This window comes from Electrophorus electricus, chromosome 2 (genome assembly GCF_013358815.1).
Source record: "Electrophorus electricus isolate fEleEle1 chromosome 2, fEleEle1.pri, whole genome shotgun sequence".
In the NCBI taxonomy this organism is placed as follows: domain Eukaryota; kingdom Metazoa; phylum Chordata; class Actinopteri; order Gymnotiformes; family Gymnotidae; genus Electrophorus; species Electrophorus electricus.
The window spans coordinates 9,330,593-9,402,681 of NC_049536.1; the positions used below are offsets into that span (position 1 = coordinate 9,330,593).

Sequence of the window (72,089 nt, forward strand, 5' to 3'; positions counted from 1 at the left end):
TAGGAAGCAGGATTTAATATTTTTGGTCAACAAAGTGTTTCTCCACTTGTCAATGATCTAATAGATTTTAAAGATTTTGGAACTGTTTTTGGTGAGATTGAGAATTTGCAGGAGAAAATGTTTACAAATGAAAACTTTGGATTAAATTCTACTGGAGCATTTACAGAAAACTTTGGCAAGAGCAAAAACTTTTTGCCTTATAGATATAAGTTTTCAAAAAGACCAAAAAGCTTAGTTCACCAAGGATACAAATAAAATCATCAGAGTATGAGGCATTGTCAAATGGTCATAAAGTGATAAATGATGTGAAGTCTGTTTCAGTTTTCAGCTGTTTGAAGCATTTTCATGTCTGCCAACCAGGTCTCACACCATGTCTACAGCAAGATCCGTTTGAGGGAACTGGGTCAGATGATCTTGCATTATATATCAAGAACTTGGAGTCAGTTGGAAGTACTGCTCAGAGTTGTTTATCACAGCTAATTTACCAATCCAATGCCAATCTTACTGTGCTGAAATTGAGAGTTACAAATACTCTTCTTGAGTATGGTGCTTTTATGTTTGTTATTCTTCATATGATGGTTGCTACAAATGACTCTACATTGTCTGACACTCTTACACTTATTTTGACATAAGTGTCTGAGTTGGAAGCTCCTTCGGAAATGCAGTTAATACATTTGCAGTTACTGCAATACTCTATACCTGTGTAAAACTGTACATAGACATTTCAAAAAATGTTTGAACAAGACCTGGTGAAGTCTACAAAGATGGCTTGCATAAAAAGATGTACTGAAAGAGACTGACAGACAGCACATGACGAGAGTCAGTGTTTGAACCATACATTGAGTCTGTGTTTAGAAATGACAAAAACTGACAAACACCATGACAGCTTTGAGACCAAACAGTCGTAGAAAATTGAAAACTTCAACATTTCAGCAAAAAACAGCAAATATCCTAAATAAGAACAATGCTCTTACCAGGCTAAGAAAGCCAAAAATATGTCCTGTTACTGAAAGATAGCCAGCAAGCAGAGTCAAGTGTGCATGAACTAATAAGAGAATGGCCTCATTAAGAGGTTCTTAATCTAGCACTTTGGCAAATTTACTGGAATTGAACTTCAAAGAATTAGGGAGTTCATTGATGGACGGGAAGATGGTGCTGCAGTTCCAGACTTAGAAAACAGATGTAAAAAAAAGTGGTTCAAATTAAAAGCTGATGATGGCCTTGATTAAAGAGAAAGAAGGTGGCCTGACTTTTGGCCAATATAATTGTTTTATTGTACTGATGTGAAATAGCCCACAGGTTCATTTGCTAATGTTTATCATCCTTATTGACTATATTGAGAAAGAATGAATGTATTTTATCAAGGTATGCTGTGTCTTTTTGTTAGAGGGTTTGTGTTTTATCTTTCATTGTTTGATTCAGTGTTTCTCTTTTTGATGTGGCCATCCTTGATTTCCTATTCTGTGTGGAACCTTAGGAAGCAGTTACTCATGGTTGTGAAACAGAGATGGGCATCTCATTTCTGGCACTTGGCTTTTGGTGTGCTGTTGCATCCTGGTACCTTGAATCCCCCCCTCTTCTCAGACAACTATCCAGTGTGCTGCGGCATCCAGGCGGACATCAGGGACTGGAATGGTTTTGGCAGGTTCCTTTACCAAGAAAGAATATAACCTTTTAATACTACAGCATCATCTGTATAATGCAAGCAGGTGGATGGAGAGAGTGTAGTAGGATATGGATAAGACATTTAAGAAAAAAAGCATTATGTTCCCTCATACAAAGTTTTAATTCACTTTCACTCTCTTATTTTGTTACATGCAGAATATATGCCTGACATTCAACAGCACATGTAAGTGCTCACTGATTTCCTTCAGTAGTGTGCCCTTTAACCCCAGAAGCCAGAAAAAAGGGCCTTTTAAATATCCAACCACTCTGCAGTGCAGTGGGGTTCACTCTCATAGAAAATTGCACCAGGAAGGTGAAAGCTACTGAGCTTCTGCTGATGTATTACAAATAGGCATTTTGTAATACATCAGCGGTACCACATATTAGAATATAATTTCAAAAATTCCACATATGAGAATATAAATGTGTATGTTTGTAAATACCATAAGGAGACCTAACTTGCTAGCTTGTGCAGCAGGTTTTTAGCCCAAGGCACAAGAAATCTTCTACATAGTGTACAATGACCTTATTAATTTATTTCTCTTCATGGCAGAGACAATGGTGGCTACTGACTTATGGATAAAAAAATAATGGGCAAGCAAGGCTGTAGAATATTGGTTTTAAGATGCACAGAATTGAATCTCACTTTTTAATTTTCCCTCAGAGTGACCCTGTAAGCGTTGGCACCAGGCTGAAGCCTCCCTCTGGTGGCCAGAGTCAACCACACTACTAAACAGGCTTGATGCCCAACAGCTGTGCTAGATCTATAAAAGCCCAGTGACCCAGTCATTCAGTGCCAAGCTCCTAGCCGGTAACCTCTGGTATTGAGGACTGTGAGCCCTTGTGCTACACCTCATTTCTTCCCTGCAAAGATGTAGGTGTTTTTACAAGTCCCCTCCCCTCTCCAGTTTTCCCCTCTCAAGCCTGTCTCTCTCCCGAGGCTTCCTTTAGCCATTAAAATTCCTCCCCATTTTCTGGTTTTGTTTGGGAAGTTTTAGTTTGGTTTTCCCCAGTGCATCAGGCATCCTTTGTTCTCCCCTTTTCCATGCTCGTTGTGGTGTTTAGTTTTTCCTTTTGTTTTACCTGATCCAAGATCTAACTGTTCTGCACATGCGCCCACCATCATTAGCGTGTGGTTGCTCACCCTGTAGGCTATCGGTGTCATCACTTAGCTGACCTGGGTTCAAGCCCACATTACAGACCCCTTTTCTGGCACTGCGATTCTCAGTAGGACAAAATAATTGAGGACTGAGTGCTCTCCTACTGTGACATGTCACAGGTCTGAGGGAAGTGCCCGGGAGAGATCAGAAAATGAGGGACCTGGTTGGCAGGCATTATAGAAACATGCTCACAGAATCTCTTAAATGACATCTGATTATATAAAAGGTGTATTGAATGAAGAGTAAAACAATACAAATGGAGTAAAGCTTATATCATTTAAATGCTGTGTATAAAGCAGGAAATAATATTGAGCATGTGTCACAGACAGGTGAAAATGAAAGTACAGAATGAAAATAACTGAGAGTTTTAGAGAGGAATCATGTAGAATATTCTGAATATTTCTCTTGACTGCACCTTATGTTGGTTAATGAACGTCATGGAGCAATGTAAACATTTTTCACAACTAATCAAAAAATAACAGAAAACATTTTTATGATTTGTCAGTTCCTTTTGGTGTTATTAGTTATTCCCTTTTTTCCAGAACCACTATGCCATGCATTTTGCATAAGTTCTCATATTTTGCATAAGTTCTCATATCTCATACCTGTCTGGATTATCACTGCTTATAAATTTACAGACCCTCAGAGAAAAGTTCTGGAACATCATAGGATACAATGACTGTGTGAATTCAGCATAAAACAGATCAAAGAGGTAAGTCAGCATGTAGTGAAGCAGGGGTAAATTCAGGCTGAGCTGCATTCCCATGGTTGTATTCCTCCAAAGGCTGAGCAAAGAGGATCAAAGACTTTCGACACAGGTCTCAGTCATTCATTTTAGCTCATCTGGTATGTGAAATCCCCAGAATAAATATAATTATCTATGATTTCAATAAAACTCTTAACTAGATACGAACCATTTGGTGAATATACATATATTACAGACCAAAGCTAATTTTAATAATTTTAATACCTAAACAGGCTACTTTAGACAGATCTGTTTGAAGTTAAATTCATTGAGGCAATAGAGTGTAATAAAACATAAATATGCTGTAAAAGCATTGAACAGCATAGATGATTTAAAAAAAATGAAGAACAGGGATCTGTTGTCAAGCCAATGAGCCATACATTACATCTCATCAAAGGAATTTGCTGTGGAAGAGAATGTTGTCATGGAAACAAAAGGTGTGATACACAATAACCAACAGTAACATGTGGGTAATATTCCTGTGGTTCTGTAAACAGTCTGAAGTAAAAAAAAATAAAAATAAATAGCAGCATATAATTGAATAATGTCACATGAGAATAGAGAAGATCTTAAAAGAGCTTAAACATGTAATTAATTAAATGTAAATAAGAATAAGTCACAGCATCTATAATGACAAGAAGTAGCAGACAGGAAAAGATCCATAAGCACCCTCATGAGACAAGCATTTACAGCATTTAGCTGAGGCATTTATACAAAGTTAATTACAATCATGGCTGAGTACAACTTAAGCAATTGAGGGTCAAGGGCCTTGCACAAGGACCCAACAGTGGTGGTGCTTGAACACGCAACCTTCCAATTACCTTAACCCCTGAGCTGCAAATGCATCCCAAAGCTGGAAATAGAGCAGACTGTGTACTTCCTCTTTCAGCAATGCCATCATGAAATTCCTTTGAGCAGAGAAAGCTCAGGTTATTATTTCTTTCTTGCTTTCAGAATGTAGCCATGAAATAATGCACGTGACGCCCATGTCATCAATCAACCAAAGAACCACTAATCACACTTCACAACCACTTCCATTCACAACATGTTTATTAGTAATCATCTGCACCTGTCCCTCATTTTACTTACTCCTATTTAAGTCCCACAGGTGCCTATCTCCAGCGCTTTCCATTTAAGCCTCTATAGCTGTCTGCCAAACCAGCTATTTATGATGCTGGCATCACTACTATCTCATTTTGTTCTGTTTTTGGTCTTTTCATTAAAATCAGTTCCCTGTTTCATTCACCTGAGTCTTGCTCTGTACCTGCAACATCACACTACAAATCACATGTGCATACTGTACACAAAAATCTCATGAAATACTCGATGTATCCTCAGCAGTCTGCCCTCTGCCCTCTTACCTCCTCTGGATATCAATATCTGCTTGTAAGGGTATCCTGTATAAAACAACACTATAAAACAGTGTTTCTATGTTTTTTGTTATGTTCTCTTTATGTGTGTCATGCCATTCCTAGCACTTATGTTTTCTGTTCTTTCTGTACTGTCATCATGTTTCAATAGATAAATTAGAATATTATTATTAATGTATCTGATGCAAGGTTTCCATACATAATAAACAATAGTTAAATATTTTGTTTGGAGTAGTGAATGAAAATTCTACATGTTGAAGTACTTCCCTGTCTGTCCTCTGTCTGTTCTTTACTGACAGAGTACGGAATGGGGAAACAGGTTGAACAAATTTTAGAATTTATTCTGAGATGTGTAAAGGCATAGCAAAATAGTAATTCTCAGTGATCATTTCAGAGCTTTGTTTTATAACTAAACATGATGAACTGAACTCCTTTTGTTCAAACATTAACAACAACAACAACAATAATAATAATATAGTGCCTTTCTCAAACTCAAGGTTGCTTTACAATAACAATACAGATGGAAAAACACATTAACATATTTGACACATTAATGAATCAACTACTAACAGGTGATAAATGTTGAGAGAAGAGGTATATTTTAAGTTGAGATTTGAAATATGAAAGAGAAGAGCAGAGATGGAGAGATTGTGATAATATGTTCCATAGTTTTGGGGCCATGACATTGAAAAATCTGCTCCCTACAGAGACCAATTTGAACTTAGAGATGGAGAGAAGACCTGCATCAGAAAGCCTAAGTGTTTGGGTGGTGTAGTATGAGTATAGAAGTTCAGCTAAGAAGACCCAGGTGTACAGGCAGGGCAGTATGAGTGTAAAAGTTCAGTTAGGTAGGGACAAGTGCACGATCATGTAGAGCTTTGTATGTAAGCAGGAGGAGTTTCAACAAAGTGTTGAGAGACAGGGAGCCAGTGTAACTGATGTAGAATTGGGGCAATGTGGGCTGATTTTCTTTAAGAGAATCTGAACAGTTGAACTTTGCATACATTGCAGATGGTTTTGTTTGGAATGCCAACAAAGCGTTGAGTAAACAAGATGGGAGGTGATGAAACCATCAGTTTCACCAGTTTCCGCATCTTGTCTGGAGAGCATGGGCCTAATTCTAGCTATAGAGGTGGAAGTGGGAAAAAAGCATTTTAAATCAGTGACTTGATGTGGGGTTCAAAGGAGAGTGAGGAGTCAAAGAGTACACCACGGTTCCAAACTGCGAATGAAGGTCTGACCAAGACACCATCGAGATTGAGTTTAAAATCTGAGAATTTGAAGATTATGGAACTAGAACCAATAATTAAGATTTCTATTTTGTCTTGATTTAATTTTAGGACATTTCTGCTCATCTGTTTGAAATCTTGGATACAAGAGAATAAAGCAGAAGGTAGTAATAAAGTGTTAGTTCTGGTGTTAATATAAATCTGAGTGTCATCATCATAAAGAAGTGGAAATGGAGACAGTGCCTGCAGATAATCTGACCAAGGGGTAACACAGATTATTAATAGGAGAGGGCCAAGGACCAATCCCTGGGGAATGGTATCTGTACCAGTATCATTGTGTGATTTGTGTTTACCAAGGATGACAAAATGTGATCTATTAGAAGTGCAGGAGGTAAATCATTCAAGAATCGTATTAGTAGAGAGGTGGGTGATAAGTATGTTATGGTTATTTGTGTCAAACAAATAATCTAGAAGGAGAATACTCATGGCGCCAGAATCAGTAGAGAGAAGGTGATCATTGAGAACACATAACAAGGCTGTCTCAGTGTTGTGCATAGTACAGATGCCAAATTGTTAAGGTTCAAACAGGTCCTGAGTATTCAAGAAAGATTGCAGTTGATAGGCTACAACATTTTCTAATACCTTGGCTATAACTGGGAGATTGGAAATGATCAGTAATGATCAAGGAGTGCAGCGTTTAGTCCAGTTTTTTAAGAATGTGAGTTATATCTGAAGTTTTAAGAGCTGTAGGAACAGTTACTGAAGTAAGGGAAGCATTAATGCGGTAATACATAGGAACACAATTAGCAGAACACTTTTTAAGAAGAAGAGTGGGGGCAGGTTCAAGATGCCAGGTAGATGAGCTAGATTTAGCTATTAACACTTAACTATTTCCTATTAGAAATTAGAGAAGGATGGGTGAGAGAGAAAGCAGAAAACTATTCAGCAGCATGAGTGAGAAGGTTGTCCCCATGATCAGGTGTTGGCAGTGCAGAAGAAAAATGTTGGAAATTTTGTTTAAGAAAACCAGGACCATTAATAATTGAAGAAGTAAAGCATGAATGGGCAGTATTTAGAGCTGTCCTATAATTAAGCATGTGGTCAGAACAGGCTACTTCCTGAACAGTAAGGCCAGTTTTCTTATAAATTCCCGCAAGGTGCCGACCTGTGGTTTTCAAGGCACGTAACTCAGGGGTAAACAGAAAGTAACTGGTGGGCAGTAGATTGGGGGTAAAGAGTCAAGCAATTTCAATCATGAAATTTACAGAGACTCACATTAAGAGGTATTATTTCCCTGGGTTCTGGGCTTGGCCCCTGGATGTTAGTAAATTAAGATCCCCAAAGTTCCCAGTTTGCTGCCAAGTCAAAAACATGATTTTTTAAAACAATTAGATTGTTGCATATGGAAGCTTTATCTGTGAGGGAATAACAGTGGAACAATGCAAAATTAAGTTTATTAGTCCTCAGGTTTTCCCAAGAGGGCTGCAAAGTGGAGCAAGGTAGAGTGTGAAGAACATCAAAGCTTTCTGGGTGCAGGGGGGTGAGGGGCAATTCGATGGTACTATCCATTTGTCTAGATGACCAGAATAGCAGAGTCAGATGAGTGGTGAGTAGACAACCAAAGTCTGTAGGAGTAATGAATATACAGTGGACGGTGAGCGATGCCAAGTTACTGGTAAAGAATGTAAGTAGAAGAATCCAAGCAAGAACAGAAACAGAGGCTGTGGAGTTGTGATGGTGTGTACCAGAACACCATAGCCCAGTTGTAGGTATGTAGACCAATCACAAATACTCCAAAGTAAAAAAATTGAAAAAGAGGCAGAGCACAACCAGAAAAGTACATGGCAGATGTTTATTGGTAAAGAACCAGTTGGAAAAGAAATGTAATTACCATGCTACGTTATCCATCCCACTATACCAAACCTCAACCGGCCTAAGACCAGTAAGGTTACACAGAGCGACTAAACATATCCATGTGCTGGCAGCCAATTACTTAAAGAATGATTAAAAACTTGCCCAAAAAAGAAGTAGCTAAAGTGTTGGTTAGTGGGAAGAGAGATCACAGTAGGAAGAGATGTAAAATCAAGAATACACAGATAAGGCAACAAATACACAGTCATACTGTATACTGAAGAACAGGAAATCATAAGAAAGATGTAGACAAAAATGTAATTTAAAACTATGATCTATCAATAAAAAACAGCAACAAAATATTATCCACCAAGAAACAGCAGCAATAAATGTGCCAAGTGTTATTGCATGTTAATAATCCCAGCATCAGCCACTCTTACAGCAGTGACTTCCAATCATGATGACCACAATGTTGTCACAGGAGCAAGGCACGAGTGTGAGAAACACAGGCTTTTTAAACATTTTTAAAGGCAAGAATGCTTGGAAAAGCAAATCAAAGCAGCTCTCTTGAGCGAATAAATTGAACTAGGTATTAATCTTGTGAAGCAAGTGTGAAGTGCTGGGAAATTGCTCCTGTGGGGTAAAATAGAGAAGGGTGTGATGAGAAACAGACAAGGACAATAATCAATAAGTAGGTGATTGGGAACAGGAAAGTGATTGGGAGACACATGACTGGGAGGTGCTAGTGTGAGTAAGGTCTCCCTGTACTAACACACCTGACACAGATCATGAAATGCTTGCTAATTAGCAGAAGAGCTGGTGTGTTGAGGAAAATGGAGCATAGAACTGAGAACCAGTCACTGGAGCAGGGTAGTTCAGCACCTCCAGTGGCTCTGGATGAGGATTCTTGAAAGAATTGAAAGTTTATTTTTAATTGGTTCTGATTCTATATTAAGTACTTGTATAATTATTCTGGATGTCTCTGCGTCATTGTACAATCGGCATGATGTACCCAAGTGAAGCAGACACTAAGGTCAGGAGGTGATAACATTCTCAGAGCTGAGGCCTCTGAGGCCATAAAGATGAAGGAATGGAGAGAGGACCATTATGTATGCTATATTTAATCTGTAAACATTTACACATTCTGTAATCTGGTCTGCATAGTGTGCGGACATTTAAATAAGCAAACTTGATGCTTATGGACAGCAAGACACAGCGACAGACATCTCAATCCTTAATCAAAGATTTCTGAGAACACTGCTATTCTCTCCTATTTAGTAGCCTTCATAATGTTTTTTATTTGTGAAAACATGAACAGCTGATCAGAATTCACCATGCAGTTACCACTAGCTATGCTCTGAGTACAGCAGGCATCTCTCCTGATGTTCTCATCTTTGATTTAATTCACATACTGATCGGTGGGGAGCTTAGAGTGTAGGGCAGAAATGAGCAAACACTCTAGCCAGACATGGTCAGATCTGGAAGAGGGCAGGCTAGAGGGACACATTCTGAGAGTCGATGCAGCTGGACACATCCTGAGCTCCAGCAGAGCAAATAAAAGATGTCATAAAATCCAGGCTTGTAAAACCAATGAAGTCTTTATTTGGTAAAAAATAACATCTTTTAACAGGATCCATATTACCTCAAGGTTATGTTCTAGAATGTGCAAAGAGAAGAAATCAATTTAGCAATTTAAAAACACTACATTACATCAGTTCAGCCTGTTGCCATATCAAAAGAGATTTCAGAGCTGTTGAGGCTCCTCAGACTGGAATGGGTTGCAAAAGTATTTTTAAAGGCTTCAATTTGTCACCAATGGAAGAAATTCAGCACAATTGCTACTCTCCCTAGGAGTGAGTGACCTACATAGATCAGTGCATGTACATGCTGTAGAATCCCCAAACAAATCACAATAGACCTCTACCATGATGGCAAGCATTTATTGCACTTTATATTGTCCATGCTCAAGGACATTGGAAACAATGAAAAATGGTGGTGAAGAAACTATTTCTCTACAGAAAAGCTCAATAAAGTGGTCCTGTGTGTATTATCATGTGTATTATATTGTTTAGAGAAAATAGAACAATTCTTACCAACACCAAATCTTCAGCTAAACTGTAAAGCATGGTGGAGAGAGTACAAAGGTTTGAGAATGCTTTAGCAACCAAAGATGGCTTTCAGTCAGGGACCAATGAATTGCAAGTTTCATCAGTAAATATCACAGTAGAATGTCAGTGTATCTATTTGAGGTTGGGTTATGTAACATGACAAGGATCTCAAACATGAGTGAATAAAAAAATAAATATGGCCAATTCATGTACTTGGCCTCAATCACATTGAAGCAGGCAGATCAAGCAAGCCATCCCAAAAACATACATTAACTGAAATGGTCTTGTACAAGAATACCTTCTAACTTACACTGAACTGAGCAGCAGCTACAGAATGTGTTTGATGGGGAGTATTTGTAATGTGGTAGGTTCCACTAGAAACTTAAGTTAATGGTTCACACAATTTTTATTACTATGACTTTGAGATCACATTTTAGAAACCATTAAACAAATACAGAAATTGAGATAAATCAAAAAGTGCAAACCTTTGCAAATGTTTCAAAATGTTATATACTAGCAATAATTAAATTCAATATAGTTCAAATGGACATGAATGCTGCTCCATAAACCAATGCTGTACTGTGATAATGAATCCTAAAAATGTGTCAGAAGAGAGAAATGCAAATGCAAGTGATAAATATCTCCCAGCAACAACTCCCCATTCCCCAAGATAGAGATTTCTAGGCTTCCTTTCCCACTGTGGTTACACTATTTACTAATCTATGTGGCAGACATTTGTCAAAGTCAATAAATGCCAAGATAATAAGTATATACACACAAGCACATAATTCCTGAAGAGGCAGTTTCCCATCCCCTCTTTTCTCAACATGAAAGACTGGCAATGGCAGCTTCAACCTTTAGCTTTTTGCAGGTGTTGAGTAAAATTTAGAAAAATAACAATACTGTCTGCAAGTAAAATAATTTTGTCTCATCAAATAATAAGTTACTAATAAAATTTCCAAAGGTCTTGGCTCTCTCTGAAGAGCTTCTTATAAGCTTTTTTTCTTATTTGTTATAATGAATGAGGTGATAATTTTAAAATTGTGACGCAAGGAGGCAGAGCAGGATTTGGGGACGAATTGCGTTAAACACAATGAAACATTTATTGTTACACAAACCAAAGATGACTATGTGGCTAGCAGGCTCACCGGGTTCAAACATTGACAATCTTTATATTCAAACACAAGACTTATATACATGCACACTAACAATGCACAATTAGGAGCAGGTGTGAAACACAGGCAGGGCATGGCCATACAGATACACACACACACAGGGAGATGTTTGGGAGGAGGGGCCGTTCTGTGACACAAATTGGTCCATAGGTGCCAATTATATGCAATTTATAGGTCCAATTAAATTGCAATTTACATTTAACCAGAAACGTGGTGGTAAGCTGAAGATTGTGTTTATTGGTTTAGCATTTGGCAGTCTTTGTGAACAAACAGCTTTTTATACAAAAGACAATGGTCCTGTTCCTGTGGGACAAAACACAATCTGCAGGAAAAACTGTACTATAATTGTAATAATTAAAAATGAAACAAAAATAAATCTATTGTTGGCAGAGGATAATGAGACAAACAATTATTCTTTCTTTGAATAATTTATAAATTGATCATTTTGTGGTACTGAGGCTTCAGTTCCTCCAGTGGCTACACATTTATGTGTGTGTGTGCATCTGCAGACATCAACATGAAAAACTGAACTGCTAACACTGGCAATATATGCAAGTAACATATATAATATATGTGTGGAACACATGGGATCAAAGACTGAATACCATACAAGCACTTAAATATACATGCTAATGACAAGGGACAGGTATAACACATAATCGAATAACAAGGAGGGGTATGGCCAGGTAGATATACACACTCAAACACCAACAGGACATCACACTGACATGGAGAGGAGTCTAAGAGGAGGGGGACATTCCATAGCATGTGCTTGACTATTCCTCTTTTTCTCATCAACACCTCCCAAATGTTAGTGACTAAAAATCTCTTGTTGCCAGAAAACCTGGTCCTGGATGATTGTTTCTCGGAGAAACCTATTTTAAAAAAGCTTGTTTGCATGGAGGTGGCCACGGGTATAGGCACCTGGTGACCTCAAGATGCAGCCATTATCTGGTGAACTTTATCTGGTGAAGTCTCTGGTGAACTGTAGACATTTGGTTGTTTTTGCATCTTTTTTTACAGAGGCAAAATACAAATGCAACATTTTCCAGGTATGTTTATCACATCTCCAATTATTATAAACCTTTGAAATTACTCTTATTGCAACTTGTATATATATTTTACATAACCATTGCCTTTTATATGAAAGCCAACAAAGTAATTTAATAATATTTTGATAATATTTATTATTAATGTATTACTCATTTATTTTTGTATTGGAAGAAACACCAGCACTGAAAATCTCTATTAAAAATGTTTTGGGGGAAAAAAGTTAAATATAATTAGGAAGCTGTATTTTGGATTTGTTGATGAGAAATTCTTGGGGTGATACTAATTGTTATCTGATTTAAGAAAAATATGCTAATATTATATTCCTTTTATATTTTGAATATAAAATAAAGCTTAGAAACAATGACTGTTTAACACTAGAAAATGCAGAATGATTTAAGTGGTTACCATAGACTTCAAATTAGTTGCTTACAAGTAGCAATACAAAGTTAATATCGTGTGTCAGTGTATGTGTGTGTATGAATCCTAGGAAAAATCTGTCCTTCATTTGGGGAACATGGAGGGGAATCTGGAAAAATTGCTATCCAGAATCCATATGTCCAGTGAATGTGATGTCATTCCTTATCAGACTAAACATTCCAAAGTTGGTTCTGTGTCAATATCTTGAAAACTGTGGGATTAGTTAACACACAAAAATCAGGCAGAAAGCTAATAAGAAGAAAAGTAACAAACTGTCAGAAAACAGTGATTAAGGTTTTTCTATTCTTGTCAGCTTTTGCAAGCAGAGAGAGTCAAATGCAGGTAAATAGATTTAATAATGAAAAGGGGAAATCCTAAGGCATAGTCAAAACACAAGCAGAGGTAATAACCAGTGAACAGGCAATGAGCAAACAAATACAACAAGGAGCAAGCAAAAGAATAAATCCATAAACAGGCATAAAGACTATAATAACCAGAATAGCAAACAAAGAATACAAATGCTCAGAATCGTATGGCAGGCTTCACAATGAATGAATGGATGAACAGAGCTTATATAGCAGAACACATAAGGGATAACTGGATACAGGTGAGTTCAATAATTAGGTGATCTGGAACAAACTAATGGTTTATGGGTAGTGAACCGAGTCCAAGTGGAATCCGTGACAATTCTAAAACTTTAACAAAGAGTGCCTCTAGCACCAGTTCACACTGTCTGTACATATGACTTTAAGATGCTTACAGTCATGCTAAAATAATAAAATTATTTATCCTAGTCTATTAGAATGATGTGTTTTCCTGACATATCTGTTTTCTTGTCATGCTTTTTGTCAGAATGACCCTGTGGATCTAGAGAAGCAAAATTGGAGCCAGTGACAGTGAACCATGCTGTCACAGAGTATACCAGCAGTTGAGTACACAAGATTACAACTGTGTACATGGTTGCAGATTCCAAGCATTTGAAGTCAGTGCCAGTTTAACAGGATAAGGTATGTGGTCCAAAGACATACAGCTGGTTGTGTGTGTGTGTGTGGGGGGGACACCTTAACTCTAAGCACACATTAAAAAACACAGAGTGTATCATACCAGATGTTAGATAACTATTTTAATACTGATGATTCAATGCTATCAGAGGTCGTATCAGATGTGGCAAGAGAAGCGGAAGCTTCACACACTAACACAGGGTTACAAATGCCCCTCACAGGACCACAGTGGAGTCAATGCCTGTTTCTCTGGACTTACTAATGACATTAAAAGAGACCTCAGACTAAGTACTGCAGACCTAATTCACTTTAGCTGTGGAAAACATAGCCACACTGAAGAGAAAGTGACTAGAAAACCAGAGTATTGAATTAAAATGCTTTGCATTGTGCATCATGTGAACAATGACAGTGACGAGCACCATACTTATACTGTGCAAGATGTTCATATTTTCTTAGACCAGACTCAATTCATTGTAGCATGGATTCCTTAAGGTGTTAGAAACATTCATTTGAGAGTGTGGCCCATGTTGTCATGACTGCGCCATGTAATAGCAGATTTGCCAGCTTCACATTCATGTTGGCAATCTTGCATTCCAGTACATCCCAACACTACTCATTCAGATTCAGACCTGGAATGGAGGTACATTAAAGTCGTTGTCAAATTCATAGTTTGAGATGTCCACTAGTTTGGGATAATCTTATATGCTTTGTGTCATAGTGTATTATCATTGTGGAAGTAGCCATTATATAATGGGTAAACTGGCCATAGGAATGCACATGGTCATCAAGAATGCTCAGATAGATACTCAGATTACATTGTCCAGTTTTAATTACCCTGTGCCCACTTTAGTTGCTGATTGCTGCTTTGGGTTGACAGGAGTGTAACCCTGTCTTTTTATTCTGAAGTTTTAGCACATCTGCCTCAAACGTGTTTTTCTATAGCTTCCATTTATTAACTTACAGTTTTGTAAGTTTTGAGTTTTCACAAAGTTTACTGCCTTCATCCTTTTTTAAAATCCTTTTGTCAGATGTTTATATGGTATAGTGAAGTATAATTATAAGCATTTCATGAACATTTTAACTTTTTTTGACAAATACATCCAGTTTAAGCAAAGACTTAATATTTACAGTGTTGACCCTTCTTTTTAAAGACTTCTGCAATTTGCCTTGGCATGCTGGATATCAGCTTCTGGGCAAAATCTTGACTGATGGCAACCCATTCTTATCTAATCAGTGCTTAGAGTTGATCACAGTTTTTGTGTTTTTGTTTGTCCACCCTCTTTTTGATGATTGACCACAGGTTCTCAATGGGATTGAGATCTGGGGAGTTTCCTGGCCATGGACCCAAACTTTCAATGTTTTGTTCACTGAGCCACTTGGTTATCACTTTTGCCTTGTGACATGGTGCTCCGTCATGCTAGAAAAAGCATTGTTCATCAAAAATTGCTCCTGGATCACTGAGAGAAGTTGCTCTTGGAGGATGTTTTCATATCATTCCTTATTCATGGCAGTGTTCTTAGGCAAAATATTGAGCAAACCTACTCCATTGGATGAGAAGCAACTCCACACATGAATGGTCTCAGGATGCCTCACTGTTGGCATGACACAGGTCTCATGGTAGCACTTGCCTTTTCTTCTCTGGACAATCATTTGTCCAGATGTACCAAAGTCTGAAGGGGGCCTCATTAGAGAAAATAACTAACTCAGTCCTCTGCAGTCCAACCCATATACTTCCTGCAGAATGTCAGTCTGTCCTTGATGTTTTTTTCATGGTGAGAAGTGGCTTCTTTGCTGCCCTTTTTTTTACACCATACTCTTTAGCCATCCTCCATAAGTCTTCACCTCACTGTGCATGCAGATGCACTCACACCTACCTTCTGCCATTCCTGAGAAAGCTCTGTACTGGTTGTGACCTGATCTTGTAGCTGCATACTCTTTAGGAGAGGGTCGTAGCACTTGCTTGACTTTGGCGCCTGCTTGACTTTCTCTGAAGCCTTGTTCACTGGAATTGAACCTCTCTCCTTGAAGTTGTTGATGATTCAATAAATGGTTGATTTAGATGCTATCTTACAAGCAGCAATGTCCTTACCTGAGAAGCCCTTTTGATGCAATGCCATGATGACTGCACATGTTTACCATGATTAATAGAAGAAAATTTCAAGGACCACCATCCTTTTAAAGCAACCAGTCTGCTCTTCTAATCAGCATGACAGTGATTTTAGCTGCCTTGTCTTCATTAACACTTTCTCTTGAGCTAACGAGAAGATCACTGAAATGATGTTAGCAAGCCATTTTTTGGCAGGGCTGAAATGCAGTGGCTGGAATGCAGTCATTTTTGTGATTAAGTTAATTTTCATGGCAAGGAATGAAATTAATTGCAATTAATCTGAAGAATCTACAGTTAATGCAAATTGCCAACATAAAAACTGAAGCAGCAAACTTTGTGAAAACCAAAATTTGTGCTAGTCTCAAAACCTTTGACCATGACTGTACACTATTATAAAACAAAGATTTTATCCCATGCACAAAATTGTTTAGATATTTTGCATGCTAAATCAAAATATGCTTCCAAGTATTTTATAGAATTAACCTTGTTTTTGTTCTAGCATACTTGCATATCATTATGTATAAGTGGATGAATAAATGGTACCAAGGAAGGTGGAACCCTTCTGTGTTGGTAGATTCTTGCTGGACACTGAAGAGGGATGTTCCTTTAATAACAGCCTGATTTATGTATTAGTAATATATACATATTGTAAAATGTAGTTAAATATCATTTAAAAAACACACCTGTTAAAAATATTCTAAACAAAATTCACTTCAGCATAAAAAAATATTAGGTCCATCTATATTAGGTTATCTATATTGAGTTAATGGTGGTGGGTTAATGGTGGTCAGATCTCCTATTGTATTAAGATATTTATGATTTAGATTGTTCAGTGATTATTTTATTTGGCCATGCAAATTAGACTAGCTAACATCTTACCTATGCAACAGAATATGGGATTAGCCTACAGGTACTTCCAAGATTTGTTATAGAGGGGGAAAAAGGTTAACACATTAAGAATTAATGTAGCTAATGAGATGAACAGTAGGAAAGATTTAAAAAGGAACTTTCATTATTGTGAAATCTGGGATAACAAGAAGAGGAGGTGCTACACGGAATCATACATGTGCAGCACCAAAAAGGTGTCAGTATAATTAAAATGTTGGGTGCAATTAGATGTTAGATACAATTAATGGAATGTTAGAAGAGGAAGGGTTGGGTGTATATAGATTTCCTGTCCGCTCAGTTTATCACATCAAGTAGTTAAAAAGGATTTCACTAAGATTGAATTAGAAACTATTTCCATTTCCATTAAATTATAGCACTGGAAGCTCAGCTCCGGTCACCTTTCACATAAATTAAATGTTCCAGAGTTCTGCATTCCTGTGTTTTGGCCCAGTTTAATCCCTGTCAATGCTGATGACAAATTCCCAGTAATAATCATTTGTCTCTTATTCATTTTTCCTGTCGGCTGAACTCAAGGCAGGCTGTGTACTCTAGAAGTTTTCTAACCATCATGCTAATGATGATGTCTAAGAGTTTGGTTAGTTTCTTGTGTTGCAAATCATGTTTTCAGGCTTTGCAAAATTTAAAACAAATTTAATAGTTGGTGGATTTCTAAAGTAGTACACATCTAGTTACAAAGAAAGAATCAACCTCTGCACTTGTGTTTTCTGGCCCAGTTTAATCCCTGTCAATGTTTATCACAAATTTCTAGTAATAATCATTTGGCACTTGTTCATTTTTCCTGTCTGGTGAACTCGGGGCAGGCTGTATACTCTAGGAGAAGTTTACTATCCATCATGCTAATGGTGATGTTTAACAGTTGGGTTGCAGTTTCTTGTATTGCAGGCTTTATATTGCATTTGTATTATATTCTTGTATTGTTTTATTGTATTGTTTTTTTGCAAAGTTCAAAACAAATATAATAGTTGGTTGATTTATAAAGTAGATAATTACAATGAAAGAATCAGCCTCTGCCTAATGCCATATCTTTGACAATTCTAAGGTGGTACTTCTCAAGCCAGGGCCCACTAGACACTCCACATTTCTGCTTTTACCCCGCCACAGGCATGGTGCAGTTATTCAGTGTTCTTAATGGTTTATTTCAGGGTTGCAGTGTAAAGCAAAAATGGTGGGACCCCAAGGACTGAGTTGAGAAATACTGGACTAAAGCAGTACCAATTGTCACATTCTGACAAAACCAGGAAGCAAATAAACAGAGAAGAGTTGCCGTGGGAACTGCGACACCAGGAAGGGAAAAATTGACACCAATATTTTTCCTGGTCTACCTTCCTTTCAGACACACTTCCTTTAACACATGTGGTCCAGTTAATCAGTGGCTTCAGAGGTGGATCAGGTGCATTAAATTACTATATGAAATAAACCCTACAGGAAGGTAGATTTCCCAAATGTGAATTGCTGTTGAAAAAGATAAGCCCTATAGCCTACATATAAATTTATCTTTCTCTCTGACTTTGAATCAGTGATCACTAGTCTAAGAATGTTTCCTTTTGCTGATATTAAAGGGCCACAGACATCATCTAGGAAGCTACTCTCTTAGACAGGTAATTTCTTTCACCATTAATAATTTTTGCCCTTCTATTATAAGGGTAAATTCAACTCACTATTCTCCTGTACAGTCTTCTCACTATACAAATGCAGTCATACACATGGCAATTCAAAACTACTTTTATGAAAATTATTGCTTTCAAATCTACCCATATGAATTACACTAGACTACCAGGGTATAGTATGTAAGCTCTGGGTTGGAAACTCTTTAATTACAAGCTCAGCGAAAGACAGAGGCACCTACTCTTACAATGAGTCAGATCACATGCCTCAGAGATCCAGACTCATTACCAGAGAAAGAAAGAGCGACAGAGCCAGTAACTGAGTGCGCCATGTGGGCACACATTCACAACATCAACAACCAGGCTCCTGAGGGCTGCAAGATAAAAAGACAGCAAATCCTTACTATACCATATGTTGTTTACCAAAGAAAGCCTTTGGGGTGTGTAAATGAACACATCCCCTATAGCCATTTTAGAGAAATGTAGTTGGGCATATACATACTGCAACTGTATGGCATTCCCAGCGCTCTCCTCCACACACACTAAGCACAATCCACATAGCTGCATATACTGGAGTTTTGAAAAGATGGCTTTTCATATTAGTCGCATGAAATACAAAATCAATTATACTTTTTTTTTTTTTTTGGGGTGGGGTCAAAAAGTGCATTGACATCATTTAAAGGGAAAATCACTCACTGTGTAAGAATAACAATCATTTTCACACAAATGAAACAGTTTAGCTGACAGACTAGTTACCCTTAGATAGTCTTATGATATCAGGCATAAACAGACCTATACACTTTGAGAAGTGACAAATGTGATAACCTTTCATAGCATGTTAGAGAGCACATCACATCAAAAAATGGATTGGACTTGTTAGCATGCATTAGTCAAAAATAACTGAGAATGTATTCCTTGCCAACACTCACGTGTTTCCAGTCACCCTCTGAAGCTCAAGCGGACAGAACTGCAAATTAGATTAAATTTACACTGCTCTGGACTCTGTACATGTAAACAGGAGATTGGGTGAGGGCTAATAGTCATGATTGCTGTCATATTACTGCATTAATCTGTTTTCCATGGGAAATTGTTATGAGAATTATTACTGGAGCTTTAACAAGAGAAGGAAGGGAGAGGAAAAACACTGATGCCTATGGTATGATAGAGGGTGTAGGAAAAAATCTTATTTGGTTATGATTCAGGTTTAAGTTTCTAAATTTGGAATAAATAAAATCATAAATGTGAGGCTAACGAAAGTTTGGAGGGTGTAAAAGATTTGCAAAATTTTCATACAATTTCATTAAATTATTTTCTTTAAAAAGTGAATAATTGTGGTTCTCTTCAAAACTAAACATAAAAAGGGGTGTACTCCCTCAAAACTGATGTAGTTCTTCAAGCAGGAGAGATGTAAATGATAATTCCTGCCATTTTATTTCATGTTTTATGTAAAAATAGAAGAGCATAGAAATATACAGACATAAATGGATAAAAGAAAAGTGTGTGTGTGTGTGTGTGTGTGTGTGTGTGTGTGTGTGAGAGAGAGAGAGAGAGAGAAAAAGAGAGAGAGAGAGAGCGAGAGCGAGTGAGCACAAAGGGATACAAGACATAGAAACAATGTGGAGTTCTGTGGACAGTAAGTGAGAGTCTGTCAGTTCTGCCTGAAACAGTAATACATCCCTCAGAGCTCATAACCGCTGCTTAACAGCTACAAACCCCATGGTCCCAGGGTCTGGAACCTCTCTGAAGATCCCAAATCTGTAGCCACTCACAGAATATTGCACTACCTTCACAAGTACGCACAAACTGTTAAAGCTGTGCTCAATGGGCACTTTATTTTATGAACACCATAACACTTCACCTGTATGTCTGCTAATTCATGTTATTTTCTAATCAGCCAATCATGTGGCAGCAATGTAGTCCATAATATCATGAAAAGTAAGGTTAAGAGCTTGATATTAATGTTTACATGCAATTTTAGAATGGGGAAAATGTGATCTCACTGTGGCATGGCTATTGATACCAGATAGGCTTGTTTAAATATTTCAAAAACTGCTGATTTTCTGGGGTTTGCATGCGCAAGAGCCTCTAGATTTTGCACAAAATGATTTTAAAAAATCCAAATGAACAGCAGTTCTGTAGACAGAAAGAGGCTCACTGAAAATGGAGAGTTGAAGATTGGAAAAATACTGCTTGGTCTAATAAATGATTATGGCTGCAACATGATTCAAAACAGGATTCAAAAGGGACTTAGACTGAATTAGTGTATTCAAATGATTTAAATTTGAGAAGGTTTTACAGAATCAACTACATCATGGAATACAGTGCACAACATAAATAAAGCAACAGTTTAAGCATCTACTTCCTTAAAAGATATCAAAGTATTCTTCAGTGATTACTGAATAAATTAAGCCCATTCACATAACAACTTTTACAATCCATTTGCGCCATTGTCACCTAAAACTTCAATTACTTCCATGTAATTCAAGAGCAACCAGAAAATCACCCAAAATAATTACATTAATGAATGTAAAAACATATGGCCAAATGCATATGGACACCTTTTCTAATTATTAACTTCTGGTGTCTTAACCACAGCCATCGCTAAAAGGTGAGTAAACTCAAACATGCCATGCAATAGCCATAGACAAACACTAGCAGTAAAATGGGTCGAGTTCAGTCACTTGTAACATGGCACTTATGCAGGATTCCAGCTTTGTAAGTCAGTTAATTACATTTCTGCACTGCTAGATCTGTCCTGGACAGCTTTAAGTGCTATTATTGTGAAATTGAAGCATATAGGAACAGCAACTCATGCACAATAGCATGTAACATCACAGAGAAAAGCCACTGAAGAGCATAGTACATAGAAATTGCCTATCCTTTAGTTCCAAATTGCCTCTGGAAGCAACACCAGCACAAGAACTGTGTTTGGAATTTCATGAAATGGGTTGTGCAGCTGCAAAGAAGCTTAAGATCCCTAAGCACAAGCTAAGCACCATCTGGAGTGGTGTAAAACATACCACCATTGGACTGTGGAGCAGTAGAAACGTGTTGTCTGGAGTGATTAATCATACTTCACTATCTTGCAGTCTGATTGACAAATCTGGGTTTGGCAGATGTGTAGAGAACACTACCTACCAGATTGTACAGGGCCAACAGTAAGGTTTGGTGGAGAAGGGCTAATGGTCTCTTTGGCAGGGTTTGAACTTTTAATGACATACAAAGGCATTTTAGACAGTTATTTGCTTTCAACTTTGTGGCAGAGACAGGGCCATTTTTTATCAAGGCTTAACCATAATCTAAAAATATATGGGTCAAAAAGGCAAACATATGTAATAAAGGATCACCTATAATTAATCAGAAACCTGGTAAGAGGACCAATGTGTGGTACTGACATGAAACATTTAAAATGCTAATAAGCCTGTTATTTTTGAAAACAAATGCCTCCGAGTCCAAAAATACAGTCTGGAGTTACACATTTAATTTCGAAGTGGCCTGTTCTTCCTTGTTGCAGCTCAGTGCCCTTTAAGAGGACTGCAGATGTTTATGGCATGTTCCTTTTATCTATAAATGTGTAATCAACCTATTTACACAGGAAATTGTACATCGTTTCACTAAAATATCTAGCTCGCAAACGCTAGCTAACGCTAATTTGACCAAATCAGTTAATTCAGTCACAAAATTGAGTTAACTCCTCTAAATATAGGATATGTAGTTTCTAATAGATAAGAAACTAAATTGACCTAACTAATAGGGATGAGTAAGGTTACTCACTCTGAACATCAGAATACATTCAACTTATAGAGCAATTTGTAAACTGGGTTAATTTAGAATCAATTTTGCCACTTCTATCATGCTGGTTGTTGCTCTGGTTGTAAATTTCATCTCCACTTCTTCCCTAAGACATACCTTGTCTAAATTACTACCATACTGCCTCTAAGCCCCATGACCAAGATTAGGATTTTAAAATGGATTTATGAACAAATGGTACAGTAGAATCTGCCCAAACCTGCAGTGATGATAGCCAAGGACTATTACTCTTATGTGGTCATGTAATTGTTTTGGCATTATGAGAAATTTATGAAAAATAGATATCCAAATTCAGTCTATATGAAATTAGTTCATAATTTGCCTAAAGGTAATAAGAATTTAATATGAATTTATGAAGAAATGGTACAGGGAAACCTGTCCAGATTTACTGTGCTGATAACCAAGGGCTCCTACTCGCATGTGTTAATAGAATTGTCTTGGCATTGTGGGAAATTTCTGAGAAATAGATATTCAAATTCTTCCTGTACAAAATTTGTACATATTCACAAAAAGATGAAATCTGTGCAGACATACTCTGCTGATAACTATGGTCTCCTACTCTTATGTGGTAGTAGAATTGTTTTAGCATTATTGGAAATGTATGAGAAATATATGACCATACTGTCTCCAAGCCCATAAAATACATTAGCATTTTCACATGGATTAAAAAATAGTACAGTAGAAACTGTCCAAAATTACACTGGTGATAGGCAAAGTCTACCACTCTTGGGTGGTAGTAGAACTGTTTTGGCATTATGTGAAAGTTCAGAAAAAATATGTAACCATACATTCCTTGAATTAAATGGGCATTGAAACATCATTACAAATACAATAGCTTTAATATAGATGTATTCAAAACTGGTGAGTAGAATCTTTTCAAACTTGATCTGATGATAGCCACGGGCCACCACTCAGTTGGCAGTGAAATTTTTCTGCCCTGGAGTACCCCTTGCCCTGCACATTTGCAATATTGCACTAGTGAAAACCGCTGTTTTAGCTGGAAGTGAAGCTCTGTAATAAACTTCTGAGAAACATATTGACATTTACATTTATGGCATTTAGCTGATGCTTTTATCAAAAAAACCCCAAAAAACCTTACAATTAAGACTGAGTATAAATATTACGGGCCTTACTCAGGGGCCCAATAGTGGCAACTTGGCAGGGTTTGAAACAGCAACCTTCTGATTACAAGTCTAGTACCTTAACCACTGAGCTACCACTGAAAATCATTTTATACAATGTTTATTAAGATAAACATATTACTAATTGTGTTTAATGTAACGATGCAAGTAAACTAGTTCAATCAAGTAAACTGTATTTTATACTTTTAAATGTAGTTAAAGTGCGTGTCTTCACCAAAGGTCTAAAAAAAATCTCTTTGCTTAGGTAGCGTTGGATTTTAGTGAGCCGCGAAATACCGTAAAGTCGCGCATATAGGCGCATTAAAATGTACAGCGCGATGACGTGACTGTGAATCACTACAGCGCGGATAGCTTCAACGAGGTCTTTCATTACGAATTTGTTGATTAAGTTTCCTTTGTTGGTCTTGACGATCGCTTGGTTACTCCCATGGGTTGCTTAAAACAGTCTATTTACTTATTGTTTCTCTACTCTTTTCTTTATTATGTTAGTTAGCTAGTTACCTGTGTCCACCACGAATTATTTGTCTTCAATTTAGCATAATTACATTTTTAGGCTTGTTATTATAATGATTCTAGTGACCTAGACATTCCTGGTCATTAAAAGAATCTTAGTCAATGATTTTTGTGCATGTTTTCCCTGTCTCTGGTTATTCAATAAAAATACCTAGGTTATTACGTCTGTAAACAAAAAGTGATATTATAATTATGTTTGGTACACGAGAAATAATCAGGTATCGAATTTGCGACTTTCACGAGTTAAATAAAAATGAGTAACTTTTCCCTGCTAGTCAGGGTGGTGCCCCAGTTACATTTACCAACTGTAATTGACAATTCATTAAAAGTTTTAAAATAGCTACATAATACACACTCCAGTGTGTTATTATGAGTTCTACCGCTTTAGAATAGCATTATTTGGAGAGTCACCTTCTCTCCTCATGAAAATATATAGCCATAATTTCATATCCCAATCTCTGTGAAGATCATATCTGGAATATAGGTGGTTGTGAGGTGTAAGGAGGGAAGTTGTCCCAGTGTCCCACTACTGAAGATGGAAAGAGAGGGTGAGACGTACAGGAACCAAGGAAAAAGAGGGTGCATGATTCATCATGGAGAAAATAGGGAAGGTTGAGAGTATAAACTGAGAAATAAGTGTGGAGGTTTTTCTCCTAAATTTCTATTATTTCATAACTATTTTACATTGAACGCACATTTCACTCCGCATAAGGCAGTCACCATTCAGATTAGACCTTACTTCTAAAGACATAATTGTTAAGATAATGTTAAAATAAACAAGATAAACATGAACATTAAGCTTTCTATTGTGTGGAAAATACTTGAAGTATTTTCAATTTAGATTGGGTTTTTTTTCATGCTAAACAAATGTTTACAAAGGGGATATTGTAGGTTGTGTGCAGCTTGCTAGCTCATCAGTATTATCTTCAGATTAAATTCCATTTCAGCCTTATAGCCATCTGGAAATGTCATGGCTGCTGTCAAATTTGATTTTGAAATCTTTGAAGTCTTTGTCCAGTTCATGGAAGCTTGGCCCTGACTCAACTTTTGTGACTCAAGCTTTATATGTCAAGTTCACATATACAAGATATTTGTTTTAGGTTACACAGTAGCTTGCAATACACATCAATTTGTAATCAAATAAACACCCACATCTAAATATTCCATACATACACACAGTCAAATAGGAACATATACATGTACTTATTCATATATATAAAATATGTAAGTATGAATAAATTATACAGAATGCAGAATACAGCAGCTTGGTAAGTAACAGATACAGAATCAAAAACAGTAGTGCAAAGTGGTATTACTATAGTAAAGTAATAATGTGTATTAATTGCTCATGAGAGTAATTGCATGGAGGAAAAAGGTTTTATGCACTCTGGTAGTTTTGACCTTCATAAAATTTAAGTGCTTCCTTGAGGGCAGAAGTTGGAATAGGTGATGTCCAGGCTGTGAGGAGTCAGTAGCAATTTTCCCTGCCTGCTTCCTAGTTCTGCTGGCTAACAGGTCAAGACTGGACAGGGGGTACCCATGCCAGTATTGATAGTCTGTGTAGCTGTTGACAGTTTTCCCAACCTCACTTCCTATGTCCTACCTGTAAGAAAGTAATAATCTACTGGCAGGTGGCTGCAGGGACACTTAACTTGGTGAGTTTGCCTTGGAGCAGTTCTGGGACAACGGTATTGAATGTTGACGAAGTCTTAGAATAGAATTTTAAGTTCTTGGACATTCAAGGTGTTGAAGAATGAAAATGAAGTGCAGACCCATTCTGTCTTCATCGTGAACAGATATGTTGGTCTGATATGTATTTGGTTTGTGATATCCTTTAGATGAGCTAATGTTCTAATGCCAGAGTTAATGACTACAATCATGAACACCTAACACACACCTTTTCCGTTATTTCTTATTAAAATTTGTTAGATCATTTCTATACTTTCAAAATTGAAGATTACAATTTTAAGTTTAAAGGGGGTCACGTTTAAAATGAACATAAACTAAAAGCTATCCTTAAAGTAGAAATAAATATATTAAAGGCGGCTCACACGGTGTTAAAATGTAACTCTGCATTGGTGTGAAAGGGTTTAACACTGGATTTTTATTGTTTATGGTCTACATCTTGATATTGTGACAACTATAATTATAGGAAGCTGTTTCAATCACAAAATCGTTATTTCCCACGAAAAGGTCGTGTCACAATTATTGTCAACTGGTAAATGTTGCTCTGCAAAAATCTAAAGATGAGTACCTGAATGACTCACCTAGACAGAATGATTTTTCTGCTGTCCCACTACTTTTATAGTAGTAATCCAACCCATAAATACGTTCTGAGCTGCTGCAGGAATTAAACAGGGCGGCTGTCTATAATCAGCAGGATCGAAGTACAGCGTTTGATAGGGAAGGCAGAGTGGGGCGCGCAAACTTGCCTGTTGTTCATAATGTTAAAAAAAGCTGAATAAAACAATACGATGACATGATTTTCAAGTGTCTAGCTGTTTCTCCTTACTGCGGTTTAAACTCTTAAGTGAGACTTTGGATCAGTTGGGCTTTGGACCAATCGCTGCATTTTATAGCTGTATGCGTCAGGTGCCACATGCACTAAAACGCCTGCAGAGCGTGCCAAGCATTTTTGTAAATAGAGGTATGCAACAACTGACGAGTTCTACAACGAGCTGGTATTCGATGCCCATGTCTGTGTTATACTATAACCGAACTATCGTCTTCACTTTTACGTTGTTTTAAGTCTTTAGGGTGATATGCAACCTGTTCAGAGATTGCTGCTAGTTAACGCACACGTAAACAAAAATTGGCTACAGAGGATGACTGAATCCTTAAACAGGAGCGACTTCAACTTTACTGAACTCGAGGACATCGATGTTTTTGCGGATGGATCCCCAGCGCTCAGGTTCATGATTTCCATAGTGTATTCATTCGTGTGCGCCGTTGGCTTAGTGGGCAATGTTTTGGTGTTTTTCTTAATGAAAGCGAGACAAGGTAAAAATAAGTCTACAATAAACTTTTTCATAATGAACCTTGCAGTGACTGACTTTCAGTTCGTCCTGGCTTTGCCCTTCTGGGCTGTGGAAGTTGCCCGGGATTTCAGCTGGCCATTTGGACACGTAATGTGCAAGATTGTCCTTTCCGTAACAGTTATGAATATGTACGCGAGTGTCTTTTTTCTTACCGCTATGAGCATCACACGGTACTGGTCCGTGGCATCAGCTCTGAAAGATCGAACCCGACAAAAAACCTGCTCCGTTAAATGGGTGAGCGCGCTGCTCTGGGTCTTGGCCACGATTGCTACAACACCAACATTTATGTTCTCTACCCAGAAGACAGTCGGTAATGAAACTCTATGCCTAATGGGTTTTCCCAATGGACACTTTTGGCTCGGCCTGTATCACTTGCAGAAAATTTTAATTGGCTTTGTTTTCCCTATGCTAATTGTATCGGTCTGCTATTTGTTGCTCCTACGATTTATTCGGCTTCGAAGCATGAACAACAATCTCCCAAAACGAAGGTCTAGGATAACCAGATCAGTCACAGTTGTGGTGCTCTCCTTCTTCCTCTGCTGGATGCCACATCACGCAGTTACATTCTGGGGTATCTTGGTTAAATTAGACATGGCACACTTTGATCAAGCCTACTACATGGTCCATACATACGTTTTCCCTGTGACAGTTTGCCTTGCATATACCAACAGTTGTTTGAATCCAGTTTTGTACTGCCTTACAAGGAGAGAATTTAGGAAAATATTAAAGGACTTATTCTGGAGAATTACTTCACCGGCGATTGTCAATAGCTGTCAAATTCGCCCGTTCTCAGGGACCATTAAGGGCGAACATGACAGTCAGGCTGTGGTGCCTTTGAATGTAATAGAAACCGAACACTGCAGATTCTCTGTGGATAATGACCAGTGATGCGCTGCCTTCAACAAATGCCCACCAATGCATGAAGTGGAAATTGATATAGCTTAATACACGGGCTGCTGTGAACTCACCAAATTGCCATCTCTCTATGGCTGCTTTCCGAAAATAATAACTGCATTATGTACGTTTTTCTGAATGGTGCTCAAATGCGCTAAAAAGCATCTGTGAAAAATGTGCTAAGTTGTACGAACTATTTAACCACTGCAGTCATCTGTAAACTGAATGTGATATTGCTCTACAAACATGAATACTGCATCTGCTTCATTGTAAACTTAAAATGTTATTTAACATAGGACACACATGTAAACATGTATTACTGCAATGCATGTTTAACCAGTTTTGTTGTACAGTAAAATCTAAAAATCTGGGTTTGAGCCTGGATATTGGTGTTCATTACATTTCTTTTTCCAGAAAAGGTGTGTAATTTCAGTTCATTGAACAATGCAATGTGTGTGAAAATGTAATATCCCATGTCATGACTGAGCCAGATTTTCAGTCTTGTATTTACATTTCAAAAACATATTCTGTTTTTTTTTTCATTTTCCTTTATCTCTCACATAAATTATACTCTTCAGTTTTCTGAATTTTCCTCTGGAAAATGACCTAAGATTAACATCTGTTACTGTAAGTGTAATAAATGAGTGTAAATGTTCTTAGTAATTTGATGGTTTTGCCCCAAAGGAAATGAATGTACACACTTCTACTATTCTGTTGATTGTAAAGTGAATAATAAAGTCTTATCTTATCAAGGCACTGTTTGATTTTTCCATGAACACCATTAAAAGGGGGTTATTAAAGGCTTTTGTAAAACTGTTATTCCATCTAATTAACATTTGTTGCAGTGCTGTGATTCTAATGGACTATGAATGCTAAAGTGTGGATAGAAAGGATAGGTTTTATTGTTTAAGTAGGAGTATACAGCACAGGGTAGCAAAAACATGACCGCAAAGGAAATTTATTACTTGACTTAGAGATGGCTACAGTAAGAAAAAAGATAACAGGATGTACTGGAGTGACATTTTTAGTCTAGTCCAAAGAACGTAGTTTATGGATACATTTGATTAGAAATATCATTAACAGATAATCTTTATACATTATCAAAATAATGTAGAATAACATTCAAAATATATACAATGTAAATGTATAGCAATAATCTATTGCTTGCAGTTCATATTGTTATATGGTAGGCAAGAGAAAAGTTAATAATTCTTCTGGTCTAGACTGGTATTTTGCAATATTTTAGCCTTTAATTTATATTAATCATTTATATATATTTCTGGCTTCTATCAAGGTTTCTTCCACATGCTCTTGCAGGAACTTTTCCCTTTCTGCTGTCACTTTAGGTGTAGGAGTCTTGACCTACATTTCTGTAAAGCTGCTTTGTGGCAATGTCTTTTGTCAAAAGCTCTATATAAATAAAACAGGACTGTTGTAAAATTTAACTGAACGAAGTAACAACATTAACATATTGGTGCCTGCTAATATTTTCCTGTTTGTTGCCTAAGTTAATAAGATGTAGATACACAGCTTCAAACCATCAATGTTATGCATAATGCTCAAAACACAAGATGGCACTGTAACATCTTCTCATTCTTAGCATTTGAATATATTCTGTGTAACTGCTTTTGGGTTTCAGAACATGTAGTTGATTTGATCATGAGATCTTCATGCTGACACCTCCAGAGTATTGTTACAGACATGCATGCAGGCACACAAACACACATACACACACACACATACACTCACACACACCGACCACTTACACGTGGTTATTCTCCAAAACATCCCACGCTTAGTAAATTATTTGACCCACAGGTTTCCTGACAAGTACTTACCAGAAATAATGGTGTGTGCGTAGGAGTGTAGCTATCAATGTTATTTTACTGCCAGGACTACTACTAGCATGTTAATAATAATTGAGTGATGTCTCTTTTCAGTGATTTAGTGCTTAATTAGTAATGTGGGCCTCCTATTAGGTTCCGGTCCCACGGCTCATGTAAACAGTAATACATTCCTGCACCAATCAAAAAGAGTTTGGTCATAAGATAATACACACTGCAATGTGTTATTATGAGGTCAACTGCTTTAGCATTGCATTATTTGGTGGATCACAATCTCTGCAAACTCCTCATAGTTAACATATCCATCATTCCATATCCCAGTGTCTGAGAAGAGCATATCCATCATGACAGGATACAAACACATGGAGTGAGCCTACAACACTTTAAGCAAGCAATTCACAACCTTTTCCATAAAGTTATTATTAAAGTTATTATTTATACAAAGTCCTCTTCATACATGATTTCAGAAACACTGGAGAAACACCCAAATTAGCTTGTGTACTAGAAGGGCATAAAATGACTTACATCTTACATTTGGCACTATGCCTATCAATAACCTTCAGATACTTTCAGTGGTCCCTAGTTGCAGCTGTGACCATACCCAGTTCTATCTGTGTTTTTTCAAAGTATTTTTGAATATAAAGCATGCATTGTAGGCAGTACAGTACACAAAGTTCCAAAAATGTAAATATTATAAACACTGCAAATTTTAACTTTAATTTTATACTTATTCTTGCTTACACTTCCTTTGACACTTTATTCTTCTTTTAAAACACAACCACACAGATATTCATTTTACATGCAAAATATATGGTCTACATTACATTCTGTTCACTCTAACCACTGTCTAACGTGGAACTGTCTAATTGACCAGATGTCAAGAGAAATGGAAAAAAAAGCAACACATGTATCTCCTTTGTGATGACATTGCAGGGCATTGTGAATGAAGGGATTTAATCAACTGCAGGCCCTTTGACCCACATCATGTGAATAGTATGTGGGGAATACAAGGATACTCCTTACAAACCTTGTTGAATGGAATGCAGATTTTATCACTACACAGAAAGTTGACAGGAATATTTTATATACATATATACATAAATCATTGCATACCTCATCAAATAAATAAATGGGAATATGTTAGCTTTCACTTGTGTGTGAGGGCAATTAATATTTCATAATTTTCTTGCTGAAATATAACTAGTGTGAAAGCAATCTGTTCTGAAAAGCCAAATTAACTGAAAAATTAACTGTTCAGTAAACTTCTAGCTAATTAGCTAATGTTAGTTATCCTGTGGTAAATACTGGCTACGGCAAGTTGTTTAGATAATGTCAACCAGATATTTGTTTTGAATGCAAATATAGAGTCACATTAAATAGATAAAGGTCAGTCGAGTCACATTAGCAACAAAAAGGAACCGCCTAATTACCGAGCTGTTTAAAAAAACAAATAAACAACAACAACAAAAGACATGACATGCTTAATATCTTCTGCATCACGATTCTGGATTAAGGTATTTAGCAAACCTTAGATACTATCCTTACAAAAGAGTCGCAAGTCCTGCGAGTGAGGCACACCTCCCTCTGCGTCTACTCTGTTCAGTGAGTGGCAGAGAAACGAGATATATTTGAGATATCTATCTGTCTATCTATCTATCTATCTATCTATCTATCTATCTATATATATATATATATATATATATATATATATATATATATATATATATATATATATATATATGTATGTATGTGTATGTGTGTGTGTGGTGACATTTAGTGAGCCAATGGATAAATAACCTTTTATTTCTGAGGACTTGTGTTGTAAAAATAACCTCAGAAACTACAACTATTTCCTGTTAATCAAATGACTCTTAAATCAAGACAGATTGCTTCTTCCCTGTTCCGGTTAGGCTAGTGGTAAAGGTTAAAAATGTCCTGCCGAATATAACTTTTGAAGGCATATTTCCTTTGCTACATAATATCGTAAATGTCGCGCGATTGTGCTTTAACATCCAGATATTATCACGCGGTTTACCGGATTCTGACCTGACATCTAGCTACTGATGCTGACTACTGCACTGTAGCTAGTTAGCTGTCGTGACTAAGTTTGCTAACCATCTAGCTCCTAGCAACTGTATACTAACTGCTAGCTGTGTACTAACGTCATACGTATTTGTCAAAATAGCTAGCTAACCTAAAGCTAAATATCTTAGTTAAATGAAGCTACAAGGAAAACAAAGGCATATAAAGATAGTAGTGTTTCAATGGAGTCGTCGCACTTTTGGGTATCTTAGCTAACGCTAGCTAGCTAGTTTAGCCAATCTTAATATTGTTCGCGGTATCATTCTTAACGTTACCTTTACCGACAAGTAGTTAGTTAGTTCGGGAAATTAGCTAGCCAGGTAGCAAATTGTTTTATTTATTTTTAGATAGCAGGTAGTAATGAGTTTAGGTAAAACTGAGCCCAACTGTTTCTTCACATGAGCTTGTGAGCTCAAACTGACATTTTAATGGGAGCCAGGCCGCGCTGTTGTGAATCTTGTGGGCGATACTTAAAACGAAGGAGGTGGCCCGAATGGAGTCCTTGGCAGGGAGCGTTTACAAAGCGGCTAGCGAAGGAAAAGTCCTGACACTTGCCGCGTTTTTGCTAAACCGTTCTGTGACTGAGACACGGTACCTGTTGGATTATGTAACGCAACTGGCCGGCCAGCGCTCAACTCCCCTCATCATCGCTGCAAAGAACGGTCATGACAAAGTTGTGCGATTGCTTCTGGACCACTACCGAGTGGATACTGAACAAACGGGGACAGTTAGATTTGACGGGTAAGTGCAAAATGTAAGTTATGAATGTATCTGAACTCTGTAATCTACTTTTTTAAAGTTCAGAATGACTGGCAAACTGGTGTTATATTAGTTATTCCTACCTTATAAATTAATTCTTACATTACTTTCTTCTAGATATGTCATTGATGGAGCCACAGCACTTTGGTGTGCAGCTGGTGCGGGACACTTTGAGGTCGTCCGACTTCTTGTGTCGTACAATGCCAACGTGAACCATACCACCCTTACCAACTCTACTCCTCTCAGGGCTGCATGTTTTGATGGCAGGCTGGACATTGTGCGCTATCTGGTGGAGCACAATGCTGACATCAGCATTGCTAATAAGTATGACAACACCTGTTTAATGATAGCTGCTTATAAGGGCCACACAGATGTGGTGCGCTTTTTGCTAGAACGAGGGGCTGATCCGAATGCAAAGGCTCACTGTGGTGCCACCGCACTGCACTTTGCTGCTGAGGCTGGCCATCTGGACATTGTGAAGGAGCTGGTAAGATGCCATGCAGCAATGGTAGTGAATGGCCATGGTATGACTCCCCTCAAGGTGGCAGCAGAAAGCTGTAAGGCAGACGTGGTTGAGTTGCTTCTCTCACATGCTGACTGTGACCCCCACAGCCGCATTGAGGCTTTAGAGCTGCTAGGTGCTTCCTTTGCTAATGACCGGGAGAATTATGACATTCTTAAGACTTACCATTACCTGTATCTGGCGATGCTGGAGCGCTATCGTGATACTGAGAGGGTCATTGCCAAAGAGCTACCGCCACCTGTGGATGCATATGGGGGGCGTGCAGAGTGTAGGACACCCCAAGACTTGGAAGCTATCAGGCAGGACCGGGACGCACTGCACATGGAAGGACTGATGGTACGTGAGCGCATACTGGGTGCGGATAACATAGATGTTTCGCATCCCATAATATACCGGGGTGCTGTCTATGCTGACAACATGGAGTTTGAACAGTGCATTAAGCTATGGTTACATGCATTGCGTCTGCGTCAGCGTTGCAACCGCAATACACACAAGGACCTTTTGCGCTTTGCACAGGTTTTTTCACAGATGGTGCACCTGAAGGAGCCAGTGCAAGCATCAGATGTGGAACAGGTACTGCACTGCAGTGTTTTGGAGATCCAACGTAGCTTGGCACGCATGGAAACAGCCAGTGAGGCTGAGCTGCCATCCTGCACCGACAACTATGAGTCCAACATCTTCACATTTCTCTACCTTGTGTGCATCTCCACCAAGACTCAGTGCAATGAGGATGCCCGAGCACGGCTCAACAAGCAGATCTATGATCTGATCCGTCTTGACCCGCGCACCAGGGAGGGCTCATCACTGCTCCACCTAGCGGCTAGCTCGAGCACACCTGTGGATGACTTCCACACCAATGACGTGTGCAGTTTCCCAAACGCACAAGTGACCAAACTCCTGTTGGACTGCGGTGCTCTGGTGAACTGTGTAGACAATGAAGGCAATAGCCCACTGCACCTTATTGTACAGTACAACCGGCCCATTAGTGACTTTCTCACCTTGCACGCCATCATAATCAGTCTGGTGGAGGCTGGAGCTCATACAGACATGACCAATAAGCAGAAGAAGACTCCATTAGAGAAAAGCACGACAGGTGTGTCTGAAATCCTTCTGAAGACACAGATGAAAATGAGTTTAAAGTGCCTGGCTGCTCGTGCTGTCCGACAGCATCACATTTTCTATAGAGACCAGATTCCTAAAAGCCTGGAAGAGTTTGTTGAGTTTCACTGATCCTTTTTTTTTTTTTTTTTTTTTTTAATTAATGACATCAGTTTCTACAATTTTTGTGTTTTAACCAATCCAATGGTGCTGGGAATTCTTGATAAAGATGATGTATTATTCTTTTTTGTTAATTTAATTCTTTCCCCTGTTGAAAGTGTCATAAGGACATAAGGATGACTTGAATGGATTTAACACGTCTCTGGTATCGCTGATTTACCGGTTTGACTGATGTAAGGTGTCTCATATACTGCTGTAGATGCTGTAAAGAAATTGGAACCACCACATCTCCAGCATTGGTCAGGCTGTGGACTGCCAGTTTTCTTGATTTTCAGTGTTCTTTTTCTAGACAATGGTTTACATTCTCATACAAAGTATTGCAGTGTTTGTCTTTTCCATATGTAACATGCTGTATTTAAATAACTTGCATTGTGGGGCCATAGCTAAGAAACACACTGAATTCAGTTTTTTTTATGCGAATGACAGAGAGAAGAGCTGTTTATTCGCTGCACTTTCTTCTTTAACAATTTTTTATAAATTTATTTAAAAACAGTTTGAAAATCTATTTTCTAAGGACTCATTAGCAATGGATTGATGTACTTAAGCTAATCTTGAAAAGCTATTTCTATGTACACTAAGATATGCCTGTGACAGGTTCTCTAAAACTTTTTAAATTTTATTTTTTGCCCTTCAGATTTCCCTTTTAACCATTATGCCACTGTATTTATGGAATCTATATTGATGACTTGCTTTAAATAGAGGTTTGAGGACATAAGCTCTATTTGAGTGGGCTGCAATACCTCGAGTGGCCTTATTCTGGATGGTGCTTAGATATCTTGAGCTTGAATGAAAATGAGCATGTCTTCCTTCTTCAGTTATGCTTGCCTGTGTGCAAGCATGATAGGAAGATTTGACCCTGCCAGCATGACTTTTAAAGAGGGATTTGAATGTTAAGAATTTTTGCTTCACATCTTTGAGAGTCAGCAATTGTAATGTGTTTATGTATTTTTATTTGCAAAGCTAATGTAACATTAAACATGAAGAGTAAATGTTTGTCATCTCTCAGCTTTATTTCATTTTCTAGCTCAAAATCCAGTTCTCATTCATACAGCTCGTCATACAAGCATCATGCACTTTTTTTAGGTGTACATAATGTATAGCTTTCTAAGGTAGATAGACCTTTTATACAACAAATTCTAGTTTGCATCTGTTTTTGGTACCACTGTTATACTTGATTGATGGTAGCTTCTCTTGTAACTCTTGAAGAGGAACTGCACTGAACTACAGTTAAATATGTAGAGGTGGTAAAAATGTGTAACACTCAAGATTTCCAAAGAAACAGGATGTTCTGGACAGCAGTCCATCTTTGAAATGTACAAGTGATGAAGGACCTCTGTTCAAAATGTTTCATTAGAAACCTTGTGCATGACACTTAAGAAAAGGGAAAATGTGTGTGTGTGTGTGTGTGTATGTATGTATGTGTATATATATATATATATATATATATATATATATATATATATATATATATATATATATATACACACACACACACACACACACAATCTCAGTTTAAATTGTTCATACCAACCTGTAGGCACAAACAGTGGTATCAATGCTCATAGGCTAGTCAGATGTTACTGAATTACAAAATTTCATTTACCAGCAAAGGTGAAACAGCTGAGACTGCAAACGAGTATTGAGACCGAGTTTTCTAGTATTGCTTTGATTTGTAATAATATGGAATTATGTTATTTCTCATAAGTAAAATAGTAGAATTTGAAGTTCATGCAATAACAGCATTACAATGACTAGTTAGCTAAAAACAAAATAGCTAGCTAGCTATTAATGGTTGTACTCTGCTAAATGTTCATTCTGGTAAGAAACGTTGTAATAGATATGAATTATTGTAATTGTGGTTTTACTGAATCATACAGCCAAGAAGACCTGAGAGCTGTGAAACGTCCATGAAAGTGATGATACTGTGCAGTCTAGTGGTAGAAGGATGTCTTTACCTCATTCAAGATAGAATACATGGCCTTATTCAAAACCCTAAACTGTTTCCCAGACAATTGGCATAATTTATTTTATTTATTTATTTTTTAAGAGATTTAGAATAAAAACTAATTAAAATTGCCTGTCTATTTATTATACCTCTACTTATAGAAACCCTCATTAAGTCAACATATGTTCTGTTGTTTTTTTAAACACATTATGAACAGATCCACCTTAGTGTTATAGTAGACAGTACAGTTCGGATAGCCTTATCTGCTCTGTGAAATATGAAAACTGGAGGCACAATTAGCATTTGATATGTCATGACTAAGTTAAAGAAACTGTTAAAGAAACTGCAGTTAATACTGTTACAAAAAAAGTGGGCAAGGGAAGAAATCTATCTGTAGCTAACTGGTAAATGTTTATTTGACATATTGTAGAACAACCCACTGAGCTGAGATGTTCCCTTCTGGACTTTGAGTGCGAATTCCAGTCCTGGATATTGTAATAACTGGTAATTGATGTAACAGTTAATGTAACTGATTGACCACATTGTCACACCTGACTCCTAGGTAAAGGAAGGGTGGAAATCTCTTTATCCCGGACCTTAAGGCATGTGATTTAAGTGGCTATGTTCTATGACATGAAATGACTACAAAATCCAGGACTAGATTTTAGATTCACTGTCTGGAACTGAATACCTCTACCACAGAAAAAGTGAAGTTCATTTAAGGTGCAAAGCAGTATCATAGGTGTGTGCACAATGACGGCCCCTAATTATAATAGCTATTTAATTGCCTCACTCAATTTCATAAGGTGCTGCTTGGTTATTTACAAAGTTCAAGTCTATATGTGCAAGGGTTTCAACATGAATTATACTACTGCCTAAAATCTCTTTTCAAGTGCCCATTTGTCATCAAAAATGACAAATTAAAAAGGTGAGAATTAAAAAAGATCTCATTTCAAACCTTTTCATGTATAGGCTGCACTTACCTCTACAAATATACTGTACGTTGTTATCTTAGTGTATTTTTTATTTACAAATTCCATGTGTATTTTTGCATTGTTCAAAATAAAAGCAAATAAAACACTTGCTTTGAGTATTCAAGACTTGCTGAGTCTTAAGTCTTTGGTCATAAGTTACAACATATGCAAATACATGTCTTTACTGCAGCTCTAAATGTGAACAAAGTGTTTGGGAGCTGAACTGGTCCTGTCAGAAAGTTGGAGGGCTGAGCAGTGCATGACAGGTGCTGATTGACATTTCCACACTCCCAGAGTGTCCCTGAGTCTGTGATGGCGTGACCACATAGTTGCCATGGTTTTACCGCTCCTCAGTGGTTTTTTCATTTCTAATCTGTTCTTCTTCACGTCGTCTCTGCCTATGAAAAAATCCCAGCTGCAGATAGATGATGACAATTATAAGTTTTTACTTCTAACATGAAAGCATTTTATATGTTTTTTTTTTTTTTATGGACTTGGAACCCACTATTTAATACAGAATTTATAGAGCAACTTAATATTATTTTTAAACTTGATAAATAAATATGGTACAAACATGTGACCCCCAATGAAACTAGAAAGATTTTTTTTTCCCCCTCTTGGTTATACTAAGGCACTGCAAAATATTACTATCTATACTGCAGCAGCACATATGATGATTTGTTAAAATGTGTATCTCAAAAATGGAATATGTATTGTATATTGAAGATTTAGGACAACATGCCTTCCAGAGAGCCAGTACTATCAGAGCCAAAAGCTGTAAGCCTCCCAAAGTGCTTCCGATTATAATCCAGATAGGAATTTTGTAATCATCTTCCTTCCTAATCTCCAGGATTATCTATATTCATCAAAAAAATATTGGTTGGCAACAGATATGCAGGATGAAGGTATGTGAACTCTTTTGATTCAACCTTTCACCTGGCCTGTTAACTAGTCAGTGAATCATATGTGTGATCCTTTCAGCTGGCATTTTAAACCATGTTAAGAAAATTTCTGTACCATTTTTTGTATTGATTTAATCAACCAAGGCCAGAGTATAGATACGCTTATACAGAAACAAGCCCTTCTGTCCTACTATTCAACTGCTTAGCTTTTAATAAAAGCTTTACAGGGTTTATTTGTGTTGTTTTGTGGTGCTTACATGTCTTGTAGGTCTCTCCTCATGCAAAAATATGGAGCTGTTTGGTCTTAGTTCAATGGCTGCTGTCATCACCAGCTCCAGTGCCTTGAAGTTTATCTGAAGTTTTTTTTTTAAAATTTTTTTTAAAAACAACAAACAAACAATAATAACTCCTGTTTTGTGTTAATGAGGAGTACTAGGTCTAATTTTGTTGTTATTTCTGGCATATCTTTGCTGGTTACAAGGAACAAATCTTGAGCACAGTACCAAAATATTTTGATGTTGGATTTGAGATATTTTACTGTGACCAGACTAAAAATGAAAATAATGAACACAATGAGATGATCTTAAATGTAGAGCTGTACTACTAGTCCACTGTTATGAGTAACTGCACAACCTTCCTAAACATGGTGGAACTAACAGTTTGCATAGAACAACTTGGCACATAAAGTAAATTAGACAAAGGGTAGGCAACATGAACAGGCTATGCATTTCAATAAATGTCATTCCATTCGAAAGATTAGGCCTACATTTAGGACTTATTTAAAAACATGATTTGCTTAAAATGCCAATGAGAAATATGGAGTATTTTTTGTCAAAATTAACTAATTACATATATGATATAATGTGGCAAAAAAAGAAGTAATAATAAAATAAATATTTTTGAATATATCTTGTGACATTAAATGTATATAGTTAATCATTAATATAATAATTTAATTATGTGGGCCTACATATTTATTTAGCTGCTTATGTGATTACCCAGGAACATGAAATAAGCCTTGAAAACTGTCATGTCAAACTCAGTTTACAGCCAGGTGTGTTTTGAACAATGCACTTGGCATTTAAGTAAACGTGTGGTCACTGAGACAGCAGAAATATTGAGTGTCACAGGTGCAGTATACCTGGCTTTCAGAAGGGTAACACTTGCAGAGGGTAATACATAGGCTAACAATTACAGTGTAAAAAGGGCTTACAGATCTAAGTGAGATGGCTAGCCATGTTAGCTTTGTGAGACTGCCAAAAATGAATTTGAACTGAAGTAACATTAGAATTACGAGTCAGGGTTAATATAGATGCTTGTTTCACATGAGAATAAAATGTTTCATGTGCAGATTCATGCAATAATTGATTTAGCACCTGTACTATGAGGCTAGCTGCTTATCTGAATTCTGGACAGTTTTCACAGCAGGCAAAAAACCTTTTTTTTTGCCTGTACTTGCTCGCTTACTCTACAAATTGGTTATTTTGACCAAATACTATACATAGAGCAAAGGAAGCAGATAAGCATAAAGACATATACACTTACCATCAGCAGAGTATGGAGCTTGAGCCATCCTGTCACTGCCACTCTGATGTGCCTCTGGGGGTGCAAGGTTAGCCTGCACTGTGCAGACAGAGCCACACCGGTTGAAGAATTCTGTTTAACACAACAACAAGCAGGGTTGAAAACTGCACACTTCTCTGGTAATCTTTGGTAATACATTTATGCAGTTTAACAGCAGCTAGAGTAGAATGCTGCTCTATGGCTAATTCACAATGATGTAACTTCGATAAAGTTTGAAAAAGAGCAGATGTTTACAAGCTGTGGGGTGAGTGAGAGGTCTTCTTCAGATGGCAGACCTAACACAGTGACATGTGGTACAACGCATCTGGAGCCAGTAGTCTGGAGAACACAAACATGTTAAAGTAAAAACACACTCACATATACAGAGGTGAACACTCAGAATCAACCATTACAGTGAAGAGCCTGATAACCTCTGTACATCATGTAGAATGTTTTTGTATTCAGCATTCCTCATACAAGTTCAAATTAGACAGAAATGCTCAACTGTCATACTTATGAGACAATAAAAAACTCTGGAATTGATTGGTGTACATCAAAGCCTGACAAAATATAGACGATAACAATAATAATACTCAATAGAATAAAAAAAAAGGAAAATAGAAGAAGTGATAACAAGAAAAGGACAGTTAGTCCTTCAGTTCATTTTATTGTATACGTACCTCATCAACATCAATGTCTGAGATGTACAGGAGGTGATTATTTTTTCTGGTTACAGCAAAAACTTGAAGACTGAAGAGCAAATTAGTGACAGGGAACAGCCCGAGATTCTGGATCTGCAGTGGAACATAGGTAAAGCAGTCAAAGAACTAACCATGGAACTTTATTCAAAACATACTATACTCTTTTACCCTCTATGGAAGCCTCATTAAATTCATCCTGAGGCTCCACTAAAATTACATTTTGTCAAGCTGCGGATCTGCCTAATTTAATTTGATCCTCAGCAGCCACTACATGAGATTCTAACCTGATATGACAGGTTGAAGGTAGGTCCAGTATGTCCTGAAAAGCCCTGGGCAGAGTCAGAGTCAGATTTGATTTCAAAACGGGGTGGGTAGGAGTCTCTGTATGATAAAAGGTACAAGACTGAGTGAGACAGCAAGAAAGCTTAGCATCTAGAACTTATTTATAAAATATCATGTGCAAAATTTCTCTCATTATATGAATATAGATAGAAAGGTCAATGACACAACCCACTTTATTATTTAAAATGTAAAACTGTTATATTAGCCCATTACCTTGTAAAGAGGAGATCAGTTTCATGCCTCAGAGGGTGATCTATATTATTGATGTTATCTTCTGGTGTCATCTCTTCTCCATCACTAAGTGTACAAGATGAAAGTGCATTTTTATCATAATCAAGTAAAACCTCAGGAAAGAGAATATTACCCCTATGTGCCCCATCTCTGAAAGGAGTTAGGAGGAGTAGAAGAACGTGGAACTCTTCATTGTGTGTGTATTAATGCATTCGATCATAAACATGATTGGAACATTTATCCTCACCTGGAAACCTTCAGCAATACTTGGATATAATCCAGAAAGATCGACCTACTGAAATCAAATTCCAACCGGAAGGTTACCTAGGATAAAAAATAAACGGTAAACAAGACTTTTTAAGGGCATGCATGCACACCTATATGCATTATACTGTTTATAGACCAATGATCAATTTGCCCTATGATGTGGGGAATGTGACCTATAATATGAATAAATTCTTTTCACTGTTGACTTTTAGAGGTCAAAGGGTGTACGTGTTTCTTACCTGAGCGAGTGACCTTAGTAAAGGAGCACTGACATTGCAGCTCCTCTTCAGACTTAGGCTGTCTTCTGCCTGACATTCAATTGCCACATCAGGAGGAGTCTGGTATTCATAAGAGATTAATTCTTTTAGCATCAACTGTCAGATTGGACTGCTTTACCTATACACAAAAGTAAATCTTTGCATCCACAAAAGATGTCTAGAATCAGTTATAGTTAGTGGGCCTGTTCAAAAACTGCCATTTTTTGTGTTTACAGATATGTGTGTATGCATGTGTATGTCTTGCTCTGATGCAAACTGTGTGTGTATGTGTGTGTGTGTGTGTGTGTGTGTGTGTGTGTGTGTGTGTGTGTGTGTGTGTGTGTGTGTTGCTCTGAGACAAACCTTCACCAGCAGGCTGGAAAATTGCAGGTTTGCAGAGTGAGACATGTACAGCTGTGTGTTGTAGGCATTTTCTCCTCTGTTCTCCAGTCGAACCTCCACCAGAACCCGTTTTCTGCTGGCCTCCACCACACGCTCATTGCTCAACCCTTCCCCTAGCTGGGCACACAGTGGCCATGTAGTACGTTCTCGCCAGGCACAGAACTGCCTGGAGTCAAGAACAGAGAGACAACATGGCAATTTATTTGTTTTTGTGTGAGCCACAAAACAGATGTAATCCACAAGACTGACAGTGTTTACTCTGTTTACACTCGATAATTCTGGAAAGAAAATCAGACCTTCGCCCAAGCAGGTCATTGGTACTCTGCAGTATCAAGTCAGGTGCACATTGATCATCTTCATCACATCCATTCCAGAAGGGAAGCTAGTCAAAAGCAGACAGGGAAAAGTAAAATGTAATGGAAACAATAACTGAGACATAGAGGAAGATAGGATAAAGAAAAGACAAAGTCAATTGCCATCTTCCCAGCATATTCTTTAAGCAGTGATGAAGATTTGCATAAGTAATGTATCTGTGGGTAAAGTCACCTCTGAACGCAGTGAAGTGGGCCATCTATCATCTAGCACCGGACCTTCCTCTGGCTTCTGCAGCCCCATGTCCACAGTGAAGACTATTGGCCGAGTGTAGTCTACAGTCTCCTTTGAACAGACAACACTTATGTTTTCTTGAAAAGAATGTAAAGACATTCAATTTCAGGTCTGTCTATTCATCTATATGTCTCTCTGTGGGTCTGTCTATCTAAGAAATAAAATATCTATGGTATATATGTTTGCTAAATGATGTAATATTATATATTTGATGACAGTTCAAATATTTTATGATGAAAGTGCCCATTAGAGATGATTAGCAGGATGTTAAGATGAAGAGCATCAGAGACTCACATGCACATGGAAGTAGACATGCTCACAGTGTGGAACTTCTATGAGGATGGTGATGTCTGTGGAAAGCTGTCCCTCAGCATCGTCCAGCACTGCTCTGGGACTGTAGCGTCTCTCCTCAAAAGCACAGCTCTGTCTAAGAGCTTGAGAGTGTGTGTGATACACATACCAAAAAGCATGCTTAAGAATCACACTCCTGGGACATGACACTACTGACACTTCCCTACTAAATTAAATATGTCTTTTGACTCAATTCATATTTATTCTGCTGATACAGAATGCAAAAAAAGCCAACTCTTAAGGCTGATATGGAAGACTGGAGAAGGTGATGGAGAGAGAAAGAGGATGAGAGGGAGAGAGTGAAAGAATATATATATATATGTGTGTGTGTGTGTGTGTGTGTGTGTGTGTGTGTGTGTGTGTGTGTGTGTGTGTGTGTGTGTGTGTGAGAGAGAGAGTGAGAGAACGGATATGATCCAGATGAGACATCAGTGGGAGGGAGAAAGGAATGAAAGTTTTACAGTGCTTTCCATGGCTGTGTCACACTTAAAAAGTGTCCCCCCTTTCGCCCACACCTTTACACATAAGCAAAAAACTTTCCATTAAAGAGTGGCCCCTTTAGACACCCATCTGATGGAGACTGCATTCAGGATTGGCACAATGGAAAACACAACACACACTACACCCTATCAAAAAATATACACATATAATAATAAAGTAATACAGTAAACATTACCATGTGACATCCCTAAGATGTACATACAAAGATGAGTGTGTTTCCATACCCACGTGCTGTGTGTCTGGTATCGGCGTCCGAGCTGTGACTGTGACACAGACTACAGCTGCCATGCAGGCTACTTCTTTACCCCCTCGCACACAGTCTTTGTTAAACACGTTTACTTTTGAGGGCTCAAAGTAAACATCAATATGCACACGGACCACACTGCGAGACCTGGCCATTGAAACATAAAGCAAGTAGTGAAACAATATCCAGATACTCTTAAGCCATCGCAGTAGGTCTAAGCAGACTGTGGTGAGCTGGAGACTCACCACAACATGACAGCAGCACCAAGGGCACCCACAGACAAATCTGTCAGCCCATCTCCATTTATGTCCATTGCCCCATGGACACTACGCCCGAAGTACTGCAGACTTGGGGAGATGTCTACAGCTGCTATTCTCTAGGAGAGGGAGCGAGAATGAAAAAGAAGGAATATACTGAGAATTTGGGGCTTTACGGCATTATCTCAGGGTCAATTCACTACAGTTTCAAGTTCTACCTGTTTATACTTTGGGTGAATACCATTGTGCTGGCTGTAGAAGAGGTATATTGCCCCCCTGTGGTCATCCTCTAGAGGTGCACCCACCACCAGCTCTCTGTAACTATCACCATTTAAGTCAGGCAGGGAGGACATGGCTGATCCAAAACGTGAGTTCAATGCCTGGTCTGATGCCTCAAGTATCCCCTCCAGGTCAAATTGCCCCTTTAGATAGATGAAAGTAAAGGAGAACAATGAATTAGAGGGAGTCCTTATGGACTTATATCTGTGTGATGTTTGGAATGTTTGGGTATTGGTCTGCTGAAGGGTAATTGTGGTGATACCTACATGTTGACTCAGTGTGTAGATGTAGACCCTCCCTCTTTCCCAGCCCCTGCTGAAATACATGGGTGCAGCCACAAGTAGCAGGTCAGTCAGCCCATCCTCGTCCTGGTCTAGAGGCGCCAACTCACTGCCATAGTATGAACCAATCTGCAATGGCACACATAGACAAAGGTTGTGCCACAGGCCAGATAAATGATATTAAAATAAGAAACAAAAAGAAATTATTACCTCCCAACTCTCAAATTGATTCAAATCCAACACATTGCTAGAGAAAGTTCTCTTGTGTCTCATCCTATCATTTATCATATCCTCAGTGTACAATATTTTGATAAGGAATTACATATGCAGACAGTCTGCTTCAGGAGCAGTACTAATAGATTTCTAACTGCTATAAATTGTAGCCTTTGACTTGCATGGTGACTGTTTTCTGCATAGCAGTAATGCTGTCCTTTACCAAGAGACTCACACACATATACGAATACCTCCACACATGCTCGCACACACATAAACACAGAAACAAATGAAATGCACATGGGTGATAGAGACAGCTGCCATCTGGACTGGGTGAGTCTAGACTGTCACACAGTGTTTCACATGTATGCACATGTTCTTCATTAATAGCCTGACCAACTTCACCAATCAACAGCCCTAATATTAAATTGTTAATGCCTCAATAACTTATCAGGCTGATATCTATGACAACTTAATTCCTACAATACCTGCTTGCATCTCAACACATCACTGCATCAGCTTCAAAGCAGTGTGTCAGTAAAGACTTCAGCCCTGCACATTACTGGGTATTCACTATTTCCTCCCAGATCCCAAACCATATACTAAGGGCATGTGAATATTTGCAACACAAAGGCTTCCAGTCTCCCAGCAACTCCATGTTTTTATACTTGACCCAGTTAATCCAGGTCCTACAAGTTAACTCTCTTAGATGTTATGGGAACTGGTACAGCAAAGAAATAAGCATCTGTTTGCACAGCATAGAGAGGCCCATTGATAGCTTTTTTACCTGTTGGCCCATTAGGGAGTGCAGTATGGTGAGGTTCCCCGTGTTGGTAAGGGTGAAGATGATCACCTTGCCTGTATGGTTAAAACGAGGTGCTCCAGCCACGTGCAGCTGGCCATAATGTGCTGACACTACTGATGATACCACGTAACCTAGAAATACATGCATTGGTATGCGCACACAACCACACATGCTACCTATTACTGCCATCATATTATTAATACATTAGAATTTTTTATTTTTGTCATTTATGTCCTTTCTAGCTACATATAAATGAAGTCCTGAAAATAAAGAGCTGATTTTGTTTTGTATTATATTCTGATCAATTTTACATATACACCTCTACAGCACAAAGTCTCCATCTGCCTTTACTGTATAAGGAAAAAGTACATAACCTGTATATAATCCCTCACCCAGGTAGGCTCCATGATTCTTCAGCTCCTCAGGAAACTCTTTGATATACGAGGACTTTGGCGGGATCACTTTGCCATTCTGTGTCTCTTTGAGGACAGCGCCATTCCAGTCATAAGCTCCTACTGCACCTACTAGAACACCATCCTGTAGAGACAGCTCCAGGTCATAGGAACTACACATCACAGTACAAATGACATTAGAATATGTTCTTCTGTGAGTTGCTTCCACCAGAAATATCCAAATTTGCAAATTGTACTTTTATATTTTGTTCTATAAATGACTGGGGGTACAAAGACATTTCTGATGCCCAGTGCTTATATACCTTTATTTAAAAGTAATGAACTCAAGGATAAACATGGCACTATTATAAGTAGTCTAAGGATAGTAGTGAACCAGTGACAGTGTATGTAGTCTTGCCTAGAGTGAGAGCAAATCTTTTGCTGTGACAGGATCTTACTAGCTGTTCCCTGTTAGATAAGCTAAATATCCCATGCTATAAAAATAAAAATAAATAACCTAATAATCCAAAAGTCATACACATATTTAATATAACTTTGTGCTGCTCTAATGACTTTAACAGCTACATAACCAATGCATTACACAATACTGACAAAAAACCCCAAAAACGGTCTAAATTGTCTCTCTCTCACACACACACACACACACACACACACACACACACACACACACACACACACACACACACACACACAATATCACAGGAGTTTAATTTAGAGATCTTTGAAAAAGGCCAAAATGAGCTGTACTAGGCCATGAAAAGAAGAACCTCTGACAAGGTTCTGTTATAGAAAATGCAAACATGGTACGAACAGAATGGCACTGTACTGCCCTGAGTAGCCCTGCACTTAGCCCAAACCAGTCTGGGTTACAGGATCATTTCCTCTCTGAGATAAAACCTACAGACATTTAGAAAGGAGCAGCTCATTGCAATCTATATGAGTAAGAAAATGACCAGTTTGAACCATGCCATCCAATTTACGAGTGCATAAAAAGTCTGCTGCAATGATACAGTGATACAGCAGTCGTTAAATAAAGACAGCAGTGCAAAGGCTCACAGCTCACACTTCAGCCAACTATTTTCTCATGCAGTGTCGACGTGGACAGTTTGACTGACTGCCACAGCACACTTGCACTGTAAACTCCCTTCAGTGATACATTTGGTTATATGCGGCATTCTATGTACCTTTTATTATCCTATGAAGATTCATAGAAACCCTTTACTTGTGTTTTAATTACAACTAAGAAAAGGTTCATACTGGTTGTTAAAACAAAGTATGGTAACAGCTTGGAATATATCATTATCAAAATAGATTTCATGAACAATATCAAGAGGAAAAATAACTTGGGTAATGGATTATTAATGGACTAACTGTCTACCCCTAAACACAGTCACTATTATTAAGGAAAAATGGTAAAAACTGAAAATGAAAAAAGTTTAATATTTTGTCAGTCATCTTCTTGGTTTCCAACAGAGAAAAATATAATATAATGTATTCTTATTCTTATCACCTCTCAGTCTTGCAAAATAAGTTGAAACCACTAACATTTAGAATCATTTTTCATACTTCACTACTTGTGCAGTGTGAAAGTTTTCAGTCATGAGATTTGCTTAGCTTTACAAGTCAAATCACATTCTTTAAGTCAAGTATTTTGGATAGATAATTCAGCAGAGAGATCATTCAGAACACCTACAGCTATAATTGCTTTATTGCAATTACAATTCACCCCCCAAACAGAGTAGCCCACCTTGTTCTAGGACTGGTGTCTGGTACAATCACATGGTTAGCAAAAGGAAGGATATCATTGCAGAATGGAGTTGAAAAGACATAGAAGCAACATTCAGGGGGGTTCATGGGGAATTGTGGTATATAATTGAAATGATAAGACAAAGTATTGGAGGAAAAACAACCTTAGCTGCTAAGCAGGAACAGGACTGAATCTGAAAATATGATCTGTTCAAGTATCAGAGACTGGTGCATTCTGAATAGGATAGAGATATAATATTCCTTGTTAGTATTAGTAGGCTAAACCAGAATCTGTACTGTATTTTTGTCTGATTTTTAAGATTTGTTCCATATGTTATGTACACTGCCATCTTTCCTAATAAAATAAATGAGGCCATTCTTTTTAACAGTTTACAGTCACAAGCAAATAAAGCTCAACCTTCCCTTCAAAAGCTGTCACATGAATAACTGCACACAGAAAAGAGGAAAAGCATGTATGAGTGTGTACTTGTCTGCGCTTCATTCGCTGCAGAAGCCTGACTTCAACAAAACCATATGTGCTCTTTGGACTGCCTTCCCTCTAACAGTCAAGGAGAGGAAAAAACTTTCCATGACATTATCTTCACTCTAAATTGCCACTGGTAAGAGCAGCAGCACAAGGAATCCAGCTATGTGAGGTATGAACCTGTACTATTTTTCTCAGGGAAAGTTGTGCTTTGTCTGCCACATCAAGAACCCGATTCCCAGTCACTCATCTGCGTTAGATTACTATTACTAAGATGTCTATACCAGATAAAAAATGTGAAGAAAGGTTCCTTATTTAATTAAGAACATACGGTATACATTAGCATATGTATAGCATCATGTAGACATACTTTGTGGTCTACATTATAGATTGCTTTCCTCAAAATGTCTGTATTGCTTTCCTGCTATGAAATATTGACCCTCATTTACATTTACTGTGCTATCCCCATAAAAATGGATTTCCCTTGACATGATGGTAGCTCCTAATCAGGCTAAAGAGCTATCTCACATGAAAGTGCTCTAAATTCAATTTAATAAATCATATTATTTCAGCATGAACTGAGAATGATTAAGAGCCAAACTTACCTCCACAATGTGTGAAGAGAAACCTGCCTGAGACATCTGTAGTCCAAAGGCTGTCCCATTCTGGTTGGTACCTACAGAGACCGGTTAAATTATTATAATGCTAGTCAAATGTCAGACTCATCATTTCTCAGATTTGTATTAGGGTAACAGGATGTGAGCTGACCTTACAACTGTACTTGTAAATGGAAAAATGTAGAGGATAGTTTAAGTATATTAAGGGTTTGTTCTAAAGTTGTTAAGGTAATTTCAGAAAAGCAGATACAAAATAGAATAAGATATAAAAAGGTATACAGTCATAAATATGTGCAGTATGAAATTTGATTTAATTTAAAGATATAATTGTACCCTCTAAGCTGAAGATCTTTTCTCCCAAGGCATCTACAATGTCCTTCAGAGCAGATTCATCTGTCACATTGAAAAAATGCTCCTCAGGGTCGGTTGCTATGAATTTGATCTCTTTCAAGAATGCCTCAGGGTTGATTCCACGACGATTGTAGTAGCCAAGAACCTGCGGAGACGATCATGGAACCTAAACCCTCATCCAGAGCCTCAGAAACTAACGTCATGCATCAAAGCTCAGAGTACAAATACTATTCCTCACTTTTACTTCTACACGGAAGAGGAGTGATTTTATTGTGTAGGAGCAGGTGTGCATTTTTGTAATCTAAATCATTAGAAATAGTTGGCAGAACTGAATGACACAGCATCAACAGCTTAGTATAAAGATAAGTTAAAAAAAAAAGTCTAAATACCAGCACAGTAAATTTCAGAGCTATAAGACAGTAAGCATTATCCTTAGAAAACATTACTGCAGTTCATTAGAGCAGGTAGTTCATCAGAGCAGGTAGCAAGTATGACAGCAGAATATTCAAAACAACCTGTAAACAAAATCCAGTCTCAGGTTATCCTGAGAGATTAAAGGCTGAATATATATTCTCTGTTTAAATAACAGTGCCTTTGCAAAAGTATTCCACTCCCTCATCAGATTCATATAGATTGCAAATGACACTTTCAATTCTGTGCCATGTCATAGTTTACTTTAAAACACAGATTCTTAGCATTAACCTAAAGTGATATTGATTTTATGTAAGAAGGCATTCTATGACAAAATTTATTACGTGAAAAAAATTTGTTGTAGTACTCAAAACTCTGGAAACTCTGGGTTTACACAGGTGAAAAATATAATCCTAACAAGGACACAACTAACTTACAATTGGACACTACCTGTGAATCATTGAAAAGTTTTACCTTTGATGGACCCCGTTAATTCAAGAATCACTAGTCAGATTATAAATCTGAAGTAAAGATGTGAAAATTAAGACAAAAAAGTATTCTAAGAAATGTAGGTGCATAGATAATGTATAATACATGGAAATATTGCAAGGCAACCTGCTTCATTCTCCTAAAAGAAATTTAGATATCAATCATATCAAAAATCTATATTTGAAAACTGCAATCCACAAGTGTCATCCAACATGAACAACCTGTATTAAATCTGTATTAACTTGGATTAAATCTGCCAGGAAGAATGAATACAATCACTCTTGAACAGAGTGAAAAACTGAAATGTACACACTAGAGCGTTTTTGAAACAAAAGGTAGTTCTACCGAGAAGTGTTTAATTGCCTTCACATTAGTATTTGGTAGAATTACCTTTTGCTTCAAAAACACCCTAGTGTGTACATTTCAGTTTTGCAAGCAGCCTTTGTTTAACTTTTAATTTGTCTGCTGACAAATAATGAATTCTGACTTTGAAAATTGATTTCAGGAGCATTTTTGCTTTAGGTTTGCATAAAAGATGTCTGGAATGTGTGTCATTTTTAATTCAAACAAAGCAGATGACTTTGAAAGAGATTGAAATATTTTTGCAAGGCTCTATATATGCTTGCAGTTGCATGCACCAGTTGACAGCAACCTGGAGAAATTCTCTAAAGTTTTTGTTTAAATTATCATTAAAAATAGTAGTGTGTAGCTTTAAGTACTCAGAGATTTTGTGGAAAATGGGTGATGACTGAACCATAAATCAGACTTACAGCAATTCCATACAGAGTGATATTGTCCTTCTCACTCTCTTCCACAACTTTTTGTAGGTCTGGGCTGTCATGCGATTCCCCATCAGTGATCACAATCATCACCTTCCTCGCATCCGGGCGCCCTCCACGTTTAAATGCCTGTGATCTGTGTTTGCAAACAAAATAATCAGTTCCATGGTCTATACAAGAGACAAGGCAACTTAAATGATCCTGGACCACAGAGCAGATACATTTTTTTTCCCCCTCTGAGACCCTGATCACTGAAGCAACATATAACACAATGTCAGAAACTGAACAGACTGATATATTTTCAGTAGTAGTAGCTATCCCTTTCCCTGCTATACCTTGCAACACTGATCCCAAGTGCTGTGCGTGTCTCTTCTCCTCCACGTTGGATAATATTCTGAGCTGCTGTCACTACTTCTTCTACAGTGTGGAAATCATTCAGGTTAAACTCATGGACAACTCGCTCTCCATATTGCACTATTCCAACCTATAAAAAGTGGGAATAGGAAGGCATAGAAATGATAAGGCATCCCAGTAATGGCTTGATATGATATTTTGTTTGTGTGTGTGTGTGTGTGTGTGTGTGTGTGTGTGTGTGTGTGTGTGTGTGTGTGTAAAAATAATGGAAAACAATGAAAGCAAAGTAGAGATTTAAATTTCCCATGCTTTGTAAAAGCCATGTCAGACCACAGGCTCATTCCCACCAGTACATAGTCCTCAAGATGTTTAATGTATTAGGTTTCTTTGCAGTGGTCAAATAACATTGTTTCTGACCTTTTCAAGATGTTTAGCATTTATTTCTTAAGCTTTAGGAGATGTGCAATATCAACATAATGCAAAAAAGTCAACAGCAGAATCATTTTCTTAGGACAGAGATGAAATTGGAACATAAAATATTCTATTTATTATACATGGGACACCTATATGGAGGTAGATACAAAGCTGTACATCTAACAGTCATAGAGGAATATAGCATACATATCTATGATTTAAATGCACCTGTATCTGTCCTGGCCCAATGGAAAACTTCTGTAGGATGCTGATTAAGAAGTGTTGCACCTCAAACCAGGGGTATATAGAGTTTGATCCATCCAGCACTATAACTATATCCATGTATGTCTCACATCCTAGAAAATTTATACAATAAATAAAAATACATAAAATGTAACCTTGAACAACAGAATATATGAACACAGATTATATAGTCCTTTGTGAAAACAAAACAGTAAAATTATATAAATGACACAATACAGCCACCTTCTCTGGTGAAACAACAAATGGCCATGTGGTATAATGAAAATTAAACGAGAAACAGATTTTTACTCTGAAAGGCTGGAGCAATGCTGCGTGTGAAGTTAAAAGTGTTGTCAACTTTGGAGCAGATTCCTGTGCTGTATAAGGAACTGCCACATTCATAGGCCCATAACGGTCCACAAGCCTGCAATACAGAGCAGCTTATAGAGAGAAATACAGATCTAGATTTTGTTGTGCCAAAGTAAGGTTATAATATTTACCACAAAACTGTTATCCTTTGGGTTAGATGCAAGTGACATCCCTAGACTCATTTTGTCCTTGTGTTCTAAGACATTCTTTAGGGATATGTCACCTTGAAGGAAAGAACACACACAAAGTAACATTAGTACACTTTTAAGAAATTTTAAAATTATTTTTAATTTTGAGAATATTGGGAGGTACCTAAATTGAGACGTGAACAGTTTGTATTAGTCTTGCTGTCCAGAGGACATCTGTACACGTCACCAGTCTGATTTTCACCACTCTTCTCAAATGGAGCTCCAACCAAGAGCCTACATGAAAACAATGCAGAACACCAAAGACATGCATGGACCTTTATTAATCCAATCAGTTGTTTAATCTTAGCCTTTATTTCTATAGCTGTATTACAGATAAATTATCTTAAATTGTAATAATTAATTTAAACATTCCATATTAAATAAACCTGCCAGGTGTTCTCTCATGATAAGATGACTGCATGAATTGAATACAACATTTGACTAAAGAAGGCAAAACCAGCGTAGACTACCATTTCAGATTCCTACGGCCAAATAATTGATTGCTGGTGTTCACATTCAAAACAACAAATAACATACCCCATTTCTTCACTATGTGATGGATATATGTAATTGTATACATTCCTCTTTTGAGTGGCATTACCACCACTAACTCTGTTTTTTAAAATGAGTTGGCTACTTCTTTCTTGCATATGTCTATGCATACTAGATTAATTATGATAGTAATAGTCATGCCACCTCATTGCTGTGTCACAAATATGAATGTTTTTGTTAGTATGACTAAGCCAATGATCACTTCACAACAAATCTTTCTGAACATTTCTGCAATTGTATGGTTAAATGTAGCTCTGTGCTTAGTTTTTTTTTTACTTGTTTGACACTTCATTCTGATGAAAGGCTGAAATATTCTTCTATTCTTTTCCATAGATGCACATCGCATTATTGTCAATTCGGGCACCAAAAAATGAAATGTGCATAGTAGAAGGGGATAAGTCCAACACTTCACATGTTAAAACCAAACAAGGTGTTTCCCAGTTTCTTCTTAAGAATGTACTTTTCCAGTTTGTTGGCTCAAAGTGTGGAAAGGTTTGTGTATCCAAATGATTTAGACTACTCAAATCTATCTAACCCAAATAGAATTTACATCATTATTCAAATGGTAGACTAACATATGCCAGTTCTGACAATGTGAGTAGCAGGTGCTTGAAACTTGCAAATGAATGCGTGTGGTTACTGTGACCCGGCGGGCTTACACACACACACACAAAGCACATGTCTCTAACCCTGACTCGTTTCCTCAGTTTCTGTTTTGAATGCATTCTGAAGATCTAGGTTCACTGGCAACCATTTTAGGTTTTCCGTTTCACAATACTTTAGCACTGTCTAGCATTCACAGCTGAGTAACACGCAAGGGACTGGTTTCCCAGACATAGATTAATCCTAAATTATGGTGCTAATGGTGATTCATCACTGGAAATTTGAAAATTTGAATCAAGACGAAATACTGACATTCATTTTCCCTGTCCTTATTTATTTATTTATTTATTGATCACCAGGGCTTGATTTGAGGTGAGGTGGTGGTGGGGGGTTACAATGGGATCTCATCCTTACAGAAAAGAGAGACAAAAACCATCCCCCTTGTAAAACTGCCAACCCTTTGCATCTCCTTTTGATTAATTTGACAGCCTATTATTAATATTTTAGTTCTATCTATAAATGAGTTCTTCAAATCATGATCAGGGCAAAATATTAACTTTTTCAATGCAAGCACACAGACCGCGTTTTACAATTTCTCTTATGAATGAATCACTTAATTTAGATAATTCCCTTTTTCCAGTGGACATTCCATTGTGAGGAGTATCTCATATGTAGGGAAGCAGCTGCACTATTTCAGCTGACTTGCAACAATGAATGGTCTCGCATCACACAGAGTAAGTAACCAATGACTTTTGGCATTTCCTAAAGGAAACTAGCATTGCTGATAAGATTTGTCATAATCAACCTTGATTCATTAGCAAAAAAAACTTTAAATATGATACCATACAAGTATACAGTTCAGTTGACTGCTGAACCTTCGAGATGTTTTTAGGCTTTTACAAACTGCAGAATGAAAAAAAACCAAAATTCCTGACTCACATTCCTGAGGCATCACACACGAAACAGTTTGTACTTTGCCACTGTGCTGGTGCTGTATGTGGTGAAGTGCACAGTTGGGGGCTTGGGAATAATAGGCCGCAGTGATTACTTTCCAGAAACCATCACTGCTGTGCATGGCTAGCAGACAGGTTGCTAGACAAGTGCAAATACTTTCCACTTATTTACCTGCAAACTTCAAAGGCCAGAGCGTATGGCAGTGCTGGAGCACCGCAAGCTGCCCATCATGACTGACGAAGCTTAGGCTTGAAAACAGGAAGTACATGTTGTGTGGACATTAAATGAGCACTCAAATTAAGTGTTGTCTGGGGGCTTTTGTAATTTGCAGCTCAAGGCTGACTCAAAGACAACAGCCCAGTTTTAAGAGGCATCGGGATAATGAAGAGCATGATTCACCCCTTCAAACACTTTGCTCTAAACATACCATTAGAGCAGTTCTTAAAAATATGTAAAGTTAATAGAAATCAAGCTCTCAATACTAATGTTTTTCCTCTAAAGCCAAAGGTGAAAACAGAATTCATGCAAGTCTTTTGGACATTCACTGCCTGAACTTTGGGCGCTACTTGACTAAAATTACTAAAAACATCATTTGTTATGTTTAACAGTCATTCTGCAGCATATTTCAAATAGGAATGATATTTCAGATTACAACAGCATGTAAAGCTTTTCCATGTTCCATGTTCTGTGTCTATTAAAGAAAACTACATATATTTTGTTTACCTAATCTTGACTTTCCAGACTTTATAGCACAATTAAATATTTTTGAATACACAGCTTATGAAATATCTTGATAGTTTATTATATGCTTGAGCCATATATGGTATCAATGACTTGCAGTGTTTACCAAGGAAGAATGGCTTTGAATGACATGGAGGTACTGGCAACCACACATGATTTGCGATAAGAAATTATGTGTAGAATAATCTGTTCTCAGAGGTTTGAAATATGATCGATTGCTCAGAAGATTCCTGCAAGGCAGATCTCAGACTCTGTTCTAGCCAGCAGACACCATTTGGGACAAAAGCCAAATAAAAAAAACTCAGAGAAACAAATCTGGAATGTGTCTGCAAATAGTGAGTTTTATGGAGATTGCTTCCCCACAATCTTTCTACTGAGAGCTGTGTAATAAATAAATATTTCTAGGAATAATTTGTAATAATTTAAAACCTAAGCAAGGACAGACGATTTTTATGCCAGGTGTAGCACACCTGTTTTTAAAGATAAAAAAGGTAGGAAAAAGAAGAAAAAACATACCATTTCTGATCAACAGCCTCATGTTGCTGCACTGTGTAGCCAAACTGAGCCTCCTTTGGGCCATGGATGATCTGGGCTTTCTTTGTATCAATAGTGAAGCAGTTCTGTTTCCCTTAACAGACAGAAAACCTCGTTAAATTAGGTGCACTAAACCCTGATGCAGCATGCTGTGAGAGAATCATGATGCATAGGAACTTGTGCATGGAAACAGACACATTTTGTATGATGTGCTTACATATGACCAGTACTTTTGTATACACATATTCAGGACCAGTAATTTTAAAAGGAACATGAGAGATCTTATTTAAAAAAAAAAAAAAAAAAAAAAAAAAAAAAAAAGGAGGGGGGGTTTAGTTAATAAGGTTGATTTCCCCAATAATGACCTGACCTGGCCTATTATCTGATGACTTGCTTTGAATAACTTCATCTGTACAGTAACTTATACTGGATTGATAAGGCATTTGCCTTTTTTGTTATTGTTCATTTCAAAAACACAGACTAGGTTGCAAGTTGCATTAATAGACATGCAAAACAGACAAAGAAGAAATCTAACATATAGAGATCTTATATCTTTTTAAAATTTCATTCTATATTCTTACTTTGGACAAATGTTTACACAACACTAGATTAAACAAACATCCTATACATTTTTGCATATTATTCCTATGGTCAGAGAGATCTGACCCTCCATCCTTTTATCTAGAGGCACTTCATTTATCTGGAATCTGGATTCAATTTAAATCTGCAGAGATCAGTCAACTGGGAGCAGGAAGACTTTTTTACTATTGCCAAATGAGACAAAAATACCATATTGTAGTAATGATGTCATATTGCTTTTCAAGTATAATCTACATCTCCCGGCAGGAAAATGTGAAAATAGATGGAACAGATTAAATGTTTATCCTAGGATAGAGACAAATGGAGACAAGACCATTCCTTCCCCTTCCCCTCCCTCTCTCTCTCTCTCTCTCTCTCTCTCTCTCACTGATGTGTAACAGGTGCTGATGCTGATGTAAATACTACAATGAAATTTTGGTGTAGAATGAAATTATTTGTGATGTCACATTAGACATTTGGTGGTAGTGGTAGTTGGCAGTTATAACTCAGTGGTTAAGATACTTGACTAGTAATTGGAAAGTTTATGCCTGACCACTGCTAAGTTGCCATTGCTGGGCCCCTGAACAATTCCCTTAACCCTCATTTGCTCAAGCTGTGTTCAATCAGAATTGTAAGTTGCTTTGTAAATGTAAATGCTTTGGATAAAAGTGATAAAAGTATCAACCACAAAGTGTTCACACCACCACTAGATTTAATCAATTGGACTATTGTTGCTGATGTAATTTCTACCCTTAAATGTTATCCAGTAAGAGAATCATAGCCTGAAAAGCAATCAAACAAATAGTAGAATCACATTCTCTCAGTAGGTGAACTAATATACTAGAAATAACAAAAGTAGTTTCTCTTTTAGCATTCTAATTATTTTTATTTATACATAATTTTACGGGTTACTAATGTAGTAATAGAACAAGGTAGTGCTGTAGGTGTGATGTCAGAATTTGATGCTTTTAAGAAAAGATGTAGGTATAAGCTTGCATTTCCATATTGTTTGATAGACATCTTGAGCACACCCCACTAATGTCTATCATTTCATCAGAAATATTTACTTCAAGTTTGTCAGCAAGTTTGACCCCAGAGACTCATGGAGTGAGCAAGATGGCAATAGAGAGGCATTAGGTCAGTGAAAGAAGAATAACATTTACAACCTTAATTTCACACAGTATAAATAACTACATACTTGAAATGGCTGTTACTTTTAAAGGAGAAAACATGGTGAAAGTTATGCACATAACACATTCCATTACCATACCTAAAGCCAATTCATTTGGCATAAGACAAACAATTTAGTACATATTATCTGTTTTGGGCATAATATGTTTGAAATTTTATTGATTCTTATAGGATTGTTAAACTAATTAGTATTCAAGTTTAAATAGGAAACATTTGGAATATTTTGGTGATAATATTAAAATTCTGCTACTTTAAATTGCAGCACTATTTGCAAAGGCATAATTGGTTCTTTTTAAACTGTGACTGCCCAGTACTCATTTAATGTGGTATGCAGTATTTTTTCTTTACATATAACTAATGGCTATCCTTATCCCCATTTCATCCAGGCTATCCTTATCCCCACTCCATCCAGGCTATCCTTATCCCCACTCCATCCAGACTATCCTTATCCCCACTCCATCCAGACTATCCTTATCCCCACTCCATCCAGGCTATCCTTATTCCCAATCAGCTGCAGTGGATAAAAAGAAAAAAGCAATGGCCCATGGCCTTGATGATAAAATTTTTTATTTTTACTTCTGTTTTGATTTTTACATTTTTAAAAATGTACTTATTTATTTTTAAATTGACTCAGTCCATACCAGGCACATTTTACTGTCAAAATGTGATAAAGGTTAGTGGTAAGCTGTTTTTAAATTAATAAATACCACATTGATTTTATTCTTTATGTTAGTTTCAGCTAACATAGTTTCTGGGGACCAGAACTTAAAATACAGGAATGGTTTAATACCCCCGCCCCCCCAACACACACACACACACACACACACACACACACGAGATGGAAAATGTCTAGTATTTAAAAAACTAGGATTTAGTCTCTATGCTTTCTTCAGTAACATCAACAAGGCATTCAAAAGCGTGCTGCCCATAAAAACAAACTAAAAATCCTGCTACTTCCTTATTGACTGGCCAATTGGAGTGCTCTCCAAGAGTTTCACTATGGCAACAGAAACAGAGAACTTTCAACACATGGAACCAGTGACTGCCACATACTTATTTTATTACTAGAAGTCTTTATATTATCTGGACCTGGACTCCTGTAGGTCAAACAATTGGAAAGCCTGTACAGTTTAGCTTGTTCCATGACCCCTGGGATCTTAAAGTGATCAGTTAATTATCAAGCCCTTTGTGAGTTTATTGTGGTGGCTTAGAGCATGGAAAGTACATGGAATAGTGTGACCCTTCAGAAACTGGGTTTAATATTCCTGACATATAATCTTACTTTCCCACCAGTAGCATAGCCTGAACGAATCTAGATGACTGGCCAATTTATTATGCCCTCAAGGTAATTACACATTTTATTCATTCTTTCCCCCAGCTGATTCGTTAATGAATATCACTGTCAGAATTTACTTGCAACATCCTATCATTTCACTCACTATTACATACAACAAATGCATAGTTTGGAAACCAAGGCCACTAGACAATGGTTGTAAAAAACAGATCTGAGAATTCACCAAAATCATCTGAGCATGAAAGTGTTAATGTGCACTGTCTCTCTTGGTTGACCTGTTGTTTTGATGATCTAAAATTTCAGCTTTCAAAACAGTGAAACTTGGTGGAATCCTGCATAACACTTTGTTTCAGACCCAAGTGTGCTAGGCATGGTGTGCCTTGAGAGGGTGTACATATCCACAGCCAGATTGTGTTGAAGCCATCTATTCTTCTCTTGTCATAAGACTCCATCTGGATTCCCAGAGACAGGCACATCCAGGCACCTTCAGTTCATTTATAGGAATGGTTTTCTTCAGATGTAATACTTGTAATCTTAACCCTTTGCTTAAACCTGACTCTTAAACCCAAAATCTTAATCCCTAGCAGAACGTCATTAGATCTGATGCTTATATGTGTATGTGGAACATCTCTCTACAGCATCTCAGGCAAGCTGGAAAACTGTTTACCCATCTGCAGGACTCATAGCATGCTCACTTTGCTTGTTCATAATCATGCAGGCACTAATTCTTACATAGACACATGCCCTCTCTCTCACCTGGGAGCAGGAAGCAGATCCAAAGCAGCAGGACTAAAAAATACTCCATAAGTGCATATGTGCATAGGCCGGTTAGCATGTGTGTGCACTCTGTAAAGTGTTTGGTCTGCTTAAAACAACTGCTATGCCTCAGCACCACTAAAGCAGAGGAGGAGTGGCTCACATGTGCAAGGAGGTGCAATGAAACAGCACATGCTTGAATGACAAAGTCAGTCTCTCTCTCTCTCTCTCTCTCGCTCTCTCTCTCTCACACACACACACACACACACACACAATGTGTGAGAGAGAGGACAAAACATAAAAAAGTGAGTTGGATCCTTTAAAACTTCTTGTAACTCAGGTTGGGGAGCATCTAAGAGGCATGTGGTCTTTAAAGAGATTTTTATGAAGCTGTACTAGCAGTACCTTTCTTCTTTTACTGCTTTAAATGTTGTTGCACCTTTATAATACTCTTGCCCCCACCCCCATCATCTCCTGAATGAAATGAGGGAAAACAATCCAGATGTTGAGTGCCTTGGGCTTCTTCAGAGATTGTGGTAAACTGAATTCTAAAACCCCACATATACACACACATCAGTAATGGATATTATCAGGAAGTGGGAGGGGAATAATGTCTATTTGATACTCAAAAACAACCTCAAAAACTTAGCATGCCTGCTGAAAATTAAACAAAGATATTTGAAGATCGTAAACAAAGAAGGTGGAAGGGGACTGAACAGCAGCAAGCATACCTAAAGCACTAATTTTACTATTATTTCAGTGCTGTTGCTAAGGGTTTTAAAGTGTTTCCAGGCATGGTCTACCTTTGATAAGAGTCTTGAGAGGATATCAAAGACCTGTAATTGGTCAAGAAAATTCCAAAGCACACTGAAAATAGTTCTGTATCTTCTCTGACCTTTGATAAAATAGGGCAAAGAAACAAGTAATATGATTTAAATAAATAAACCAATAAATAGTGATATTAGTGTTACATTAGTGTTATTAGTGATATTAATCAAACAATAGTTGAGTAAAAGAAATTACCTAGAGAAAACATAATGATGTTTTCAAGCTAAAGTATATGCTGTGTTATACAAGAAGTTAAGTTCAACTCACTGCAGTAGGTTAAATCTTACCCCCAAAAACCCAAGAAGCTAGACGTCAGTTCTTAATATAGTCAGTTTTGGAGGAGTTACTTCCTTTATAAAGCTCATGATATTCACAGCCATGAGCAAAGCAATTACAGCACATGCAAGCTAACTGGAATGACATCATACTGATATTCCATATAGTTCCTAAAATGACAATAAAAATTACGTCAACGTCCTTTCACACAAACATGTTTAAACGATCCTTCGTTTCATTTTTAAAAGTATTAGATCAAAAAGAGAGCAGCTTTCATTGAACCAAATGGAGTTAAAAGTGAGCTGGACTGCATTGTTGATGCAGGCTGTGCTCAAAAGTGCCAAAGAGCTGGCCCTGGGCCTTAGTAACAACACAGCTCACCAGACTGAGACGCTCCTGATTCTGGGAGATTTACAGGTCCCAGTGCTTGACTGCAAAAAGTCTATGCTGCTTTAGGTGAGTTGGCATAATCCCAGAACATTTGGCTAGACTGTAAAATTAGAAAAGCAGGTGTGAAGACAGGGTGAGGGGCTGTACCTTTTAATAGAATGGACATGGAATGGTTTGCCATCTACAAACTGTACAAGCTGCATACACTTTTAAATCCCACATGCCAACTCAGGTGATTTGTAGACTTGGGCCCTCTAACACAGATGGATATCTGGAGGAAATACGCACTCAGAATTAGCTATGAGCCCAAGAGTTACCCAGCGCTGTTAAAAACAGTAATGAGGTTTGGCTAGATATATTTAAAGCCATTCAGTTTACAGTTCACACCTAAATTAAACTAGGTGACAATCACAAACACTTATTAACACATTTGTGGTATTGGGTTCAAACCAGTTTCAATTTAATTATTATGGAGCTTTATTTTAACAGTGAGAGAGCTCTGTAACTATATTCCTTAAATCTAACCCAGCAGTTCTCTGAACCTGGGAGACTGTTGAGCCTGAAAAATTTATCTAGCACAAGCTTTATTTGCTCTAGTGCCCAATAGATTTCTTCATTATTCTGTATGTTGCCAGTGTTTGATACAACAAGAAGCTGCAGTCTAATGTGACTCTCGATCCATCCATTATCAATAAAGTAAAGAAACAAGGACAACAAGAGTGAAGACTAACGTAGGAAATCTGATAACACAGACACACTCACACACACACACACTCTCTCTCACACACACACACACACACACACACACACACACACAAATCCAAAGCATTAAATGGTCTTCAGAGTACTTGATGAGCCAACCCTATAGGTGTCTACCTCCAAATCAGTATAAAGAGAACAGGGAGCCCATTTCTGAGCTCCTTAGGAAAGAAGTTATCCAGGAGACATCCAGTTCAAGCTCCTATGCTTGTCCATTTATGGTGGTGCACAAAACAGATGGAAGTTTGAGGCTTTGTATAGACTATAGGAGAGGAAATGCTAAAATGAAACAGGATGCCTTTGCGTTACCAAGGATTGTTGAAAACCTAGGCATGCTTTGCTGTTTTTGAATGAGACTTGTAAGCAGATATCACCAGGTTGCAGTCTTCAAAAATGACACCACATCATTTGGTCTCTTTAGACTCTGTAATGGGCCAGCAGCTTTTCCAAAGTCTCATGCACAGTAACATGAGTGACCTAGTAAACCAAATCAAAGAATTGGTTTATTGAAGGTTTCTCCCAAATAGCAGCTCTCCTTTACGACATTATAAATGTATGCGTCAAAGAAGTAATTTGGTTAAGGTTTATCAGTTGTTTAAGTGTTCCTGGACATCACTATGGGAAATAGTTTTCAAGCAACTAAAAAAAAGCTAACTAGTTCTCTGCCATTAGGTTATGCAGATTTCATGCAGATTGATGGCTTCTCGTGGCAGAGAAGAATTATCACAATTACTGCAGGAAACTTGTACTTCTTGCGCTAAAGTGGGCAGTGGTGGGAAGTTCAGGAGTTATTTTTTGGGGTCCAAGTGTCATCATAACAGATAAGTCATTGTGTCATCTTTCCACTGCCAAAATGGGGGCCATCAAACAATGATAGGTCTCCCAGATATGTCTCTCACAGCAACTCCACAGTGGCGTCCCTTACTCATCATCTCTTCATCCAGAATTAGAGGAGCTCAAGCCTGAAAATGAAGGCTCCTGACACTTAATATGTTTTTAAAATTTTGGAGTGAACAAAGACAGCCGATTTATCAGGAGAGGTTAAGATTGTCAAAATAAGTGCAGTCCTTGCTGAGACAAAGAAAAAGATGGACTGTTTTTCTGAGTGATTGAGGATGTTAATGTTGAAGAATGTTATCAGTTCTTGATGCATCCACACCTAAAAGATAATTTACTCAAAAGTGTGCATGGCCAGATTGGGCATCCAAATGCCAAACACAGATCTTGTTAAATCAACAATGTTTCTGGGGAGGTATGTACAGGATGTAGAAAAAATGGGTGAAAGAGATATGTGCTGACAAATATTCCGAACATATTTGACCTCTTTCTTAGCTGCCCACCCAGTGTAAATTGAGATTGTGGATTATACCATATGGTCTTTAGTTGAACATATGTCTTCACTAATGTAACGACCTGAGTGCTGCTGGGCAAGGAGCAGGACATACAGACTCGCCCGATGGAGACAAATGTTTATTAACATATGATACAGACACCAGCACTCACGTATAACGGTGCCGTGCACATACACACACAAAACACATAACATGACAAAGCCTGGTTCCCACCCAACACAAGGCAGGCTAGGAGCTGCCAACAATGGAGGTCTTTGAGGTCATGAGGGGGAAAAGCAGAGTCCATGCATTCTCCCAGGGCAGTCCAGTATGCTCCGCACCACAATGTGTCGATGTGCCTGTACACACACAAAAGGCACAACTACACACAAACAGATGCGTCTATAGACACACATGAAAGGTGCTTCAGTGCAGTGCCCGCTGGAAGCGCAGGCGTTGGAGGCATGTCCTTGGCACCCACTGGACATGCAGAGGGGCATGTCTGCCCCGGCTCCAAACGTGCTACTCCTCATAATGGTCCTCCTTTTGCCAGCCCTTCCAGTACTTCTGGCCCTTCCACAGAAGAGGAAGAATATAGGCTTTATCCTTGCTAGCCCAGAGACCTAGCTGGGTCGACCAATCACCTTCACCGTGGTCCTCCTGGAGCCTCTCAGCTCTCCAAGGTCCTGGCTCGGTAACCCTAGGCGCCCAACAAATAATTTCAGGGGGCGTTCCCCTCCTCCTCTGGTATGGCCACAAACACCAGTCGTGGTCCTCTTCCCAATATCCAGGGATCCAGGCACCAGCTTGGGATGTCCTTAAGCACATCCCTGTAGGAGGTCCATTTCCCGTCGAGTGAGTAGGCGTCCTGTTGTGGTCGGTCATTCTATAATGGCCCAAATGCCACAGGGCATGGAGCAGGATGCACAGACTCCCTCTATGGTGACATTTAACATGCAATGCAGACAACGGCACTCACATACAACAAACAGTGAATACGAACATTATGACTATGACTATGAATAGAAATAGAAACAGGAACTTGAACATGAATAAGGCAAGACCAACAACCATGCACACTCCCACAGTGGTTTAAATACACAAAGACATTATATGCTAAACCATGTGCAGGTGCTTGCAAACATGGGCATGGTACAAACAAGACAAGCCAAACAGTCAACAAGAAACTCCCATTGCATGCGGTGGGCCATAGGACATGATCAGCAGGAAGGGGAGCATTCCGTGACAACTAACTTCAGTAAAGCATTCCCCACCAGGCATATGATGGCTGAGACCACAGTAAATATCCTTTTGAGAGAGTGTTTTATTAAATACAGTGTTCCAAAATGACTCCACTCTGTTCTGGGTCTAAATTTTTAAAGTCCTATCATCGCCAAATTATGTAAACTCTACAGAGCAAAGACAACCATACACCACAACAGCCTCATTCAGTAAAGTCATCCAGGACTTCTTATGAACGGTTCCACTGGGGGAAGGAAAAAAAAAAAAAAAAGGTTTTTATGTATAATGTGAAACCACATTCAACTGGCTAGTCACTTTATTTCTTTCAATTTGGAGTCCTCCAAAATCTTGTTCTCAGTGCACTTTTGGGTTGAGAATAAGTGATGCATTTGGGACTAGGAAGTACTTGGAGAAGAAAGCCATAGAGAGGATAGCCCAGCAACAAGAAAATATCATTTAGCAGACACTCTTTTCCAGAGTGACTTACAATGTGCCTTGTCATTTACTCATAGAATATTTCCAAATACAGTACAATAGGTTAGAATTAAACATACCAATGAACTAGAATACTGTAGAATACAGGGATGAATGCTAATAATAATGCTAGAAGTGCAAAATACATGAGGTCTATCTTAAACAAACACACCTTGTCACAAACAGTCACACCTTGACAAGATCTAGAAATACCACCTGGTGGGCAAGAACCTACAGCAATATTCACTTCAGAGTTGTTAGTTTCTGAAAATCTGACTATGAAACTGATTCCTGCACCAAAGAAATGGAGGGAAGGGAGTCCTAACATGCATTTTACCCCTCCATGTAAGAGTCAGAGAGCAACAGTTGCAAAACATTGTAACCCAAGTCATTTACCAAGATTAGTTTATAATGCTGTGTCCCTAAGCATGAAGTTAGTCTCTCTGGTGTTAGCTAGTATGGTCAAATAGTTCTGTGAAGCTATGAGATATAATGGAAGGTTAGAAAATATCTGAGGATGTTGACTTTGTGACATTCTCCCCTGCTACCAAGTGAAATGTTGGTTAGGTCATAAGCCATAAGTGTAACCAAATAAAAAGCATAAAAAAGTATTTTGTAAAAAGTAATGTTTCTGCTACTGTAATGTTTTGTTACTGTATATAACAAGGAAAATTAATTCAAATGAGTATTACACAAAACAGCTAAGAGTAGCTGTAGATTGTGACACTTTTTAGAGGTGTTTACTGATAGCTATTATTTCATATCAGAAGACATAAGTACAAGCAAGCAGCAAAGAGAATTGGCTAGCACAACAGCATTGATAAAGGTCAAAGATAAATACTGCCAATACAATTTAATACAGATAGTCATAATACAACAATTTATTAAGACTGGTCATAAAGGTTAAAAATATAGGAACAAAATTTTTTCAAATAAATATATGGATTCTCTGTGATTATTAGATTGGAAACTCATCTCAGTAAAAAATGATTACTGAATGAAACAGTATGCCCTGATTGCACATTGTGATTTTCATAAGTGGTGCTTCATCCTGGATAATCATTTATTTCCTGGATAATCAAGAGGTGTTGATGGTTATAAATTCCTTGCTGGAACAAGTATTGCATGATTTGCAATTGAAGAGCTTCCTGGCTTGTTGCACTAAAAACATGAAGTGAGTATTAGATATTAATCATCAAGGAAGCTGGTTTTAGGTAGACTCATTACTATTACAGGTATGTGTCTGTCTAGTGCATGTAGACTGTGCTTTGTATCACTTTTTGGTTCAAAGTTGTTTCAAATGTTTTTGATTTACAGTACGTTGGCGGCGTTTTCCAGGGTTGTGCTTTTAACAGGAGCTGGGTGTGTATTAGGGAATTCTGTTTCCATTTTACATGCAATACTGGTTTGGTCTAATTTGTGGATGCTTTTGTAGGTGGTAATAGGCTGAGTGTGGTTGGACTTCTGCTGTGACCAAAGAGGAAGATTTGTGGTGTCCTGCTGTGGACTATGACGCCATTTTACTGCCTTCCATTTGATTTGTTTTTTCATGTTTTTTTTTTTTCTTTTGTGTGTTACCTTTTCCATTTGTTTTGCTTTCTTTGTGGTTTCATCTGGCTTTGTTTAATTATCTTTTTAAAAATTCTTCCTGCAGAATTTCTTTTAAGTAGCTCAGGGGACTGGAGAAATGTTCTGCTGAAATTAATGGAGGGTTGGGTCAATCCTCCAAGTTCTCTGGGTGTGAACCATTTTGAAGGCTCTATGAAGAGCAGTCGACAGAAGAATTTAAAAGGGGGAGGCAAAAATCAGAAATGAGAAACAGTAAATCCAAGGTACAATGCACAGTAGTAGAATTAGAGAAAGAACACTCAGTATGCTCAGAAAACAAAGGAGGCAATACTTCACAACATGAACTTTCAGACAAGCTTATATACATGTTTCTAAATGATAGACAGGTGAATTCAGTATTTGGTTGATGATCTGATGTGATGTTCTTGATTGGTTGAGTCCTGAGTTGGGTGACGAACAGCCTGCTGGGTATTGTAGTGTGCTATGGAATTGGGCAATATGACATATTATAGGAGGATGAGTCAGGGATAGACCACCTTATGTTTTTTTTGTTTTTTGTTTTTCCCCCCACAGAAGTTTATTAAGCACCAGAGAAACTACTCCACAAAAGAACAAGACACAAACACTACTACCATCATTGCAGAACTTGGATGTGTATATTGGATCCAATTCTTTACCTGTGGTTGTGTATACAGACCACAACCCCTTAGTGTTCCTCAATAGGCTGAATAACCTCAACCAAAGACTGATGAGCTGGTCTCTTATTGTGCAAGAATACAATATCAAAAAACATGGTCACTGATGTCCTTTTGCAGGCATGGAACCCTTAATCCTGTTATTTTCTTTTGTTTCATTTTGCAAAATGGTTTGTTGTTAGGGGTTGGCATGTCATGTGTTTCTATTGTTCCTGGGTTTTTTCCAGTTCACTTTTCTGTCACTTTTCGCAGGTTGGGCCCTGGAAGCCAGCATCACTCTACACCAATCAGAAGGTTCCACCTAAAGATCGGTGGGTGGGACCTTGTATTGATAGGTTGGTCTGCGAGACTCAGAAAGAGCGTTATTGCTCCCGGGGGTCCCCTGCGTTTCATTTGCTGAATTTGTGTGACTTGTGGTTTGACTGTGTTTTGAATTGACTTTAGTGAAGGATTTTTGGATAACATTTTGGTATTTGTCAGCAGAATGTACAGTCACGTATTTTTTGTGTTTGGTCACCAAGCTGTCTACTAAGATTGAGAACAGGTTATTAGTAAGTGCACGCACCTACATTGTACATCACAAAGGTTTGCACACTGTGTCTAAACACCCCAAGTAAGAGGGCAGGTGCCATCCCCTGTACTTTTCTTTAGTCTAAGAATAATGTAGTCAGGCAGTTTATTTATTTTCATATATTTTATTATAAGACTAGGTAAGTGATCCATGCAATAGACTAGGTTAGTGTGTGGTTGTTCTTTTCTTTTTTTTGGCACCAACCAGGTTCTCTTTCCTAGCAAGAACCTGTGTTTGGATTCACCTTTTTGTTGTTATCATGTTGGGATGTTTTGTGTATTGTGTGGGGGAAGGCCTTACAGTTTAGTGTTAGTGTCCCATTAAATAAATTTTTAACTAGAACGATATGTGCGGATGTACTGCTTCTGGGTTCTTGTAGTAGTTATTCACATTCGCACCTAGACCAGAGCCTACAGGTGGGCACGTAACACTGTCCTTACAGAATAATGCACACACAGCGAGGCACCTGCTGAGAAGCCTATTAAAAGAGCTCTGGACTATTTTTTGCGACAAGTGAAATTAGCTAGGCCTTTAGGGACACCAGCAGCAGTATTTAGCTGTAGACAGGGGACCAGGGCCTCGGACATTGCAGGTAATCTTAAGGTCTTAGGCAAGCATAGGTTCTCTAAGATAATCATTCAAGTAGGAGCTAACGATATAGGCCTTCGCCCATCAGAAATTACTAAAAATAATAGTGCAGAGGTGGGTTAATCGGTGAAGGTGGTGTCCAATGATGTAGTATGCTCTGCTCCCATCCCAATGTTGCGCGGCGATATAACGTACAGCCGGTAATCTTCACTGAACTGCTGGATGTGAGTGGTGCTCACAAAACAATGTGGGGTTTATACATAATTGGATCACAATCGAGGGCAAACTCCTACCAGAGAGGGCGCTAAACATCTAAAGCTCTCATGATAAATGAAATCGTAACACAACATAGATTTAATGTACTTTGGCTAACAGAATACTGGATCAGGCCAAATGAGAACAGTACATAGCTTCAAATGACTCACTGAGTGGTAGCTCAGTGGTTAAGAGTTTTGACTTGTAATTGAAAGTATGCTGGTTCAAGCCACACTGTTGGGCTCCTGAGCAAGGCCCTTAACCCTCAAGTTGTACTCAGTCAGAATTGTAAATTGCTTTGGATAAATGCATCAGCTAAATGCTGTGAATGTCCTTCTGTGTACACTGCACTTGTCTAACTGGCTGTGTCATTGCATTTATTTATACTGACACATTAGGCATAAACCAGAAAGCTGGTAATCATTTTGAGTCCTTTGAAATAATTTTCACTAGCATAAATGATGTAGCCAGTGATAAGAAGCCCACCCAGCCTCTTCCACTAATCGGCATTTACAGGCCACCAGGACCCTACTCAGAATTTATTTACTAATTTATTGCAGATTTCTTCTCTAGTCACTCTAGTAGAAAGAGCCATTATTGTTGGTGATTTCAATATTCATTTGATAGTGCCCAAGACCATCTGAGATCAGCCTTTAATTCTATATTAGAATCAGTTGGTTTCACCCAATGCCAACAGAACCCACACACTCTGGTGGACATATTCTTGATTTAGTAGTGACATGTGGTGTAGACATAGAGAACATAGTCATACTACCCCAGTCTGATGCCATCTCAGGCCATTCCCTCATTCCATTTGAACCACATATAAGCCACAATATAGTAACCTCGTCTCACTACCACATTACATGCGTGATCACATCAGCCAATGCATCTAGATTTATTGCGAATCTCCCAGACTTATCATTTGCGACTAGGATACCCTCAAACCCCACAGAACTTGATCAAATGACTGCTTAGAATCAGTATTCTGCTGCACACTCAATGTCATGGTTAGTCCCTCCCAGCTTGCATGTTTTCTCTGTCTTGTGTATTTGAATTCCATGCCATAGTTTCATTTTCTCCGCCCCTCATTTGATTGCTCACAGTTACCTTGTTAAGTTCATGTATTTAAACCCTGTCTGAGGCCCTGTGTTTTTGCTGTTCATTGTGTTTGGATGTTTGAATGTGATATTAAGCCCGTATGTTTTTCAAAGCCTGTGTTTGTTAGACCATGTGTTATCTTAACCATTTGTTTTTCCTTACCTTTATGTGTTATTTCTTAGTTTCTGTTGTAGCCTGCTTCCCCTGTTTGCCTTCGTGTACTTGTGTTTTTGGTTCATCATGTATCCCCGTAAACTCTGTGTTGGCTCAATGACCCTGGACTCCTCTAATGACTACGACACTGGATTTGCTCTTAATAAATCTCTCTCTTCTCCGCACATGCTTTCACCTCCTTATCGCTCAGCGTTACACCCAAAGATTTGTACCTTGGTACAATGTACAGATTTGCAATTTAAAGAAAGACACTCAAAAAATAGAAACAAAATGGCACCACACTAAACTTGTAGTCTTCCATCTTGCATGGAAGGAGAGCCTTCTCAAGTATAGAAAGGCACTTATTACCTCTCAAAGAGTTTATATATTGCACATCTAACTAGGAATAAAACTGACAGAAATGCTCAGATTACATCACATTGTAGTAATGAGTTCATGAATTTCTTCAATGAGAAAATTAAGCACATTAGAGATAATTAACATGATACTGGGCAGCTACTTATCAGCCAAGACAAAAAAGACTCTAGAATCCTTTACAGATTGCTCCTTTAAGAGCCAGAACTTACATTTCTGATCTTGTACTCAAAATCCTCCACTTGCTTACTAGATTCACTGCTAGATTCACAAAATTTATTAAACTCCTCCTTGAGCATTGATACATGCCTAAATCATTCAAATTAGCAGTATTCAGACCACTTATCAAAAAAATCTAACCTCAACCCATGTCAGCTGTCAAATTACAGGCCGATTTCAAACCTTCCATTTATTTCCAAGATATTAGAAAAAGCTGTAGCTCAGCAATTAAGCTCATACCTGAATTAGAACATGAAGTCTTTCAGTGAGGGTTTAGGCCATCATAGTACAGAGACAGAACTGATTAAAGTAGTTAATTACCTGTTGTTGGCTTCTGGCCAGGGTTATGTTTCTTCACTTATATTGCTTGATTTGAATGCAGCATTTGACACTATAGGTCACAACATTTTAAAGACTCAAAAATGTTGTTGGGAATATTCCTTTCCTGGTTTAAATCTTATCTAGCCAGTTGCTACTTCTCAGCATACAACAAGGTTAGCTATGGTGTCCCACAAGGATCTGTTTTAGGGCCTTTGCTTTTTTTCTTTATATATGCTACCTCTAGGTGACACTATATATAATAACTGTGCTAGTTTCCACTGCTACCTTGATGATACTAAGCTATATATATATATATATATATATATATATATATATATATATATATATATATATATATATATATATATATATACTAAGCCAGAGGACATATATCAACTTAGTATTATTGAGGAATGCATAAAGGACATTAGACACTGGATGTTGAGAAACCTTCTCTCACTTAATCCTGGCAAAACAGACTCTCTAATTACTCAATGAACCTAAATGGTCTTCCAATCACATCTTCTCTAACAGTTAAAGATCTTGGAGTAATTATGAATCCCAGTTTCTTGTTCGAAGCTCATGTAAATAATATTTCTAGGACCGCCTTTCTCCACCTCAGGAACATTGCAAAGATTAGGAACGCACTCCACTCACATGATGCAGAAAAGCTAGTCCATGCATTTATCACTTCAAGATTGGACAACATTGGCTCCCATTAAAATGTTGTATTGATTATAAAATACTTCTAATGACCAACAAAGCACTGAATGGTCTTGCCCCACAGTTCCTTAGGGAACTCCTAGTGCACAACGACCCACCATGTCTGTTTAGATCAAAAGGTGCAAGCTCTTTACTAGGGCCAAGAATTAGAAAATCTACTGCAGGGGGCAAAGCCATTTCCTATAAAGCTCTCACACTGTGGAATAACCTGGCCTTGTAATCAGACATGCCCAATATCGGGACCAGACTAGGAATTCTAGAAAACTGGACAAGACATTAATTGCTTATTTTTTTTATTTTATTATTATTTATTTATATTTCTCTTTCACTATTTATTCTGCTTGTTATTGTCTATATTGTTACTATTGTGGTGACCGTTGGTGGCCAGAAGAGGCCGGGCCCCCCTTCGAGTCTTGGTTACTCTCAAGGTTTCTTCCTCATGCTCTAGGAAGTCACCCTTTGCTTAATCACTCGGGCTTGGACTCAGATATTTGTAAAGCTGCTTGCTGAACACATCTGTTGTAAAAAGCTATATATATATATATATATATATATATATATATATATATATATATATATATATATATATATATATATAAATAAATGTGAAACTATAATAAGTTTAGCAATAATAGCTAAATCTACTAAGTGCATATCATAGACTATATATACAGTATATGGTCCCTATATGAATCAACTTAATATCGTTACAACTACCAGTTTATACTATGTGTTCTCAGTAGTTTAGTTATTGATCAG

General features: G+C 37.8%; 3 protein-coding genes across 3 annotated transcripts; 2 read left to right on the plus strand and 1 right to left on the minus strand.

The window, feature by feature from the left end:
- The first annotated feature begins 26,621 nt into the window (after window positions 1–26,621).
- rxfp3.3b (relaxin family peptide receptor 3.3b) lies at window positions 26,622–35,641 on the plus strand. The gene is made up of 2 exons (XM_027020107.2): window positions 26,622–27,784; window positions 34,469–35,641. The coding sequence occupies exons 1-2, from the start codon at window positions 26,622–26,624 to the stop codon at window positions 34,620–34,622; spliced, it is 1,317 nt and encodes a 438-aa protein (XP_026875908.2). The 3' UTR covers window positions 34,623–35,641.
- On the plus strand, window positions 31,512–34,562 carry fem1b (fem-1 homolog b). Its single transcript, XM_027020106.2, has 2 exons — window positions 31,512–32,458; window positions 32,594–34,562. The coding sequence occupies exons 1-2, from the start codon at window positions 32,211–32,213 to the stop codon at window positions 34,227–34,229; spliced, it is 1,884 nt and encodes a 627-aa protein (XP_026875907.1). The 5' UTR covers window positions 31,512–32,210; the 3' UTR covers window positions 34,230–34,562.
- Window positions 35,642–37,236: 1,595 nt separating the features above from the next.
- Window positions 37,237–59,540, minus strand: itga11b (integrin, alpha 11b). Its single transcript, XM_027020097.2, has 30 exons — window positions 59,461–59,540; window positions 55,623–55,734; window positions 52,381–52,490; window positions 52,200–52,291; window positions 52,009–52,123; window positions 51,685–51,812; window positions 51,024–51,172; window positions 50,680–50,824; window positions 48,992–49,154; window positions 48,647–48,717; window positions 45,791–45,935; window positions 45,381–45,529; window positions 44,366–44,509; window positions 44,039–44,242; window positions 43,809–43,939; window positions 43,544–43,710; window positions 42,762–42,901; window positions 42,408–42,518; window positions 42,158–42,243; window positions 41,823–42,027; window positions 41,442–41,540; window positions 41,183–41,259; window positions 40,918–41,001; window positions 40,647–40,743; window positions 40,342–40,455; window positions 39,917–40,000; window positions 39,644–39,754; window positions 38,356–38,451; window positions 37,939–38,052; window positions 37,237–37,611 (listed from the first exon to the last, which is right to left on the minus strand). The coding sequence occupies exons 1-30, from the start codon at window positions 59,537–59,539 to the stop codon at window positions 37,537–37,539; spliced, it is 3,597 nt and encodes a 1,198-aa protein (XP_026875898.2). The 5' UTR covers window position 59,540; the 3' UTR covers window positions 37,237–37,536.
- Between the last annotated feature and the right edge of the window lie 12,549 nt (window positions 59,541–72,089).

What these genes read in the sequence shown, in the direction of transcription:
- fem1b (XM_027020106.2), top strand. Translation starts at nt 32,211, where the DNA reads ATGGAGTCCTTGGCAGGGAGCGTTTACAAAGCGGCTAGCGAAGGAAAA. An exon ending in GGGACAGTTAGATTTGACGG is followed by an intron (nt 32,459 to 32,593) that starts GTAAGTGCAAAA and finishes ACTTTCTTCTAG; the next exon opens with ATATGTCATTGATGGAGCCA.
- rxfp3.3b (XM_027020107.2), top strand. Translation starts at nt 26,622, where the DNA reads ATGCAACCTGTTCAGAGATTGCTGCTAGTTAACGCACACGTAAACAAA. An exon ending in TCTGTGGATAATGACCAGTG is followed by an intron (nt 27,785 to 34,468) that starts ATGCGCTGCCTT and finishes TGTCTCATATAC; the next exon opens with TGCTGTAGATGCTGTAAAGA.
- itga11b (XM_027020097.2), bottom strand. Translation starts at nt 59,539, where the DNA reads ATGCTAACCGGCCTATGCACATATGCACTTATGGAGTATTTTTTAGTC. An exon ending in GAGGCTGTTGATCAGAAATG is followed by an intron (nt 52,491 to 55,622) that starts GTATGTTTTTTC and finishes GTTTTCATGTAG; the next exon opens with GCTCTTGGTTGGAGCTCCAT. An exon ending in CTTGGGATCAGTGTTGCAAG is followed by an intron (nt 50,825 to 51,023) that starts GTATAGCAGGGA and finishes TTGCAAACACAG; the next exon opens with ATCACAGGCATTTAAACGTG.